The 72,089-nt window shown below is 44.3% G+C and overlaps 1 protein-coding gene across 1 annotated transcript; it reads left to right on the plus strand.

Annotated features, from left to right (window-relative positions):
• Positions 1–2,399: 2,399 nt before the first annotated feature.
• Positions 2,400–36,064, plus strand: EMP3 (epithelial membrane protein 3 (MAM blood group)). The gene is made up of 5 exons (XM_066607725.1): positions 2,400–2,551; positions 22,336–22,450; positions 24,837–24,939; positions 29,046–29,186; positions 32,846–36,064. Exons 2-5 carry the CDS (start codon positions 22,373–22,375, stop codon positions 33,013–33,015), a joined length of 492 nt encoding a protein of 163 aa, XP_066463822.1. The 5' UTR covers positions 2,400–2,551; positions 22,336–22,372; the 3' UTR covers positions 33,016–36,064.
• The last annotated feature ends 36,025 nt before the right edge of the window (positions 36,065–72,089 follow it).

Below are 72,089 nucleotides of genomic sequence, written 5' to 3' on the forward strand. Positions count from 1 at the left end.
TTAGGGCCTATGGCCTGGCTGCCCCACAGAGAGTACTGATCCCACAACCATCACTCTAGGAGGAAGACATGAAGCAGCTGTGGCTATTCACCCTAGATTGGGGTACACAGCAGCCAGCACCAGAAACAAATGAGGTAGGTTCCCCCGACCCCCACTTACAATGATGCAAGGGGGGAATTTTGACATTACGAACATCTAACCAAGATGTGCATGTATGCCATGCATGCAATATCTAAGTCATCCTGGTAAGGATATTCAAAAGAAATATTAAAAAAAAGCTGAACAAAATTTACCAACAATAAATGACGTTGTAAGGTAAGAAATGGCTATAAATGCCCTTCAACCCACACAAATGGAGAAGGTATTTGGCTACTAAATGATATAATGTACATCTTTAAGGTGTGGATTACATCTTTAAAGGGGTTCATCTTGCAGTCTTGTTGCTTGCTTTCCTATAGATGAATTTGGAACAGTAGCGAGTCCCCAGTCCTGGAGAAGCTGTGTCAGCTTGGCAGGTGAGTCAAAATGAGTTTCTGTTCCTTTCTTGTTACTAATTTCACAGGAAACTCCCATTTGTAGGGGATATTGTTGGCACGCAAATTTTCATGGCAGTAGCAAACTCATGACATCTCGCCAGAGTGGCTGCAGATAGATCAGTAAGCATGGAAATGTCTTTAAATCTGTCTGAAAGGTTTTGTACATTCTAGCCATTAGCATCATTTTGAAGTGTATCTGGAAGGACTGCAACAAAGAAATCTGTAAGATCTGCTCTGCTTTAACTGTTTCAGGTATGCAGTGTAATCACACATCGTTACGGCAAAACCGATCTTCCAAATCTGCCACTTTCCATTTCAGTGCTCCTACCTCCTTATCTAGGGCATTATTTATATCCACTAACTTATTGTGAGCTATTGAGAATTTTTCCATTTTGGATTCAATGTGAGTCTCCCAGTGCTGGAAACTCTGCTTGTATGTTTAAAAAACAGCAGTAATGTGTTTCTGGAGTGATGCTCTTAACTCCAGCAACATAAAGGGGTTCTATCATTAGAAAACAAAAATTCTACACTTACCTATTCCTCCCCCTTCAGTCTTCTAACCGCATCTTCTCCCTGCCGATCTCCTGGCTCCTGCAGTCCCCCGGGTCACCTCACCGCCAGCCGGCCTATTTTTCTTCTTCCAGTGATGAAGTGTCCATTCTCTGCAGTCTCCTTCCAGCAGGGCAATGTACGCTATGTCACTAGTGACGTAGTGTTCATAGCCTAGCAGGAGGTGCCGAGCTATTGCAGAGACTGCACATGCGTGGGGTCTCACTGCATTAGTATATGAACTCTCGCGGCAAGACAGTGCGCATGCGCAAACTCTGTAGTAGATCAGCATTTCTTCCTAGGCAGTGAACGTTACGTCACTACACTGACCTGCCGGGGAAAAAATGCGGAGAAAGAATGCTCCATAACAAGAAGAGGATCAAGGTGAGGTAAACCAGGGAACTGAAGAAGATCACAGAACCCCTTTAAGGGATTCCTCAGACTGGTTTGGGAGAGGAAGACAGAGAGTGATTATACTGAAGCAAGTTCTGCTGATCAGATACAACAGTGCAGTCGCCATTTCAGAGCTAGCTGCAGCACTTACATGTCTAGCAGGTTTGGGTCTCTTTTCTACACTATGAGCTCCAGCAAAGGTGTAGGATGATGAGGGTATGAATGACCAGAGCTTCCTTGAGAAGGATGAGGTGGCAAAGTAGGTGAGGACACTTGTGAATCTACTACTGCCATCTGATTCAGTGAGCACGCTGCTGACTCCATTTTGTGAACTTGTGGAAGGAAATAACTTTGTGACTCTTACAGACTTCGGTTTCCTTTTTTACTTTCCCCACGATGCAGGAGCATTAGATATGTGATCCGATTCTGTCCCAGGGACCCACAAAGGAAGCTGCGAAGAGCCGCTCTTTAGCCCAGGGCAATGGATCTACTGGATGTTCAGTTTAGTCCATGTGCTGCAACCCATACCACTCCCTCCCCCCTTCTCTGCCCAAGTTTTGCTAATTTTGAGTTCTAAAATATTGTTTTGTACAGTGATGACACATTTTTGACACATTTGTTTAAACGATTAAATATTTACAATACATGTTTATTCATTGAAGATACATATCTGCAAGCCCACAGCATCTGATGTTCACTCCGTTATACCAACTTAACTGCTTATAGTCCTAAGTTAACGTAAAACATCTGTCTGTAGAGACAGTTGCAGAATGCGAGTACTGGAAAGCAGCCCAGTTTTAGAAAAAGGGAAGGGTGGTGGTGAGGGCTGTGATTAATATGCCTAGCAAAGTTCTCTTTGACATGTGGTTTGGATGGGTGTGGGTGGGAGGGTATAGGTCTCCTCAACTTTTAGAAGAAGGGAGGAGTGCTCTAGTGCAAACACTTCATGTAAACTCCCGCTTTAGACATCACTTCTACATGAACACAGGGCTACAGTACTGCAGAGAAAACGACTGGAGAAGATCATCATCTTAAAAGAAGTGGCTTACTGAGCCGCACTGTACATCTTAGTGGTAAGATATTTACAAGAAACATTCTTTATAACCGGCTTAGCCCCATGCTTTATACTATTACTTTGCACAAGCCAACTGCCATTTCATTCCGATCAAATGTGTTTTTCAGTTTGTTAGGCAGAATAATCGAAGGTAAGGAATTAAAACTACCTTTTTTTGATATTGACCGAAATCTAAAAAACAAACATTCCAGTGGACTTTTCTTTCTGCCGTTGTAGACGTAGCTCTATTTTCCTGCTGCTGAAATAGAAAAGACCCAGATGTTTGAGGTAGTTTGCTTGTGGGGCCCTGAGATGTGGAGGGAGAAGTAAAATGAACTCCAGGCTTGTAATAGAATGAACATGTGGTTTCTATCTTTTACAGAAGTAAAATGCGCTCATTCATTTTGTCTGTTGACCATCATAGTCTGTTTGGACATTTTTTTCCAGTGGCAAAACTATTTCTGTGTACAAGTAACTGAGAAGAAATGATCTGTGCTTTATAGAATGAAGAAATATTTTCCATCCCTCAGATAAAAGGATAATTATGTAGAGCATGCTCTTCATATCCACATATGGTTATGTTCAAACAGATTTCTTAAAGGAGCATTCCATTCTTAGAATGCCTTTGGTATATTACCAGGATATGCCATGACTTTATTATCAGTGGGGTCTGGGTTTTAGGAACATGTTTCCTATATAGTGGGTGAACACGAGAACTGCTGTACAGAGAAAAACTGTGATCCTTCGTTTAGAGGATCAGTGGGGTTCCTTGCAGTTGGACTCCCAGTCCAGGAAGTGATAGTACATTCTTGTGATATGTCATCACTTCTTGTGGTGGGAAAACCCCTTTAACTTAAAGAGACTTTGTCATGTAGTTTTAGCCATATATGCTATGCTTATGGGCTGAAAGTAGATGATTCACGGAGTCCAAAAATGTACGTTTTACACTTACCTACCACGTCACTCCCCCAGTGTCAGTGATGAAAGCAGTCGCTGAATGCATTGAGCGCTGCTGCTCAGTAGTCCGCCCGTTCTAATCTTATAATGGGCAGACTGCTTAGCAGTGCTGCTCAATGCACTGAGTGGCGGCTTCCAGCACTGACACCGAAGGAACAGCAGGGAAGGTAAGTATAAAACTTACATCCCCGGACTACACGGGTCACCTACTTTCAGCCAATACGCTTAGCTTATAGGGCAACAGTAGGTGACAGAGTCTCTTTTAAGAAAACTAATGTTGATATTTGTTTTAGAAGTTATAACTAGTAATGTACAATATTTGCCTCTAAAGGGGTATTCCGAAAGGATATACCATGAAATTTGGAACTATGTTTAGTACCGGCCTCCATTGCCCTTTGCCCAGATGAGTGTCATGGTCAAGACTAATGGAAAGAGATGAGTAGGTAGAGCTATGCTGTTTCTGTAACTTCCATAGAAGTGAAGGGGAGTTACAGGAACAGTATAGCACAGTGATCCATGCTGTTCCAGTAGGTTCCAAATTAGGGAAACAACATAGCTCATTGTACTACACTGCTTCCATAATGTCCATTGACTTCTGTGAGCATTACAGAAACAGCATAATGCTGCCTGCTCAGCTGTTTCTGTAAGACCTGACAATTGCATTCAGCAGAGTTGGGGGCATTGGGGGCTAGAACTAGAGATGGATGCGAGTCAAAGAGGTGGGACTCTATATCTAGCAGACTATGAAAGCATATCCTGTTAAAATGCCATGAAAGTCTCAGAAGAGAACACCTGTTTAATACCAGGAAGAGATGATATTTCACATTAAACCATTTAATATATACTTTGCAAGTGAGGTGAATGCAAAAAATAACTATTATTTTTCTTTATCTGGCTGCACACATTAAATGTATATTGGCCAAATCCGACAATTTCAGAGGGACACACTGATCATCTAATGTGTATGCGGGCCTCCTGACTCTCCCCCAAAAGCAGTTGTGGGGAAGAAAAGGATCAAGCAAGTTGGATGTAAACTTGCCCTTTCCTTTTGTTCTTGGGAAGGTATGCCACCCCCCCAGGGGGGTCTGGCAGTGGCTAACTCCACTCACCATACGCAGAACATATGTATACTTAGCAAAGTTGAGCGTACATGTGTATAGGGGGTCAGGAGAGATAGTTGTCAGATGAAAGAATGATGTGCACAACCAGCCTTATACATGGACCTGTAGTTAATATGGTGGTAGAAGCACCAGTTAAAGCAGTTGTGCCACAATCCACTTCCATCGCCTATCACATATCGCCACTGAGAGCCCCAGTGATTCCAACATCGGAGTTCTCATGTCCCCCTCTTCTTGCACCCATCCATAGTACTGTAGAACATGTGCCACTCCATTTGTTTCAATAGGGCCGATGGAAATAGAGAAGTAAGACACTCGACTATCTTTGGCAGCCCCAAGGAAGATGAATGGAATGGCTCTGCACGTGCATGATCGCCACTCCATTCAATCTCCTCCTGACTGCAATGGTGCAGTAAGCCCACAGTGAGGAAGATGGGGGACACCAGGATACCCATTTTCAGAATTGTTGAGGGTCCCTACATTGAGACCCCCACCAATCAGGCTTTTATCACTTATTCTATGGATAAGTAATAAAAGTAGATTGGGATACAACCCCTTAACCCCTTGACTGATTAAGTGGAAGGTGATTTTATTGTTGGCTTCCATAGTATGGATAGTCTTGGGCATTGGCATAGACCTGGAATATTATGGATCTTTCAAGTATATTTGAACAAAACCTGCTTAGTGTATATGTATTAGGCATGATTTTATGCAATTGTTACTGTTAGCTATTGAAAATCAAGTAAGAGAAGAAGATAGCTACTTTCTCGTGTACCAATGTGACCACTGAAATCTATTATCCAGCATTCCTTGTTTTAACCGCAAACTCTTGTATAAGAAAGTAAAAAGAAGCAAACATTTGACCTTACAGTCTGTAATTTTGCTAAAATGCTCTGATTTATCTGACACATCTCTGATGGAAATATAAAAGTGTATGGACTCGTTATCTCAAATTATGGGTCACACTCTATAGGTATGGAGTCAATTAAGCATATTTCTGCACAAGGAGAGGGATAAGATGATGTATTTTCCATGATTGACTGACAAGGAGATCTGAGAGAGGCAGGCCGTGTTCTCTCCGGATGACCAGTTGACAGGGAAATTAGTCCCATGAGAACCAATGATGCTGACAAATAAATGTCAGGCAGCTACTTCCTGTCCGAGGTCATGAAATGGTTGGAGTACTAGAGCACTAAGCTTACCCTCCACGTGGGGATTAAAATGAATCTGTCACCATATTTACCCTGCCCTATCTGAGGACAGCATAGACGAGTGACAGAACTAATGCAGTGTCGGTTCACTTACTTTTTTAGGCGCTGTACATTTTCTGCAATCAATGTTTATAGCCTGCAGTGCAAGCGCAGCAAGTCGTCCTCTCTGTACTGCGCTCACACCCTGTGCCATGCAATATTCATGAGCTTTCACTTTCATTAGACAACTTATATTCTGTGACTAGAGAAAGGAAAGTCGAGCAATAACTAAAAACTGTAAAATTATCCCATTTCATGGACATAAATATTAGGCTGCCATGTACTCTGAATTGTTGATTGTGAAATAGTCATTGGTTTATCATGTGGGCACTGCAATGGCATGTGGGTAATATAGGTCATGGTCATGGCAGTCACAGGGCAGACATCAAAAGTCACTTAGATGAATGAAAAGAGCAGTATAAAGTAAAGTTGGATTGAACATCTTAAGCACGACTAATGTCTTAAAGAGACTCAGTCAGCTACTTTGAGCCCCAAAATAAAATAAATTTGTATAGTGCCAACCTAGACACACGGGCATATTTGCATTACAGAATCCGGAGAGGGCATCCGCCACCACAGCAACTACTGTCCATAAAAATGCTATTGAAAATAGCTTTTTCCTGTCCATGAGCGGAAATCCATGGCAATTTTCCGCTTGCAGAGGGAAAGTCGAAGCATGTTCTATTTCAGCATGGATTCAATCACCTAGGGATGGCGCGGCATAATCTGTACTGCGCATGTGCACATCCAGCAATACAGATTATGAAGCATCCGCATGCAGAATCCGACCCGGCCGAGTGCATTCGGCCTCATTCCGCAGCACTTTCAGGTAATTTATTTACTATTCACAGACCTTGGAAGGATGGAAGGCTAAGTCAACCTTGAGCTGGCTACCTGAACCATGTAGGGATTGAACTCACAATGAACCATGCAGGGATTCATTTCTGCTGCCTCAACACTCTTCGCCACATGAGGCTAAGCTAAGTTTATGGGTCCAAAGTAGGTAACCCACTGAGTTCAGGGATGTACGTTTTATACTTGCATTCCCTGCTGGTGTCAACGCTTTGAGCCTCATGCTAAGCAGTCCTTTCATTATAAACTTAGGTCTTGTGCACACGGCCGTGACGGGCTCCACAAGCAAAAATTCCGCAGCGGAGCCCATCATTGTCCCCACCCCCACCCCCCAGAGACCCCATACTTACCTCCGGATCCGCCGCCCGACATCCCGCATGACACTTTGGTGCACATGTGCAATAGAGAGCATGACACGCCGGTTGCGTCATATGACATGCCCACAGCGTCACATGATGCGCCGGCCACGTCATATGACACGGCTGGTGGTAGGCGGGGAAGCGTTTTCATGGTATCTTCCGCTGTGCTACAGCGGAAGATAGCATGATGGACGACTTCCATTGACTGCAATAGAAGCCGTCCGCGCGGATGCACGCGGCAAATAGAGCATGCCGCGGGTGAGGAAGTGTGATTTCACGGTGCGGAATTCCGCAGCAGAATTCCGCACCGTGAGCATTGTGCTAATAGGTTCAATAGAACCTCATAGCTGCGGGGCAACGCGGCGGATTTCCGCCGCGTAATATGCGGCAGAAATCCGCCCTTGAGAATTAGCCCTTAGACTGGGAAGGCTACTCAGCCCACTGCTCAATGCACTGCAGCAGACAGTTGACACCGGTGAGAATGGTGAGGAAGGTAAGTATAAAACTTACACCCGCAGACTCAGCTACTTTGTGCCCATAAACTTAGTTAATAGGTGTCAAAGTGGCTGACAGATTCCCTTTAAGCTCATTAATGATTATATAACATGACATGAAATAAAATGCTTTGTGCTTGATGACTGCAAATAAAACATACATTAGGTTTTTCCCTAAAGTGTTCTTCTGAGTCCCCCTTAATTCTATATTGCACATATTGTATATTCCCACGATTTGTTGTTCATGAATGTTATATAAAAGTATACAGTATTTGTGTTCCTACTTGAGTATCTATGAAAAGTATCCACATGTTATATATTAAAGTAACATCTGCTAAGTGCTATAAATGGTTAAAGGCACTGTCTAATTTGGACCATTCCCTTTCTCTTAAAGGGGTCCTAGAGAAATACATATTCAGCAGTAATCTGTGGGGTAATCTCACATAACTTCAGTTTATTTTTTTCTTGGTCTACTGGTTCTCATTAAAGAGATCAGCGATGTGTGGAGTCTTCTTGGAAATGTTCCATGGGAAAAGAATATGCAGATTAGCTTTCCGAAAAGGAAGACAACTAACTTGATGATGCCATCTATTAGAGGTGGCTACCTTGTAAGTCAATGTCCGACCCTTTAATGAGCCCTATGTGTTGTTGAAATAACTGCACTGTCTTTTTGGGAAAACCACTGCAGCTGCTGTAGCACTTTTTCATGTAGTTATTTGAGCACAAACCATAAGTGGATTCAAAAGGAATGGAAATCTAGAAGAACTTCTACTTCTACTTCCTGCAGGATCTACTTCTAGCTTTGGCTTAAAAAACTGAATAAAAAAATGCAGTGGCGTTTTTTTTTCCAAAAAAGTGTAAAATCACCTTATTAGGGTGTTTGTAAATAGGTTTTCCAAACCATAAACTCAGTGGCACAAATGAATTACTTAAAAGAGCTTTGTAAGCGTATGTTCACATGGCAAGTTTATTGCAGCAATTTCTACGACTGTAGGCTCATGCCCACGGCTGGGTCGGATTCCGCCTGCGAAATATCACAGCAGAATCAGACCCGGCGCCCCCCAAGAGACCCTATACTCACCTCTCCAGATCCGCTGCGGGTGTCTCGTCCTGCTCACAGCGGAAGTATCACGGGACGGATGGCTTCCATTGACTGCAATACAATAGAACATGCTGCGATTCTCCCCTGGGAACGGAAAATCGCAGTTGATTTGCGTTCGTGGGCAGGGGAGCATGATTTAACATAGCATGTCTATAAACGGACATTGCTGCGGAATTCACAGTGGGTGTCTGGCCGCAATTTCCGCAGCGATAATCCATCCGCAGGCATTAGCGCTGTCTCATTCATTTTAGTGGGGCTAGCAGAAATCCATGTGCTTGTCGATGAAATTACCCCATTCAGATGAATGGAACTGATTTTCAGTCGCACACATTTCTGCCACGTGTGTAAATATACACTAAAATATGTGTTTTCTTTGTTGATGAAGGAACTAGATATTGGTGCTCTCATCAAGAATGATGCTTTCTCTTTCAATGACAGCTTTAACTGTGAACAGGAAATAGAAGTGACTTTATTAACATGTTCTTGGCTTTACATGATCGCATTGTGCATCCTACGGAGAAGTAATATATTGGGTTCACACATTGTGAAGTTGCTGCAGATTTCACAAGGAAAAATGGGTGTTGAATTTGTGGTGGATTTTTTCCGCGATGTTCAAACTTCCCCTGAGGTTCACCATGGAAATTCCACACGTCAAAAAATAATCACAATAGGCGCATTTTTTTGACACCAAGATTTCTCTCCGTCAAAAGGTAGGACTTGACCTATCTTTTGACGGCACAACACCGGGGACTCTATAGACTCCTATGGGAGGCAGCTGGAAAAGGTAGAGGGAGGGAGTTTAGCTAAACAGTGACATGTGTTCCCCGCTGCTAAACTCCCACCCTACTGGCAGAAAAAGGGAGGGGGAGGAAGTTTAGCAGCAGGGAGAGCAAGAACAATGAAGGGGATCCCCGTGGGGATGCCCTTCATCTTCATGGGGATTCCCATCATCTCCATGGGGATTCCCTTCATTGTTCTGGTGGCCAAGGGATTTTAGGGCTGCAGGTCAGTGCACTGCAAGACGCTGCAGCCAGCCATGTAAACTTGCAGAGAATAGTTGTTACTTGGTCGCAGTTATTCTTTGCTCACGTGATTTAGCACTCTGATGGGCATAATTTTTTTTTCTATCAGAGTGCTAAAATGACGTTTGTGTGAAAGAGCCCTTAGACTGTTTTTTTTTTTTTGAAGCCTACTTTTTATCACATCGCGACGCAACAAACTTGCATTGCAATGCGGTGCTATGCAATTTTAACATTTGAAAGTCCCATTGACTTCTGCAATAATAAATTGCGCATTTTAGCACGCGATTTTATCTTAGATTATTCTGACGCCCAAAAATCGCGGGAACAAAGGCACGATTTTGCAGCGATTTTCTCGTAGCAAAATCACGATCCCCCCCATGTGAATGTAGCCTAAATTTGTTTGCAGTTTGTCTTTATTTCCTATCCAGCTGTTGCCATGTTTCTCAGACCTGCAGAGTTGTTTGGTTCGATTGCCTATGGAGACAACCAAGCTTTACCAGACTTCCTCATCTGCACCGTTCTTCATAGCTTGTGTTGTGTCCATAGGCAACAAACAAATACAACACTGACTAATGTTGGTGGACACCACAGAGGGAAGTGTGAATGATCAGAAGCTGCACGATGGTAAAATATGAGGCATGTGATGTGTAAGTGAATGAAGCAGATTACTCAGACTGTGGAAATCCCTTTTATAATGATTAAAGTTATGTATTCGTCATACGCCCACAACGACTGGAGGATGGTGTAACCAGAGAACATCTCCCTGCTTTCCTTGGAGCCATCTACATTTCTGCGAATTCAGCCAGGTTCCAATGTATAATATACATGAAGTTACCGAAGTGCAGACCTCCAGGACTAGTTCAGGTTAAGCAGCACAGCACTACTACACATTTACTTTTGTGGCATCTATTAGTAGGAAGTCACTGGGTGTTGCCTCATTATATCTGATGTGGCTAACTTTGTATATACAATAATGTGCAAAAGTGTTTGGCAGGTATGGAAAAATGCTGCAAAGCAAGAATGCTTTGAAAAATAAAAATGTAAATAGTTTATTTTTGTCCAGAAACAAAAAGGCAAAGTGAATGAACAGAAGAGAAATCTAAATCAAATCAATATTTGCATGACCACCCTTTGCCTTCAAAACAGCCTCAATTCTTCTAGGGACACTTGCACAAAGTCAGGGATTTTGTAGGATTAGAGTCAGACTTATGATTAACTAATTATACCCAACAGGTGATAATGATCATTTTCTTATGTAGTTTGAAACACAATCATTAACTGAAACAGCTGTATAGGAGGCTTAAAACTGGGTGTGGAACAGCCAAACTCTGCTACATGGGTGAGGTTGTGGAAGACAGTTTCATATCACAGGTCATAACACCAAGATTGAGCACAGCAACTAGACACAAGGTAGCTCTACTGCACCAGCAAGGTCTCTCCTAGGCAAAAATTCCAAAGCGGATTGGGGTTTCAATATGTGTTGTTCATTCTCTTTGGAGAAACCTAAAGAAATGGGCAACATTGAAGACTGTAGACATAATGGTTGGCCAAGAAAACCTAGTGCAGCAGATGAAACACCCATCATGCTTGCTTTAAAATCAGAAGAAATCCATCATTGTCATCAGCTCAGAACTGGCAGAAACCAGTGGGACCAGGTACACCCATCTGTTGTTCGGAGAAGTCAACACAGAAACAAGGACAAGCGAGTCAACTATGCACAAAAACATAGAAAAATGGCAGCAGGCGCTCTGGACTAATGAGTGGAAATGTGAAATATTTGGCTGTAACAGAAAGCAATTTCTTCGCCAAAGGGCTGAAGAGCGGTACAATAATGAGTGTCTGCAGGGAACAGTGAATTATAATGGAGGTTCCTTGCCAGTCTAGGGCTGCATTTCAACAAATGGAATTAGGGATTTGGTCAGTATTAATGGTGTCCTCAGTGCTGAGATATACAGGCAGATACGTATCCATGTAATACCATCAGATAGTACACCAAAAGAAATATAAACTTGGTACAGTAATAATCATACTGACCCACAGAATAAAGTCATCATGCCATTTTCGCCCCGTCTGTGTGCTGTTCGATGTGCAGGACCCCGCACATGTACATGTGCTAGTCTAGTTGGAAAATTGGACAAGAATAGGATGTGCTGTGATCTTCTTCACTTGGACTATTTGTCCGAGTTAAAAAAAAGCTCACATGAATGAATACATTCATTCATTTGATTTTCGGTCTGAAAATCGTAAGGAAAATTCGTCTGTGTGCAAGTAGCCTTGGTGTGGTTTTTTTGGTCTATGGTACTTCTCTAAAATGCTGCATGCTCTTGACATGGTGTTTTATCTTGGGCAGCATTTTCCCGTGAACTTCTCTATAAAATAAAAAAAAACATCTGATAAAAACGCATATAAAAAGTTTGTGACTAAAAAGATGCCACCAATAAAATTAAAGTAAATAATGCATTTCAAAGAAAACTGTCAAAGTAAGTGTTAAGGAAGCATTTAAAGGGGTTGCCCAGTTGCAAACTATTGATGGCCAATTATCAGGATTGGCTATCAATAGCAGATAGGGTCTGTCACCTGGGACCTCCACCAATCTGTGTTGATGTGCACGTTTACTAAGCTCATTTCTGCAGGAGGCAGATAGCTCCATTCTTATTGTAGTAACCTGGATTGGTATTGCAGGCCACAATCCCATTGAAGTGAGTAGCCTGTAATACAAAGTCTGGCCACTGCAGTAAAAACGGAGCTGTCTGCTTCCTGCTGATATCATCTAAGTGCACAAACACAAAGGCCCAGAGAACTGCTGACTGACAGGGCTCCCAGGCAACAAACCACTACCTATCTACTATTGATGACCCATCCTGAGGATATGCCATCAATAGTTTAGAACTGGACGACCCCTTTACAGGCTGCTTTTTGCATAACTAGGGAATACCCTGGAAGTGCATCTCCACCATTGTATCCTGTTGCAAACCTGAAATCTAATTTTTGCACTGTATTGTAAAATTTAGGTTAAGATATGTTTACAGGGTCACACCGTAACCAGTGCATCAGCATTTAACGGAACCCATTTTTCCTATTTTCAGTACATGATTATGGAGGCAGCCATTCTTTGCCTGAACTGCCCCTAACTGCATACAGAGATATGCTCTACAGCAGCCACATGGACTATAGGAAGTAATGGACAGAAGGTGTACATTGACTTATATGGGAGAACATTGTGGGCATGTCCTGTAAGCTGAGCAATGGTCATTTTACAGGGAGAAGGAGTAGATAAGCTGTGATTATTACATATTCTGAATGGTGGATATGTATGTTATATATATATATATATATATATATATATATATATATATATATATATATATATATATATAATGTGTCAACTTTCTCTACAGAACACAAAGCCTTACTTTACGATTGGAAGTAGTGTCCAGCGTGAAAACTGCAGCATATTAGGATTTTTTAAAGATACGGTAGAACGTACGTAACATAAGAAACTTGATTTAAACCCCGAGTCATTTTCCGATGACATATTTCCTTTAATTAATCATTCCATTTATCACAGTGCTCAGCATCATCTAGTAAGTTCTTTACATTTAGCTGTAGCTGCCATGAATGGCACATCGCATAAATTCATTTCTTGAGACGAGGCCAGATCCCTGTTGCCTGTGCCAGCTGGCATAACCCTGGAATTTATTAGGATCTGAGATTTACGTGAATGGTTTTCATTTATAGGAACTAAAGGGGGATTTTGTCATCTTGATCGTTTTACCTGATCAGGCTTGATTGTTTGTAATAAATGTTTCGGGATGGAGCTGTGAATGTCAATAAAAAGGGTCAGATTTCATTTCCAAACCAGTTGGAAGAAACAATCCCTAAACTTGGATATGATTCTGGAAAGTCCATCGCGCACACAAATGTATGACTACGGAGCTGTAACGCTGTAGTCCTAATATATCTCTGTACGCCTCAAATGTAATGGCGCCATTTTATACTTACATGAAAATGCTAAAGCCAAAAACAGAATTCAAATATTAAAATGTGCAAGTAGATAACATAGCTCCTTGTCCTGGTAAATTCAAGACAAGATGATAAAATAAGCTAGAAATTGAGTCTTCAGGGCATGGAGCACATGATATGTGAAGGGTCCCTCATTGTGGTCAGATGACTCACATCTGCATTTTTTTCGAGCGGAACACAAGGCTATTTTTGTGTGAGTCAAAGGAAGTTAGATTATAAAATATGTCCCCATCTCTTTTCCTATGTTTGTGGGTTCAGCTACACACACTCATCTACCAACATAATCCTTCGCCTCTTCACTGCCGGGTGGTCTTCCAGCCGAATTCTTAAGTGTCTCTTTTGATACCCTGATGACCTTTTACACATTCCTGCCAGCTTGAAGAGAGCAGGGCATCAGATCTAGGAACAACAACTGCACGGCGAGCACCTCACTGATTTTTTGGGAGGAGGGACGGTGTGTAAAGTATAAATATGGCACTGGAAAATTTTTTTTTTTTACATTCATCTCCATTTAATTTAGAAGCCACCACAGGAATGGGAAAGAGTTTCAAATATCCTAATTGAAAATTCTAGTCTGCAACTTTAGGGTGAGAAAGACTGAGGTATAAAGCAGCTGAGTCTTACCGCTGCAATGCCGAGCTAAACTGACCTGAAAGAGTATTATACCGCCCTGACCCAGAACTAATAGTCACGCTTGGCAGGTCTGGCAACTGCACCAAAACTGTTTCTTCATTTTCTGGTTCTACGGGTGGCAAATAATGTCGTGGTGGTGGCACTTTCAGCAACTAGATTCCATTCCACCTCTCCTTTAAGGCACACAGCCGAGAATCTCGCATGAGTTTGGTGCATTGCGAGAGGCACAAAACTTGCGCAAATATATATAATATATATATATTGCAGCATGTCCTATCTTTTTCCGCATCGCCCATTGTTTACAATGGAACAGTAAAACACATCACATGCAAGTGCAATGCAATGCTTCCCATTGAGGCGTTTTTGCCAGAAAACGCACGTTGGCAAGAGCAATATCAGGCCAACTTTCTTGGCCCAATATCGCACTAGCCCATGTGTAGGTGGCCTAACTTGCACTTCAGCTTTTTACTGTGGTGCTGTGCGGCTCGCCACCACTTTACTGCTGTGCCCCTGCCCACTCGGTACACCATGAACAGGACAGATCCTGCTAATGTTCTCACGTCCCCCTGACTACATGGAGTTCCTACAGTAAAATACCAGCTATAGTCCATATGGCCTAAACGTACGACCGCCTTACAATGTTGTTTTACCCAACCGCACCCGTAAATAGCATACAAATAAAATGTACTGCTGAAAATGATCTATTGATAATAATATAGCCAGAACTAGAACAAGTCTATTGACACATAACCTTTATTTTCAAGATATTTGCCCCCGCTAGAGAGTCCATTTTCCTTCTTCCTGCAAGAGAGATAGAGTACTTTCCATTCAGTACCTTTACTGCCAAGTGTGACTGTGTGGTAATAGGAAGCATGTGCGCTCCAGTAATGAGCAGTTGTAACAATCTTGTGTTTGCTAATTAGGTACAGTATGAGGATCACATATGAAGTTATATATTTCATGGTGTAGTTTTCAGTGTTACGCTCATCATAGATAGTCTTTCATTACTAATTATGTTATGTTTATTCACAGCAAGGAATAGTGTTTTATATCAACATTTTGTATTTTCTGATTTTGTCCTTTCCCTATGATTTTCTTCCTATCCCCAGTTTTGGAGTATTGCAATTTTATACCTTAGGGGCACTAACAGAGGCAGGAGAAGAAAAGTGTGGAGCATAGCATTATTATGTGAGAATGCGGCTACTATAATTAGAAAAGAGAAATGGATGTCCAGCACTTCTGGATAGAGTGAAAATCCACTTTATTAGGAAATATTAAAATGTGGTCCAAGGAGGGCCTACGCACTTTGAACCAAAATGGTTCTTGCTCATGCCATTTTGGTTCGAAACGTGTAATCATGCACTACTCCTTGCAAAATGTTTTTATGTTGTAGGGTTTTCTAATAAAGTGGATTTTTACTTTATTTATAAATGTCAGACATCCATTTTTATTTCCTGGCATACTGCTGCTGCCAACAGCACGCCATGCACCTGATACAGACCGGGCTGTGAATACATTTATGGTCACTTGCAGTAAGGATAAATTTACTTTGACTCAGGCTATCCTACTTTGAGTAACGCCATTGGTGCACCAAGGCAAGTCCATTTTTGTGTGATATTTTGTGGCTATTTAACATAGAAAGAGGTTAACCCTTTCCAATCCACTGTCTGATGTCTAAAGACATTCTGATTGAAGGCCGTATAGCTCCGATGTTGGAAGACGTCCGGCAGGGTATTTTTACTGTAGATTACTGGCCGCTCTGTTGTCGGGGGGCCTCTCCAGCATGTCACATACCGCAGTAGTGGCTCTAGCCAACAGATGGCACCATTGTATAATGGCAGAAAGAGAAAGCCCCCTAGGACACTCTGAAACCAAAATTGGATTGCAAAGGGTTACGTTTAAGTAGATCAGCTAAAATCTTATTTTGTTCAAATTAAGATGATGCGTACTGAAAACTTATAAGAATCAAAGTAAAAAAAAAGGTCTTAGACAGGATGTTCAGCTTAACAGTCCAGTATTAAGTGAAGAATAAATAAAGAATAATGCTGTTGTAATCTTTCAACTGGGAAGCACAGTAATACTCTGTGAATAGAAAGTGAAGGATCCACCACTTCCTTTTATCACAATCGGACTTGGTAGCCCTACTTCTGAGAATTTCATGTTTTTTTTAAATATTGATTGCATGTGGCTTGCTTAATTGGTAGGGGTTTAACTTTTTTCTGAAACAGAATAATTCCCAACCCACCTGTGATATTCGTGGCTTCTTATGTGGCAAAGAGGGGCTTTATGTCTCCTCAGACACCAGGGTCCAAGGGAACCTACATTTGCCCCCCTTATAGCTCCCGCCCTTCCACCCCCAACACAGTGATAATTTTTTTGAGATGTAACATTAGCGGGGTACAAATGTTAATAAAGTGGAAATTGTATATTGTCGAAAGTGACCAAATTTTACTAGGAAATGTCTTAACTTCTGCATTCCAACCTAGTCAATACTGTCCCTATTAAATAAACATAACCATGGTAACAAACATGTTTGCACTTTAGCAATGCACAGTCTTAACTTATCCCCTACCCCAAATCTAAAAAAGGGGTTAATGCCACTGCCAACTCAATTATTTTTTTTCTCCACTGTTGCTTGGTCAGTTTAAAAAGTAAGAATGTATTTATTCTGTTTGTCATACAAGGACTCATTGACTAGGAAGTTGCGTTACCTGATATATTGCAGGTTATGGATCTTCACTTAACATATCTTATAGCCAGTATCTGAGCATACACTCATCTCACTATACTCAAACTGTGCATTACTGGTTATTTATTGCCTTTCTGGGCTTTGAGAGAAAGCAATAAATGTAATCATTCTGACTAATGATCATACAGAGAGAATACTGCAACATTGGGATTATCATAGGAGACATGTTAACGGATTATCCCTTAATGTCACCAGAGCTGATAGAATTGAATGTTGATTCTGGACACGAGCTGGTGGGCTGTAACTACATCCTACAAGGTGCTGTATTTACAGAATATTATAGTGTATATTAATATGTAGGTAAAAGGGAGAATCAGCAGGAAAGGATCACAGCAGTAGAAAATGGTCCTGGCTACTGGACGATACTATAACAGGACCAAAGTGTGATTGTTCTCAATAAGAGAAACCAAATAATCTTGTAGATATTATACCTTTAATAGCTAACAAAAATACATTAAAAGGTATCATATCTACAAGATTACTTACTAAGAACAATGACACTTTGCTCTACTGGCCAACACGGTACTAAACATTTTTTGTTGTAAGAGGACCAAAACTTTGGTGCAACCAGGGGCGTAACTGTAATAGGGGACACATAGAAGGAGCCCAGTACTATGAATGAAGCATTATAGTTGGAGGCCTTGTTACAGATTTTGCATTAGGGCCCAGGAGCTTCAAGTTACACCTTTGGGTACAACATGGCGGATATTTTAGGGAGAGGGAGAACTCTGGAGAAGGAGCTGAACTAATACTTCCGGATGTGTGATAGAGCAGCAAAAATGAAAAAAAAGAAGATATAAAGAAGAAAATGATAGTAGAGACAGCTGTGGAAAAAAAAAAATTGTGATTGCTAGAGTATGAGAAAACAGATTAAACAGGGCAAAGAAATTAAATGGGTTGTCCCAAATTCTTAATTTACAGTCTCCCTTATTCACTGGAAAGGAATTAAGTGGCTGATCAGTGGGAGCCAAACTGATCCCGTGTCAGCCTCTGTGGACGGAGTGGCAGTTGAGCATGCGCACTGCTGCCCCATTCAATCTCTAAGAAACTCATGGAGATAGCTGAATTAAGAGTTACAAATGTAACAAAGTATACATAGGGATATGGCAATTTTGAAGGGGGACTGTATGTGTATAAATCAAAAAATTACATTGAGCAAGGTTTGTGCTATAAGCAGACTTGCTCCTTACTATGTTACATGACACACAATATTGCATGTTGTGGCTTATCATATAATGGGATACTATGGGGAAAATCTACTAAGCCTGGCATTTCCTTTAGTGGGCTTAGTACAATCTCCCCAGGGTGCAGGGTGCACTGAATACATGAAGCGGTGCATGCAACATGCGCCTAGACAGAAATGTATGCCAGGTCTATTTTCTGGCATAGATTATACATAAATCTGTCTTTGCATGCCCCCTTCAAACAAAACCCATCCAGTTGTTGAAAAAGAGTTGGGGTGGCGCAGAAAAGAGAAAATTCACAATTGTTTTGCGCAAATACACATTTTTACAAAAATTTTCAGTATTTTTATGCCAGAAACTGACATAAAACCATTGATGAATGTGCTACTATGTGTTGAATTATGGTTGCCCTCAGGGGTGTAACTATAGGGGATGCGGTTGCACCCGGGCCCTTAGGAGCCTTAGGGGGCCCATGAGGCCTCTTTTCTCCATATAGGGAGCCTAGTAATATGAATAAAGCACTACAGTTGGGGGCCCTGTTACAGATTTTGCATTGGGGCCCAGAAGCTTCAAGTGACGTCTCTGGTTGCCAATATGTGACACCAGCTATACAAAGGAACGCAACTTTTGTGTAGCACCATATTGTTGGATAATGGCAACCCTTGAGTACAGCAAAGTGCTATCAATGATAAGATATTTGTGTCACTGAATCTATAGTCAAGTGAAATAGCAGAGAGGTGTTAGAGATTAGCAAATCTAAGAGTTTTTTTGCAATGATTCTTCAAAATATGTATCATATATATAACATTCTTTAAAGCTCAAGCCTGGCCTACCCATTCAACCGTATGTAGTCGCCATGTAGGCTGAGCTAATAAGGGGGCTAGTGGAGCATATGATTTGTGTGCCGTGAGGATCGAGGGGAAGGGGGTCCAAGAAGGGAGTCGAGGGGGTCCACAAGAAGCCACTCTGCCATGACTATAGAATCATGATACAGGACTAGGGTAGTGAACTGTATCTTTGCCCTGGGTGAAGGAATACTTACCTACGACTCTATCTAAGTGTGTTTGTATCCCTACAGTATCCTTTAAAAGTTATTTACTGTGACTTAAAGCATATTTTAAGATGAATTTATGTTCTGTTGGTCACTGATGAATGTGACTGTGAAGATTCTAGTAAATGTCTCTGCTTTGGGTACATTTAGTTTCATCTGGCTCGAGAGGCATTCCTGCTACATTCCTGTAAACACTGGAGCAATTGACAAATAGTCATACTTTCCTAGCAAGAAAACTGTTAACTTTAGATACTCCCTTGTGCCTCCACACAGCATTCACTGAACTGCTCACATAGTGTATGTCATTCATATTTTGGGCTATGAAGGTGTGTACAAGTATAAAATAGTGTGCAGTTATTTTACCGAAACAGTAATCAATGGTCTTGTATCTGTAATACATTCTTTTTACCTTTTAATATGCCACTTCTGTTATTCTGGACAGTAATGGGTTAAACCTATTTGGACCTAATACATTAGTGTTTGGTTATGAAATCTGGAATAATGTACTCTACCTTCAAATGTAAATTCTAGTGTCCCCAAGTTCTTCTATGTTCCTATAGACCCGAGGCTGCTGGTGGCTTCAAATATCCTTAAAAGTGCATTTTTATCTTCTTTATTTTATTCTTTATAAACATAAATCCCTGCAGAACCTTTTTAAGAAGAGAATGTGGGATCAGTCACTGCAAATGTCTGATTGACTTCATAAGAAGTGATTTCATATTTCTAGAACAGGATATCATTTCATGAATGATGGGAGGGGGGGTTGACTACTGGGACCCTCACTGACCATCTCAAAGAAGTCCCATTGACTTCTTCTCAGTACAGCGACAATCCCATCTACCTAATGTCAGGAAATTGCAACAGACCTCCCTCCAAGTACAGACCTGTAAAGGAGCCGCAAGGTTTAACTCTCATGGGATACCAGTTTCACAGTGCAGGACTGCAATGAACAAGGCAGGGGTCAAGAAGACCCAATGGTACCACACAGGGGTTAATTAGCCCCTACATTTTGTAAGTTGGTCTGTACAATTGGACCTTACTGGTTAGGAAGTGATCATATAGCCTAGTGATATGACTTCTAGTACTGTCAAAGACTATTATGATTTTAAAATGCATGGAGTGCGAGAAAGCTGAACCTTGTGTGTTTTACACATCAGTTCCTAATCCAGATGTGGGCCGTGCTGCTATAAGGAGATTGGTCCAGTACATGTTGCCAGTAGAACACAAAGTACAGTACCAGTAGCATGGTGGCTCAGTGGTTAGCAGTATCGCCTTGCAGAAGCGCGGTCCTGGGTTCAAGTCTGATGAAGGACAACATCTGCATGGAGTCTGTCTCCGTTCTTCTTGTGTTTATGTGGGTTTCCTCTGGTTTCCTTCCATACTCCAAAAACATACTAATAGGTGAATTTTAGTTGTGAACCCCAATGGGCACAAAACCCTATTATGTACACTGCTATGGAATATGTATTTTCAATAAGTAAAATAGGGTAAATACATGAATACAGTACTGTTCCTGTAAAACTGCCATATTCTAATTCTAAAACATCCCATTTCTATAGCTATTACTATTATTATTGAGTTTTTTATTACTTTCTTCTTGCATTAATGTCTATCATATAATGTAGTTTAAAATAATGATCACAAAAGTTCAACATTAAAGCGTGAGGATTGACAGCTTTGTATAATGCCCGCTGTGCCCTGCTGGCCAAGGTGGAGAAGAATAATTTACAGTATATTACATTACTTTGGCCAGTAGTTATATATGACTACAAATTCCAGAGTACAAGCTGTGACCACTACACTTAATGTAATAAAAATGAATTTCTTAGTAGGAGGGAGAGTTACATCCATGTTCGTATACTCTGTTCATAAATGTACAAGAATAATTAGATGTTATGCTTTTTAGCCAGCTTCCTCCGTAAAACTAAAATTTATGCTGTTTAATAGAAAATGACACTTGTGAGTATGGCCGTGTTAAATCTGCATAGATTGGCGATTAAAGGTAGGCAGCATAAAAAGTTACCGTATATGTGAGGAAAAGGCTATTAGAAGTGTTTCTATGATCATGTAAAATATGAAAGCTTGATATTACTGTAACAAATATGGTCTTCGGTGTTAGACTTGGCTTTTGTGGGCCCATCCTGCATCTATACAAAATGTGGGCATTTACTATTCCTTAAGCTGCCTGCAGACGGGCGGAAATTCCGCAGCGGGATTTCCCGTGGGATTTCTGCCGCTGGAAGCCTGCATAGGATTGCGTTAACAAATGCAATCCTATGCAAACGTTTGCGGTTTGGCCGCGCGAAATCTCGCGTGGCAAAGAAACCGCGGCATGTTCTATTTCTGTGTGTCACTCACCTGCCGCCAGCCCTGGTCTGTGCATGCGCCGGCTGCCTGGCAGCCGGCACATGAAAATTCCGGAGCTGCAGGGCGCGGGTGAGTACACGCTGCTCTCTGCAGTCGCTCGGGTCGGGTTCCGCGGCGAGAATTCTCACTTCTGGATCCGACCCGGCCGTCTGCAGGCGGCCTAAGGTGGGACCCGACCCGAGCACCTGCAGAGAGCAGCGCGTATTCACCCGCGCCCCGCAGCTCCGGATCTTTCATGTGCTGGCTGCCGGGCAGCCAGCGCATGCGCAGACCGGAGCTGGCGGCAGGTGAGTGACGTTTCTGTGCGGGGCTCTGCGAGCTCCGCACAAAAATAGAACATGCCGCAGTTTGTTTGCCGCGCGACATTTGGCGTGGCCAAACTGCGGCCGTCTGCATAGAATTGCGTTTGTTAACGCAATCCTATGCAGGCTTCCAGCGGCGGAAATTCCACCGCGGAATTTCCGCCCGTCTGCAGGCAGCCTAAAGGGGTTGTCTCATGAAGACATCGCTTAACCCCAGTAATTGCTATTGCTGGGAGAATGTGCATCTGAATATATATTTCCTCTGCCGCAACATCTGCACCAGAAATGTATCAATACTTTTTGTAATAAGGGTTACTGATCAATGATTTTGTTTCTGCAGGTACACAGGTATTTCTGGGGACACGGAAGATTAGAAAATGAGTCTTCTACTTTTTGGTGTAACTGCTCTACACCTTACCATCTTGATAATCCTCTTCGTTGCCACCCTTGATAGTGTAAGCGATTAAATCAATAACTTTAAGCAGAATCAACTAACTACGCTCATTGTCAAAAAAGTTTAAGCACCTAGAAGGAGTTGTCGGAGTTGAATGAAACTTTGTGTGTGATTGTAACATTTATATAAATAAGTAATTACAATATCAGAGCAAAAGGATAATTTATTGTGGAAAACTAAACACTTGAAGGGAGTCTCTAGTACCCTGTTGTACCATCTCTAGCCTGAATGCAGGATGTGACATGGGTAGGTATGGAGGTATACAGGTTCCGCATGGTATCCTGCGGCACATTGGTCGACATTTGCTGTAACTGAGCCTCTAGATTGTGCAAACTCATAGGCTATCAAAGTTGATGTACCAGATGGTCCCATACATGTTCTATTGGTGATACATCTGGCAACCAGGCAGGCCATGGAAGTATGGTAGTGTTGTGGGGACATTCCTGTGACACCCTTGCTATGTTGGTGTGCTGCCGAGCATTATCCTACTGGAAAATGTCTCTTGGAAGCCCTGCCATGAGAGGCCACATATCACTGAGCTGTCATTGTCCCTCATACCACTGACTGTCATATACGATGGCCCCCAGACCATCACACCAGCAGTGGGGGCAGTGTGATGCTCCCCAGCAAAGGCAGGATTGAGGCGTTCACCCCTAGGTCTCCAAACACGAACACAGCTGTCGTCAGTGCCCAAACTAAACCTGGATTAATTGCTGAAGACAACACGGTTCTACTCTGTAGCAGTCCAGTTTCGTAGTTCAACACCACTGAAAATGGAGGTGATAGTAGGTGTCAAAGGCAGTGCAAGTAATATGTGCAATGAGACTAAATGTTCTTCAGTCAAGTGCCTGGAAATAGTTCCAATAGACACAAGGGCCTGTAACGATGGTGCTACCTGTTTGTGGATGGTGTACAGCCAAATAGTTGGAGCTGCTCGTGTTTGTCGAACAATCAAAAAATCCTCTCTACTATTGGTCTGTCGAGGGCGTCCTGAGCCCAAGTCACCTTGTGTGCGTGTCCTCATGCATCCACTGGTCCCAACACTTTCTACCAGTCCTGTCACAAAAGCCCAGGTGGTGGGCAATTCCTCCATACAACCATCCACTTTCTTGCATTCCAATAACTCATTCTCAAACTCAGTAAACTTAGCAACATCTCTTTGATTGCTTCGTAAAAGCATGTCAAGTGGTCAACAAGCTCGGAAAAAGAGTTTTGCAGCAAAATGACAACTCCTTCTAGGTGCTTGATCTTCTTTACAAAGTATACTACAAGTATCAGCATAATTTACAATAATATAATACTACATTAACCGAGGGTTCTCTATATTCACTGAAGTCTATGTTAACACCTATTTGATACCTATGCTATGATGGAACAGTTGACAAGTTTCTTAAAAGCTGACGGACCTGATGACAAAATGTGTAGGATAGGGATAACCTATAGGGGATGACTTCCTGATCTGTACTTCCTTTCCTGTGTATGTCCGCGCTAAGCGTTGCCCTGCTATTGGTCAGCAATCCAATCCCGATAGCTGAATAGAGAAAAAAAGAATCAATGGTCTTTCTACCAGATTGTATCCAGAGGCAATCTGTGAATAAACACTTCTGCCAGGAGAAAGTGATGGTTTTCAGAGCTACAGACAGAAATTCCAAAGGAGAACCACATTGCTAACTTTAATAACATTTGATTAGCATTCATTTGACAGCAACTTTGCATAACTGGAATACCCTATTAGTATTGTAGGACAGCCCTTTTATTAGCCATCCATGCAGTCCATAAAAAGCTGAGTAGAGTTAACAATAAATAAAGTGACTCTTTGTTAAAGAGATCGGTGGGAGTCACAAACGTCAGACCACCACTAATTATATTTTAGTAATAAGCCACCAAGTATAGTATAGAGTCACCTTATCAATGAAGTGTCACAGCTACAGTATACTTATGTCTTCAGCTATTACAAGTAAGCATCATTAAGCAATGCATGAAACCATCTTCAAAGTTTGTAACAGTTGACTTAGTAGAGGGACAATTTCATAGAAAATGACATGTGAAGCAATGAGTGCTAAGTATTTAACACAAAAGGAACACAATTACTTTGACGAACAGGGATGATGGATTGAGTAACTGATTGATTTATGGACCAATCAGCTGCCTGGCAATGCATTGACTGCACATATTCTCCCATAATCGCATCAGCATATTGCTGTTATAAAATAGGCAAGGTTAAGGTGATTCAGCCTGACATTTGCTCTCTAGCAAAGCAGCATTGGATCTACTATACGTCAAAATGAATCATACTCTGTCTGCCTGCACTCATTTACTGCTTGGTGTCTGATGAAGTGTAAAAATGAATGTGCAATCTAACCTTCCTATCTTTATTTTGAATCCAGTCTTGGTGGGTGCTCTCACATGATGAAACTCTTAACCTTTGGCATGACTGCATTTACAACAATGGCTCGGAAAGTTGGGTGTGCTCTTCAGTGTCCACAAATGGTAAGTTTGAGTCGCATTAGATGTCATGATACAGTATTTATTTGTTTGATATAGATATCTTGAAGTTCTTGTTGGTACCAGAAATTGCAGTCAACGAGTAGAGTGGCATACCCCATGTTTCATTATCATTAACCATTAGCCATAAAAAGACAAATGATTAAATAATGGTTCTTATATTCATCCAAATCACATTAAATAATGAATTCACTTTATAGTATTACCATATCAGATTTTTGAAGGATTTTCCATACCCAGACCAGTTATTACAGGGTGACGGCATATTCACATGAGCGTATATCGGCCGCCGTTCTCACGAATGGCCGATATACACTACCATCTGATGCATTGGATTCCATCCTCCCCCCACCCTTCATTGCTGGCTGCAGACAAGGGGCGGGGAGAGGGCGGATGCTTAGCTCTGCCCCATCCCACTAACTCCCATTGCAAACAGCCAGAGAGAAGAAGAGAGGAGGTGAGCCAGCGAGGGGGAGGGAAGGAGAGGCAATGGCATTGTGGCCTCGGTGTATATACGCCAGGCCCGTGCTGTCTGAACGGGCGCACAAACGTTAAATTTGTGCACCCATTTACGTATTTTTACAGAAAAGAGCTCTCAACTTGAGAGACTAAAGATACTTAAGCAAGAGGAACATAATCCCTCATTCTTGAAATCTAATTTTTATTATATGCTGAGAAAAAATATACAACACTCAGAATGCAGTATGAAAGCTTAACATATGAAGCCACTTAAAGGAATATATTAGGGAATCAAGTAGCTGCCTAATAATATGTTATTGACAATCTTTTCTTCGCCAGCATTATATTTTTTTAATAACAACTCAATCATTTCAGATACATTGCAGACCAATTATTTGGCTTTTATATAAAACATTTTTGGAGCCGATTGACAGTATACAGGCTGCTATAAACAGCTGCCTGTATTCTGCATAGCAATGCAAATGCAATAAAATCTGCCATGTTATTATTGGAAAGTTCCTAGAGTTAAAGGGGTTGTCCCGCGCCGAAACGTTTTTTTTTTAAACCCCCCCCCCCCCCCCCGTTCGGCGCGAGACAACCCCGATGCAGGGGTTAAAAAAACAAACCGCTCAGCGCTTACCTGAATCCCGGCGGTCCGGCGTCTTCATACTTACCTGCTGAAGATGGCCGCCGGGGTCTGCTCCCTCCGTGGACCGCAGCTCTTCTGTGCGGTCCATTGCCGATTCCAGACTCCTGATTGGCTGGAATCGGCATGTGACGGGGCGGAGCTACACGGAGCCGGCATTCTGCACGAGCGGCTCCATTGAAGAGAGCAGAAGACCCGGACTGCGCAAGCGCGGCTAATTTGGCCATCGGAGGGCGAAAATTAGTCGGCTCCATGGGAACGAGGACGCTAGCAACGGAGCAGGTAAGTAAAAAACTTTTTATAACTTCTGTATGGCTCATAATTAATGCACAATGTACATTACAAAGTGCATTAATATGGCCATACAGAAGTGTATAGACCCACTTGCTGCCGCGGGACAACCCCTTTAAGCAAGCATTTATGGTTCTAATACTAAGTTGGGTTTTTGCAATTTACAGTATGTAATGTATACTGTATTCTTTAAATTAGCTTCAAGGGCAGATCTTTACTTTAGCTTGTGGCTCCACTGGTTCTTGGTTTATATTTCAGCTTTGTTCAGGTCCTCTTTTTATAGTCACTTAACTGCTTCCTGACAGCCATTCAGATATATACTTCCTAACTGCACATATGCCGTGCAGTTGGGACATATATAGACGTCTACAGCATATGCTGTGTATGCAGCAGGCTCAGGAGACGAGCCCACTCCATACATTGGCTGTCCTTTACAGATGACACCCGCCTGCAACAGCTGCGATTGGAGATAACTCAGATCACTCACGTCAATTTCCACCCCCTCTTCCTCTTTGTTGAGTGAGTGGACTCTATGTCATAGTAAATACCGGGAGCTGGCACCTCCATTTCCACATTTCGCTTTTTGTTTTATATTAACAAAAAAATCACTGCCAACTAAATATGCCGCAATTCCTAGGAAGAACAATATTTGAGAACAAAAAGCCAAAGAGTATAACTTGTATCTTCGTAAACTGTCCCTGCTGGTGCAGTGTAATTGAATTCCCCAAGCCCCACTGCTAGCTGCGTAAGGTCTACAAATAATTTGTAATGGCAGGACTGGTGACATTGAACATCGTCTGAGGCCACTGGCATGCACTGTGTGTATTTGCTGTTTTCCAGTTTGGTTTTCTTTTTGTTTTATATTAACAAAAAAGACTGCCAACTAAATAAGCTGCAATCCCTGGGAGCCACGATATGTGAAAACAGAAGGCCACAGAGTATAGCTTGTGTTTTTGTAAGCTGTCCCAGTGTAACTGAATTCCCCTCACCCAACTGCTAGCTGCGTAAGTTCTGTAAATAATTTGTAGTTGCCGGACTGGTGCCTTTGAATGAGGTTTAAGGCCACAAACAGTGAACTTCATTATTCTCCACGTCAAAGCTTAGTTTGTCTGCCTGCTTTGCTGCTCTATATAGTGAGAGCAGCAGAAATATTCCCTCTCCCAATGTACAGACTATGTTTCGTATAGGCATATAAACATGATGCAGAGACTTTCTCTGCTCCCTCCAGTAGAACCACATTTAGGTTCTCTGCTGGTATACAAGCTTTCACACCCAGCAGCAATATATCCTCTGTAGAATATCTGTCCCTAACAACAGACCATGTTTTATATAGGCATGTTTTATATCAGAGGCAGCCCTCACTCACCCATTCATGAATTCATGAATGGGTGTGAGTGAGGGCTGGCCTCTGATTGGCCAGGCTGTGACCAATCAGAGGCATCTTATTCAGCAGGCGGGGATTTTAAATCCCCGGCTGCTGAATACTACTCACAGCTGTTCAGAGCAGTTCAGGAGAACTGCAGCCTGCCGCGCTGAACTCCGTCTGCCGGCACCAGGTGAGTATATATATATTTTTTATTTTTACACATTTCTGGATGAATTGCAGGGAAGGGCTTATATATTTAACCCCTTTCCGACAATTCATCCCGCGATCGCCGGCAGCCCATTGCATTCAGTGGAGTCGGCTGTATTGACGGCTCCATTGAATTCAATGGGCTAACATCGTTCTTCTCTGCCACAGCTGTTACAGCTGTGGCAGAGGAGAACGATCGTTATGCTGACAGTGCGGGGGGTGGGGGGTCTCACTCTTGCCGCTATTGTGGCTTAATAGTGGGACCTGTGAACTTGAGATGCAGCCCAACATGTAGCCCCTCGCCTGCCCTATCCGTTGCTGTGTCGTTCCCATCATTTTCTTGAATTGCCAAGATTTTCACACATGAAAACCTTAGCGAGCATCGGCGAAATACAAAAATGTTCCGGTCGCCCATTGACTTCAATGGGGTTCGTTATTCGAAACGAACACCCGAACATCGCGGGAAGTTCGTTTCGAATAACGCGAACCCGAACATTTTGGTGTTCGCTCATCTTTAATGTTTAACTGCCTTTATTTCAGGATTCATGATGGAATTCAATCATATTTGGTAACAGCTTCAGGAAAATTTTCAGATCCATCCCCAAATATTCGCGGCCAGATAAAGTCATCCTTCCGATGCTGAAACGCGTTGCTCTTCTAATAAAACTATTATTTACTGATTTACACTGCTCCTGTCTTACCTTTGTGTTAGCACACCCAGACCTCCCTATCTTTCCCTTTTGCTTATCTACGTTAGTATTCTACCATCCAGAACCCAGGTGGCTGCAGCTGTCAGGCACATTGACAAGTTGTACCACTACACAACTAACCCAGGTGAGAGGCGACCTTCCTAAGCCTTTCTCTCCTCCATAACGCCCTGCACATGGAGCGCTGTTTTTTGTCTCTACAGAATCCTCAAATGTTGACCGCTTTTCCATTACGAAAGCCAAAGTGCCCCATAACAAAAACCCTGTAAATAGTGCCAGCCAGAGTGTTGTGTTTGCACAAATAGGGCCCATGAGTGCTGCAATTAACAAATGATTAGGAACTTCATTGAGCACTGTGCACAGAAGAACTGAGTAGATCTTTGAGTACTTGTAACTTGGGTTTTGTCTTCCTCAGACTGGTTCCGTGCGGTGCAGGCTCTAGTGGTGCTCTCAGTCCTGTTTTCCAGCTTTTCTTTCATGCTCTTCATGTGTCAGCTCTATACCATGGATAAAGGAGGGCTCTTTTATGCAACGGGTGCCTTTCAAATTCTCGCCAGTAAGTATGACATTGATTTCTACGTTATTTACATGATTTAACATTTGCTCCTGAGCTTAATATGGTGAATGTACTATCATTAGCATAGTCTGAGCCAGGAGGGTAGCTAAAGGCTCATGGGCCCGAGTGCAAAAGTTCATTTTGAGGCCCTGCAACTTCTCTTTATCCCTTATCAAAGTTTGAATTACATCCTAAGAGTACATTCACACGGGCGTGTTGAGGGTTTCAATCTCCTGCATATGTTGCACAAAAATGCAGTATATATGCGAAATTGCATGTGTTTTTGTGCAGCATATTTATGTGCTCCATATAGTTAATACAATATACAGGATCGCTACTTCCCCGAAGTGATGCAAGGTGGTTTTGAGATAAAAACGTCTCACATCAGCCGGGAAATCACATGCTGTCAACCACGATATCAGGCCGTGATTCACAGCCCGATATTACATTCTGACGTGTGAAGCTAGTCTTACGGATACATTCCTTTTTTTTCTATTTTTCCGCCTCACTTTTTAAAAATCATAGTTTTTTTAATTTTAGTTTTATATCAGAATGGTCTGGCACTTTGTATCCACTATGTGTGGGAGTATACGCCAAGCAGCCACCCCCTTCTATATCAAGAGGCAGTGTGAGTGGTCGTCTCATCGGTGTCCTGCACAGGTGTAATTGGGTCCCTCATTTGGTAGTCAGCTACCTGCATGGTGAGAGGATGCATCGATATGCACTCCTCAGTCAGTAAGTAATGGCTGTTCTCTGTGATTGTGTTTATTCATTACAGCATTTATTCATGGATATGATTGGGGTATTTAAAACCTGCTGTCAGAATTGACTTTGGCATTTACAGGATTAACAGCCATCATCAGCGTTAGTGCTGTCTGCTCTAAAAGACAGCCGACACCCGCCTTGTATAGAGCGGGATCAGCTCATGATCACATTCCATATAAACCTCACACACTTAGGATGTAACTGTATGTTCCGTGGTGTTAAGGGGTTAAAGGTTAATAATAACAACCAACACCAACTGCTATTAGAACGTTGGCCATAAATGTTTGATAATGATTAGAGATGAGCGAGCGTACTCATTAAGGCAAAATACTCGAGCGAGTATTGCCATTTTCGAGTACATGCCCGCTGTACAAATGTAAAAAAAATCCACAATATAATAATAGCATTCCTTTTGGTTACCCCATCCCCCCCCCCCAAAATGTAATAAAGAGTGCTCAGTCATGTGTACCCAAAACTACAATATACCCCACAAAAAACAAGCCCTTACACAACTCCATTGATGAAAAAATAAAGCTATGGGTCTCAGAATATGGCGACAGAAAGCAATTTTTAAAAGGTTTTAAGGTAAAAACCATAAAAAAGCTATATAACTTTGATATCGCCATAATCATTCTGAACTGCAGAATAAAGTAAGCATGTCATTGTTATCACATTATGAACGCCATAAAACAAAACCCCAAAATAATTGCGTTTTTTCTTCATTTTATCATTTAGAAACGTTTTTCAAACTTCTCAGTACATTGTATGGTACATTAAATGGTATCATTAAAAAAGATTTTTTTCTGCAAAAAACAATCCATCATACAGCTATGTCAAAGGAAAAATAAAAAGGTTGTGGCTCATGAAAGACAGAGCAAAAGAACGAAAATGAAAAAATGGGTTGCCTCATGGAAATAACCTCTTTTTAAATAGAAAATTGGCTTGGCTTCTCTAACCCCACTGGCCAGCTGTTAACTTAGTGTCTGGTTATAAATGTAGTTTTACCTATAGCCATTTAAATGAGTAATCGATGGCTCTCTTTGTGCACAGCTTTTCACTCTAGCTTTTAACAGGGGCACTTGATTTGGGAACATGTCTTTATAAGACAACCCATTTGACTTGACAGCTGGTTCAATATTTGCACATATCTTCTGAACTGTGCTGGACCACCCTTCACTCCAGCTGTATGCGGGCCCAGGGGTGGTTGGGACTTACGGAAACAGACTGCCTTATTCTGTTTTTTTAAGCCGCCCTTAACATCTGAATTGGGATGTCCCCTTTCCTGCTCCATTCAGGAAAATTCCTTGGCCAAATGGGTCTGTCTTATGATGGAACTGAACAGTGCCGAAGGACTCCATTGGCTATAATGAGGTCTATTCAGTTTCCGTTCAGCTGTCCAGGATTTTACCGGCAGAAAAAGTGCTGCATGCAGTGCTATTTCTTCCGGTATCTTGTGCCGGATCTGTGACTTAACCTTTGAACAGAGGAACCTTTGAACCTTTGTTCCAGCAGAGATGTGAAGGTAGCCTAACTCTTAGCTCTTTCTGCAACTCTCAATTTACAGAAACAATATAGCTTGCTGTGCTACAATGTTTCAGCACCCTGCATTCGCTTCTGTGGGAGTTACAGAAACAGCTTAGCATAGCCAGCTTGGCTGTTTCTGTACATGTGGCCACCCTGGTCATAGAGTACAGAAAGATACTGCTGCCATGGCCATGATAGGATCGAGATGGGAATACCCTTCTAAATTGTAGTAAAAATAGTACTAAAACTAAACGACAATGCTGCACTAACACCAAAAAAGGATATGCACCCCTGCATTAAAGAGCCTTGAAAGATGACTAAGGATATCCGAAATAGGAGACATCCATTTGTAGCCAGCACCAAGACTAAAAATATAGTTTGAATAGAAGATGCTTCCATAACACCTGGAGGTCATCTGTGGTATTTCATCTTTTTATTCTTTCAACCCATGCACATTTAAAGGGGTTGTCCCGCGCCGAAACGGGTTTTTTTTTTTTTTCAACCCCCCCCCCGTTCGGCGCGAGACAACCCCGATGCAGGGAGGTAAAGAAAGCTCACCGGAGCGCTTACCTGAATCCCCGCGCTCCGGTGACTTCTCTACTCACCGCTGAAGATGGCCTCTTCCTCCGTGGACCGCAGCTCTTCTGTGCGGTCCACTGCCGATTCCAGCCTCCTGATTGGCTGGAATCGGCACGTGACGGGGCGGAGCTACACGGAGCTACACGGAGCCCCATAGAAGACTGCAGAAGACCCGGACTGCGCAAGCGCGGCTAATTTGGCCATCGGAGGGCGAAAATTAGTCGGCACCATGGAGACGAGGACGCCAGCAACGGAACAGGTAAGTATAAAACTTTTTATAACTTCTGCATGGCTCATAATTAATGCACAATGTACATTACAAAGTGCATTATTATGGCCATGCAGAAGTGTACAGACCCACTTGCTGCCTCGGGACAACCCCTTTAAGTCTATGTCCTAGTGGTTCATATGCAGTGGATTCAATTTCTAATATAGGAATGTGTACATCAAGCAAAAACAGAACATGTGCTTAAAATTGCATTTTGTATATATTCTTTTATGTTTTTAAAGTATACAGTAAATTAAATGACATTAAAAATGTGATGTGAACAGCCCCTTATGTTGACATTTTAGTGATATTTATAAAAAAAAACTAACTATAATCCTTTAGGACTATAAGAAATCTCTTCTCCCTATTCATACCAAAGCTTTGTTATTTCAGGATTGTGATAACCTCTATGTATGTATTGTGTGTCTCTCCGGCAGCTTCTTGGGTTTGCTTGCTATTAATATACCTATTGCTATCAGATAAGATACTGAACCATAACTGACTACTTGTATCATTTGTGCAGGTCTGGCTGTGTTTTCTGGAGCAGTGATCTATGCCACCCATGTAACAGAGTTTCATAAAGATAAGGGTGAAGGCGGATCATTCGGCCATTGCTTTGTACTGGCTTGGGTGGCCTTTCCTCTCAGCATGTTGAGTGGTATCATGTACATCCACCTAAGAAAACGGGAGTAAAAAAAAAAGAGACATTACCTTTTGGACAGACTCTGCGATGCCCTCCTGTTGGGTTTGTCCTGTGAACATGAAGCTCATTGGATTTGAAATGTACTAATAATATTCCTCATTACTCCCACTTCACCAATCGCCGCATTCCCAGAAGTAGTTGTCAGATATTACAAAATATGATTTGGCAGAACTGGTTTCATGGACAGGCAACACATCTGCATCCATCAGTTTGAAAATAAATGTGATGTTCCGGAGAATCAGCTGTCACAAGAGACGTATAATGTTTGTAAGATTTATTTTCCTTTTTCTTGTCATTATGTTAGCATTTAAGATTGTGAGAGTGCCAATGGTTTTTTAGAAGCTGCAGAAGTGCCATCCCAAGGCACTGGAAGGTAAGACAAGAAACTTCAGAAATGGCTTTGGAAATAGCTTCTGTTTTTCCAGCTATTGTAAATATTATAATATATATATTTTTACATTCAAGATTGAGCATATAAAAGTGTTATTTGCATTTGGATTGTAGCTCTTGTTTAAGGCCCATTTAGATGCAACGATTCTCGCTCAAAATTCACTCAAAGTCATCTTTTGAGTGATAACCGTTGCATCTAAATGCACAGACATCGTGCGGTTTTCGTGCACGATTAGTTTCGCGCTTAATTCTAGTTTTCTAGAATTAAGTGATGAACTCTTATCAGCGGTGCAGGCTGCTATCACAGTCGGCAGCACTTATAAGATTCTTTCAGCTCATGTCCCACTGGTAGTTCACAGCGGGAAGTGAGCTGTAATCACGGAGAACAATACAGCTGTTTGCTTATGCAAAACAGCTGTATTGTTCGTCAAGCAATAGCAGCGGTTTCCTGGTCCGCCTGCATAGCTCTTGAGTAGCTAATTATCTACTATACACTATGCAAAGATGATCGCTCAAAACTGTCACTCAAACTGTCGTTTGAGCGATCATCTTTCAGTGTAAATGTGGTCTTAGATCCATTTTATAAGGGTATATTTAGATAACTACACAACTAGCAATTGCATAATATAATGTGATTACCAGAACTGGTCCCCTGATCCTATAACAGGGTAGCAGGGTGTTCTCACTGCTGTGAGCAGAATACAGTCACCATTTACATGATGTCCTAACTGGACAATATAGTCACCAAGTATAGGGTGCACAATTGCTGGCGGTGCCTGCTGCCCTGTGCCATGGAATATAATTCCTCAGCAGCTCTGTGGGTTATTATAAGCATACCCACACTACTAGAAAGCCATTCCTATATTAAAGGGCCACTCTGGTGAAAATTTTTTAATGCATTATGTAGCTATCCCCCAGTATAACCAAGATAATACCAGCTCAACTTTATAGTTATTTCTGAAATGCCTGGTCACTATCTCCTCAGATGATCATGGGATCTGTTTCTAGTCAATTTCTCAGTCTGTATGATGCTATTACTTGGACCCTATCACAGAAATGCCTAGAGGGGACATAGACACTCCTGTCACACAGTTATAATAGAGGAGATCACAGATCATCCTCCTGACTGTATACAAATGGCCTGTAGATTATTTGGCCGAATACAAAATGTAATGTCAGTGTTTTACCTGCAGCAGAGAGGGTACAGTCTCTAGCTGCTCATGAAATACTGTGCTGATGTACCATGGAATTGATGTGAAAGCAAAAATCTCAACATCAAAATGGTGTCTGATAAGATAGGGGGCTGCACTGCATAGGAGTGACTGCAATATACAGAGGAGACCTCCAGAGTGTGACCGGCAATCAAGTGAGGAGGGCAAAGATAGAAGAATGTGGTTTCACCGGAGAGGCCTTTTAACATTATACTATAATGGTAAAGGGCCTTTGGATTAATTAAAACCTCTTTTTAGAAATATACATTTCATAAAGGGGAAGAGGGTCCCCAACTTGTGATACCCACTATAAGCCTGAGCTATTGCTAAAGCAGACCAGGCCTATTCCTGTGTCTTATGGAAGGCAGTGTAATTGACTGACCATCATGTAATCCAAAATTTCCTCTGGAGTGGAAATTTTTGGCTAGGTGCGACTAATTCATCAATAATAACTGATCTCAGGTGGCTTTGAAGCTGGATCCATGGCAGTCTTCCAGTCATTGGACCACTTTCTATTTAAAATCGACTTATTTTAATAATGCAACCTTTTAAATGTCTTATTATATTAGGGGATTGCTAGTTGTGCAGTTAGCTAATATCTTAAAAGTGACTGCAAACTAAAGCATCATTTTAACTAAGTTGTATAAAGCAAGTAAAAATAGAATATTGCTTCCTATACTGTATATGAAGAGAATTTCGCACAGATGTATAGCATTCAGCATGTGCTTAGTAGTTTAAGTTCCAGCTTGCTAGGAAATGCTGAAATATCCGAAACATTTCAAAAGGCACCCAAGGTTCAAAAGTGCTAAATTCTGTACTGTACCTTAACTAAAAAAGCAAATGCAGCCGTCTATGCAATAACTATAAAAATGATCATTTCTTAATAAATGTGTTTTTCTATTCTGAAACTTCTATGATATAGAAATGTGTTTTATTAATTCAGCGCAGTCCTAAATAGAGACACTATTCATTGATGTCATATTAATGGCTTAAATTTAACTAAAACACTTACACTAGTCCGTCTGCTGTCAGATTTTTACCTACAGTATTTCATCTATAAAGGCCCATTATCGTTCTTGTTCAGCACAGACCATATTATGTATTATTCTGAGCATAACTGTGCATTCTCCTGCTTTAGGCTGGGTTCACACTGGGCATTGGTAGGTAACATCTGGCCCCTTTCTTTTTAAAATAAGTAAAAACTTCAAGGTGAAAACCGCACAAAGACTCCCGGTATGAGCCCAGCCTTATACAGTGAGTGTCTTTCCTATACTTAGAATTTCTGTCTTTTGTGTTTTTGAAGTAGTATGTATTTGTAGGTCATCACATTAGAACTGTGCAACTATTTTTGTATGTTGTCTAAATATGTCTATTGCCTATTGCTGTGTGGAAGTGTCATGACAAACGTATCCATTAAATATATTTTTCTTTAAACCGACCTGTACAATGCATGGTTAATATCTGTTCCATTTTAAGCTATATGCACACAAATCGGTTGTCCATGTGCTGTCCAATACATGTATATAGACTGATAAAAAGTTGCACCTGAGTTTCTTGCATGTAGCCTTATAATCACGGTGTGCAACTCATCTGAAAGGACCAAGCCAACTTTTAAACCTTTGTATCTAAAAATGTGTCTGCTTTCTTAATGTTTTACCTAACCTGAAGGCCAAGTAATTGTATTTCATACACCTTTCTCGTATTAGGTAGGAACCCTTTTTGACAAATACAAAAGCCCCCTCCTGGTGGTAGTAAACCTAGTTAAATCCGGGTTGTCAAGTGGAGACGCAGGGAACTCCAGCCAGGGTAATAGTTTCTGGTTATTATTTATTTGTTTGAAATAAGATAGCAAACAACAATCTTGGTGATGTGTTTCTGTGCATACAGGCACCTTCATCAAGCCATATGACCAGTGGTGCCACATTGGTTCTATTCCTTAACTTATGCTCCTACTATGAGGATTTTACTTTTTGATATATTTCTTTTGTTTTCATGGTCTAGGGATCTTTTGCTAGAGAGATCCCCAAAATCCATGCTGCTCTCCCCTCACTAGCGGATGCCACAAGCATAGGAAGAGACTAGTTTAAGAACTGTCATTGGGACCACAGGTGAAGCACCTAGACACCAAGTCTGTCTGGGATACAGGTGTCCCCACCAGGTGAGTCCAGAATCCGTTTTATAAGAAACTCTGAGTCGCCTTCCTGAAGTTTTATTTCTATAATGCTATAGCAAGCTTTTGGACCTACTCAGGGTTCTTCCTCAGGCTTAATGGAATAGATCCAAAGAGGCATGTGTATATATATATATATATATATATATATATATGCACATACATATGAAAAGGCACAGACATGGTGGGATTAATTTGCTCTTAAAACAATACCAGAACAGGTTGAATAAAGGAGTAAATGCTTAAAGGGGTTGTCCCGCGCCGAAACTGTTTTTTTTTTTTTTTTTTAAACCCCCCCCCCCGTTCGGCGCGAGACAACCCCGCTGCAGGGGTTAAAAAAACCACCCGCACAGCGCTTACCTGAATCCCGGCGGTCCGGCGTCTTCATACTCACCTGCTGAAGATGGCCGCCGGGATCCTCTGTCTTCATGGACCGCAGGGCTTCTGTGCGGTCCATTGCCGATTCCAGCCTCCTGATTGGCTGGAATCGGCACGTGACGGGGCGGAGCTACACGGAGCCCCATAGAGAACAGGAGAAGACCCGGACTGCGCAAGCGCGGCTAATTTGGCCATCGGAGGGCGAAAATTAGTCGGCACCATGGAGACGAGGACGCTAGCAACGGAGCAGGTAAGTATAAAACTTTTTATAACTTCTGTATGGCTCATAATTAATGCACAATGTACATTACAAAGTGCATTATTATGGCCATGCAGAAGTGTATAGACCCACTTGCTGCCTCGGGACAACCCCTTTAATTAGTCCACTGATAAGGGATGTCAAAGTTTTATGGTCTCTAAATTGGTGTTAGGGGATCACCAGGCCTAATCTCCAGTGATACATGAAGCTACTTTCACTGTTAATTCCTGTCTTGAGAGTGTCAAAGATGGATATAAACTAGTACTCCCAAATTCTTCTATGACGTTGAGATTTGAAATTGCCTTTTAATATACTAACTTTTATGTGCTGTATGTTGTGTCTGTGACTAGAGAAATGCTCCGCCACAGGTAATTCTGTCTTTCTTTCTTTAATTATGTGGAGGTTAGACCTCATCCTCGGACAACTTCTACCCATCTTGAGATTCTTTCAGTGATGGTTCCCACACCTGAGATAATTGTCCTCGCTGGATTACAAGCTTTGTGCAGTTTGGAAAGTATGTAGAATATTCTAACCCGAGGGTTCTCCGGTATCAAATCCAAAAGTTTTGTGGAATCTGATAACCCTTCTCAATTTCTTCATATATTATTGAGTCGAGTCTTGATCTAGTTTGGTGTAGTACCTGGTGTCTGGCAGCTGTCTGTCTGTTTCTTTTGTGTATTCTGATGTATTTATGAGGACTATAGCGCCACCTTTATCTGAAGGCTTAATGGTGATCTCCTTGTTTTTGAATGCATAGATGGCCCTTCTTTCATGGATACAGCAAGGTGGAATAAACATTTCTCAGAGTTTCTAGTCTATTCACATTCCTGTTGCAAATATCCTGCTCCACTAAATTCCAAAGCTGCTCTATTGGATTACTATTAGAGATGAGCGAACGTACTCGTAACGAGTACTTACGCACCCGAGTACCGCCATTTTCGAGTGCTGCAGTACTCGGGCGTAAAGATTCGGGGGGCGCCGTGGCGGCATGGGGGGTAGCAGTGGGGAGTGGGGGGGAGAGGGAGAGAGAGAGGGCTCCCCCCTGTTCCCCGCTGCTCCCCCCCGCACCGCCGCGCCTCTCCCCGCCCCCCGGCGCCCCCCGAATCTTTACGCCCGAGTACTGAAGTACTCGAAAATGGCGGTACTCGGGTGCGTAAGTACTCGTTACGAGTACGTTCGCTCATCTCTAATTACTATCCGTTGAACGTGCACTATATTAATTACATTGAAATCACTGAGATGATGTATGCATTGTGACATGGTGGGTTCTCCAGCTGGAAGAAGCTGTTTTTAATATGGGTAGATTTTGCAAAAAAAAGTTCAAATACGTGAAAGGCCTAATGTGTTTCAAAAACCATACCCCATGCCATCACATCACCACCTGCAGCCTCAATCATTGATACAAGACAGGATTCACATGATCTATGCCAAATGCTATCCCATGCAAAGGGCACAGCAGGAACTGGGATTCATCAGCCCAGGCAATACTTACCCCAATACTTTTGTAGCTGTCCAGTTTTGCAGCATGGTGGCTCAGTAATTAGCACTGTTGTCCTGCAGGGTTGGGTCCTGAGTTCAAATCCAATCAAGGACAACATCTGCATGGAGTTTGTATGTTCTCCTTGTGTTTGTGTAGTTTCCTCTGAGCACTCTGGTTTCTTCCCACACTTCAAAAACATACAAATAGGTGAATGTAGCAGGACCCAATGTAAATGATGACAATCTGTGTACAGTACTACAGAATATGTATGTGCCATATAAATGAGTAGTATAAGTAAATACTGTAGCTTTGTTGAGCTTGAGCGTACTATAGCCTGATATTTCCTAGAGCCCTTAACTTTGCATGGGCTACACTCAGCCATGAAAATGGACCAAAATAGGAAAATGTGTGAATAGCCTAATTGCTTACTGTGGGTTTGTGTGAAGTTCACTGCACACATAAACAGCACATGGCCAAGAATGAAACCCATGTCAATAAGCCCTAATAGATTTAGATGCCACACAATGTTGTAGTACTAGAACACATTCTTTTGCTTCCTTGCAGGGTTTTATTTACATGGTGAGTCTGACTTTGTGGCCTTGTTCACACGAGCGTGTATTTGTGTGCATGTATGTGCCCACAAACTACGTGTCTATTAGAACCATTGTTTTCCTATGGTGTGTTCATATCTCCGTGTTTTACAGGCGTGCAAATTCGCACACCTGCAAAAGATAAGACATGCATGCACCGCATAGGTCCGTGCTGCGCGTAACTGTCATAGTGTTCAGTGATGATGGCACCCCCAGCGAGGAGTAAAGAATCCCATGCCACAACTGTGACAGCTGTGGCACAGGAACGCAATGTTCTCCCATTGCTTTCAATGGGGCCTCCGCTGCTGCCGGCGGCCCCATTGAAAGCAATGGAATGCAGGAAACCCCCACAATGATTTTCAGGGAAGGGCTTGAAATATATGCCCTTCCCTGAAAATCATCCCCAACTGCTGTAAAAAATACAAAATATACATATACTCACTTCTTTGCCGCTGGCGCGTCTTGCCGCTTGGCTCATCACCTACTGAAAGGGTGGTGTCTGATTGACTGAGTGCTCAGCCATTCATTGAATGACAGATGAGCGCTGCCTGTGATTGGTCACAGTGCTCAGCCGATCACAGGCAGTGCTCAGCCATTCATTAAATTCAATGAATGGCTGAGTGCTGCCTGTGATTTGCTGAGCGCTCAGCCAATCAGACACAGGCCTTTCAAAGGTGGGGATTTTAAATCTCCACCTGTTGAAAGAGCTTCAGTATAGTGCGTCAAGATGCGCCGAGCCCCGACAGCAGTGGACAGGTGAGTATACATTTTTTTTATTTTTTACACAATCTGGGGATGATTTTCAGGGAAGGGCTTATATTTAAAGCCCTTTCCCAAAAAACACTGCAGGGGTTGCCAGCAACCCATTGATTTCAATGGTCATGAAGCTTTGTTCATCCATGTAGCGCCGTTTTTTGCGCACATACGCATGTGCAAAACAATGCTCGTGTGAACAAGGCCTGACTGTTATGAATCAGGAACCAAGTCAGGCAAAATTTGTGACACACAAAGTTTTTTTACAATCAAGAGAAGAAAAACAACGAATGAATAATAAGAACCAGTTTAACCAAAAGCTTAAGAAGAAAGCTCACAATAGATGCTTGAAAGCACTGCGGAATAAGTTTACATTATACAAATAAAGATTATTATTAGAGATGAGCGAACACCAAAATGTTCGGGTGTTCGTTATTCGGAACGAACTTCCCGTGATGCTCGAGGGTTCGTTTCGAACAACGAACCCCATTGAAGTCAATGGGCGACCAGAGCATTTTTGTATTTCGCCGATGCTCGCTAAGGTTTTCATGTGTGAAAATCTGGGCAATTCAGGAAAGTGATGGGAATGACACAGTGACGGATAGGGCAGGCGAGGGGCTACATGTTGGGCTGCATCTCAAGTTCACAGGTCCCACTATTAAGCCACAATAGCGGCAAGAGTGGGCCCCCCCCCCCCCCAACAACTTTTACTTCTGAAAAGCCCTCATTAGCATGGCATACCTTTGCTAAGCACCACACTACCTCCAACAAAGCACAATCACCGCCTGCATGACACTCCACTGCCACTTCTCCTGTGTTACATGCTGCCCAACCGCACCCCCTCCCCCCCACAGCACACACCAAACTGTCCCTGCGCAGCCTTCAGCTGCCCTCATGCCACACCACCCTCATGTCTATTTAGAAGTGCGTCTGCCACGACGAGGGACCGCAGGCACACACTGCACAGGGTTGGCACGGCTAGGCAGCGACCCTCTTTAAAAGGGGCGGGGCGATAGCCCACAATGCTGTACAGAAGCAATGAGAAATATAATCCTGTGCCACCGCCATCAGGAGCTGCACACGTGGGCATAGCAATGGGGAACCTATGTGCCACACACTATTCATTCTGTCAAGGTGTCTGCATGCCCCAGTCAGACTGGTTATATGCACCTTAACAGTAACCGCGTTGGTGGTAATGTGGTGGTGACTGCGGACCTAGTACCACGGTTGTATTTTGTTGGTTTTCGGAATGTGGCCAGGATTAAGTGGGCCGTGGCGGGGGGATGGTGGGGGGGCTCTCTTGTAGTGTCGGTAAAGGTGAAATTCTTGGACTGCCACCAGACGAACCAATGCAAAGGCATTTGCCAACAATGTTTTCCCTGTTGGAGGAGGAGGGGGATGTTTTTGAGGCACTACGTGTCCTCTCCACGTGTCCGTGGTTATATGCACCTTAACAGTAACCGCGTTGGTGGTAATGTGGTGGTGACTGCGGACCTAGTACCACGGTTGTATTTTGTTGGTTTTCGGAATGTGGCCAGGATTAAGTGGGCCGTGGCGGGGGGATGGTGGGGGGGCTCTCTTGTAGTGTCGGTAAAGGTGAAATTCTTGGACTGCCACCAGACGAACCAATGCAAAGGCATTTGCCAACAATGTTTTCCCTGTTGGAGGAGGAGGGGGATGTTTTTGAGGCACTACGTGTCCTCTCCACGTGTCCGTGGTTATATGCACCTTAACAGTAACCGCGTTGGTGGTAATGTGGTGGTGACTGCGGACCTAGTACCACGGTTGTATTTTGTTGGTTTTCGGAATGTGGCCAGGATTAAGTGGGCCGTGGCGGGGGGATGGTGGGGGGGCTCTCTTGTAGTGTCGGTAAAGGTGAAATTCTTGGACTGCCACCAGACGAACCAATGCAAAGGCATTTGCCAACAATGTTTTCCCTGTTGGAGGAGGAGGGGGATGTTTTTGGGGCACTACGTGTCCTCTCCACGTGTCCGTTCCATGTAAGCAATAGTAGCACTCAAGACAGGCCCCAGTAACAATTCTGAAGCAGCAGTATAGCGGGAGCGCAGTCTTCGTTCCATGTAAGCAATAGTAGCACTCAAGACAGGCCCCAGTAACAATTCTGAAGCAGCAGTATAGCGGGAGCGCAGTCTTCGTTCCATGTAAGCAATAGTAGCACTCAAGACAGGCCCCAGTAACAATTCTGAAGCAGCAGTATAGCGGGAGCGCAGTCTTCGTTCCATGTAAGCAATAGTAGCACTCAAGACAGGCCCCAGTAACAATTCTGAAGCAGCAGTATAGCGGGAGCGCAGTCTTCGTTCCATGTAAGCAATAGTAGCACCCAAGACAGGCCCCAGTAACAATTCTGAAGCAGCAGTATAGCGGGAGCGCAGTCTTAGTTCCATTTCAGTAGCCTTAGTATAGCCAAGGCACAAGTGACATTTATGTAGCTAAAGTGTAGGCCAACCCCACACACCTTTCTGTACCATGAGTGCAGGCGAAGAACATAGAAATTACTATGATTACACTGTAGGTGAGGGCCCCAAAAAATTGGTGTACCAACAGTACTAATGTACCTCAGTAAAAATTGGCCATGCCCAACCAAGATGGCAGGTGAATCGCTTTGGTTAATGTGGCTTAAGTGGTAACTAGGCCTGGAGGCAGCCCAGTGTAACGAAAAATTGGTTCAAGTTAAAGTTCCAACGCTTTTAAGCTAATTGAAACTTATAAAAATTGTTCTGAAAAATTATTTGAGTGAGCCTTGTGGCCCTAAGAAAAATTGCCCGTTCAGCGTGATTACGTGAGGTTTCAGGAGGAGGAGCAGGAGGAGGAGGAGGAGGAATATTAGACACAGATTGATGAAGCAGAAATGTCCCCGTTTTGGATGGTGAGAGAGAACGTAGCTTCCATCCGCGGGTGCAGCCTACGTATTGCTTAGGTATCGCTGCTGTCCGCTGGTGGAGAACAGAAGTCTGGGGAAATCCAGCCTTTGTTCATCTTGACGAGTGTTAGCCTGTCGGCACTGTCGGTTGACAAGCGGCTACGCTTATCTGTGATGATTCCCCCAGCCGCACTAAACACCCTTTCCGACAAGACGCTAGCCGCAGGACAAGCAAGCACCTCAAGGGCATACAGGGCTAGTTCAGGCCACGTGTCCAGCTTCGACACCCAGTAGTTGTAGGGGGCAGAGGCGTCACCAAGGATGGTCGTGCGATCCGCTACGTACTCCCTCACCATCCTTTTGCAGTGCTCCCGCCGACTCAGCCGTGACTGGGGAGCGGTGACACAGTCTTGGTGGGGAGCCATAAAGCTGGCCAGGCCCTTAAAGACTGTTGCACTGCCTGGGATGTACATGCTGCTCGATCTACGCACATCCCCTGCAACATGGCCCTCGGTACTGCGCCTTCTGCCACTAGCGCTGTCGGCTGGGAATTTTACCATCAGCTTGTCCGCAAGGGTCCTGTGGTATAGCAACACTCTCGAACCCCTTTCCTCTTCGGGAATCAGAGTGGGCAGGTTCTCCTTATACCGTGGATCGAGCAGTGTGTACACCCAGTAATCCGTCGTGGCCAGAATGCGTGCAACGCGAGGGTCACGAGAAAGGCATCCTAACATGAAGTCAGCCATGTGTGCCAGGGTACCAGTACGCAACACATGGCTGTCCTCACTAGGAAGATCACTTTCAGGATCCTCCTCCTCCTCCTCCTCCTCCTCCTCAGGCCATACACGCTGAAAGGATGACAGGCAATCAGCCGGTGTACCGTCAGCAGCGGCCCAAGCTGTCTCTTCCCCCTCATCCTCCTCATGCTCCTCCTCCTCCTCCTGTACGCGCTGAGAAATAGACAGGAGGGTGCCCTGACTATCCAGCGGCATACTGTCTTCCCCCGCCCCCGTTTCCGAGCGCAAAGCAGCTGCCTTTATGGTTTGCAGGGAATTTCTCAAGATGCATAGCAGAGGAATGGTGACGCTAATGATTGTAGCATCGCCGCTCACCACCTGGGTAGACTCCTCAAAATTACCAAGGACATGGCAGATGTCTGCCAACCAGGCCCACTCTTCTGAAAGGAATTGAGGAGGCTGACTCCCACTGCGCCGCCCATGTTGGAGTTGGTATTCGACTATAGCTCTACGTTGTTCATAGAGCCTGGCCAACATGTGGAGCGTAGAGTTCCACCGTGTGGGCACGTCGCACAGCAGTCGGTGCACTGGCAGCTTAAAGTGATGTTGCAGGGTGCGCAGGGTGGCAGCGTCCGTGTGGGACTTGCGGAAATGTGCGCAGAGCCGGCGCGCCTTTACGAGCAGGTCTGACAAGCGTGGGTAGCTTTTCAGAAACCGCTGAACCACCAAATTAAAGACGTGGGCCAGGCATGGCACGTGCGTGAGGCTGCCAAGCTGCAGAGCCGCCACCAGGTTACGCCCGTTGTCACACACGACCATGCCCGGTTGGAGGCTCAGCGGCGCAAGCCAGCGGTCGGTCTGCTGTGTCAGACCCTGCAGCAGTTCGTGGGCCGTGTGCCTCTTATCGCCTAAGCAGAGTAGTTTCAGCACGGCCTGCTGACGCTTGCCCACCGCTGTGCTGCCACACCGCGCGACACCGACTGCTGGCGACATGCTGCTGCTAACACATCTTGATTGCGAGACAGAGGAGGAGGAGGAGGAGGGTGCTTTAGTGGAGGAAGCCTACACCTCCGCAGATACCACCACCGAGCTGGGGCCCGCAATTCTGGGGGTGGGTAGGACGTGAGCGGTCCCAGGCTCTGACTCTGTCCCAGCCTCCACTAAATTCACCCAATGTGCCGTCAGGGAGATGTAGTGGCCCTGCCCGCCTGTGCTTGTCCACGTGTCCGTAGTTAAGTGGACCGTGGCAGTAACCGCGTTGGTGAGGGCGCGCACAATGTTGCGGGAGACGTGGTCGTGCAGGGCTGGGACGGCACATCGGGAAAAGTAGTGGCGACTGGGAACTGAGTAGCGCGGGGCCGCCGCCTCCATGATACTTTTGAAGGACTCAGTTTCCACAACCCTATACGGCAGCATCTCAAGGCTGATGAATTTTGCTATGCGGACGGTTAACGTTTGAGCGTGCGGGTGCGTGGCGGCGTACTTGCGCTTGCGCTCGAACACTTGCGCAAGCGACGGCTGAACGGTGCGCTGAACTACACTGCTGGATGGGGCCGAGGACAGCGGAGATGAGGGTGTGGGTGCAGGCCATGAGGCGGTAGTGCCTGTGTCCTGAGAGGGGGGTTGCATCTCAGTGGCAGGTTGGGGCACAGGGGGAGAGGCAGGGGTGCAAACCGGAGGCGGTGAACGGCCTTCGTCCCACCTTGTGGGGTGCTTGGCCATCATATGTCTGCGCATGGTGGTGGTGGTGAGGCTGTTGGTGTTGGCTCCCCGGCTGAGCTTTGCGCAACAAAGGTTGCACACCACTGTTCGTCGGTCGTCAGGCGTCTCTGTGAAAAACTGCCAGACCTTAGAGCACCTCGGCCTCTGCAGGGTGGCATGGCGCGAGGGGGCGCTTTGGGAAACACTTGGTGGATTATTCGGTCTGGCCCTGCCTCTACCCCTGGACACCGCACTGCCTCTTGCAACCTGCCCTGCTGATGCCCTTGACTCCCCCTCTGAAGACCTGTCCTCCTGAGTAAGCGTTGCACACCAGGTGGGGTCAGTCACCTCATCGTCCTGCTGCTCTTCCTCCGAATCCTCTGTGCGCTGCTCCCTTGGACTTACTGCCCTTACTACTACCTCACTGCAAGACAACTGTGTCTGATCGTCATCATCCTCCTCACCCACAGAAAGTTGTTGAGACAGTTGGCGGAAGTTCCCAGCCTCTTCCCTCGGACCCCGGGAACTTTCGAATGGTTGGGCATCAGTGACGATAAACTCCTCTGGTGGGAGAGGAACCGCTGCTGCCCAATCTAAGCAGGGGCCCGAGAACAGTTCCTGGGAGTGTTCCCGCTCCTGAGCAGGTGTCATTGTAGTGGAGTGAGGAGGCTAGGAGGAAGGAGGAGCAGCAGACAGAGGATTCGGATTTGCAGCAGTGGACGGCGCAGAACTGCGTGTTGACGATAGGTTGCTCGAAGCACTTTCTGCCATCCAGGACAGGACCTGCTCACACTGCTCATTTTCTAATAACCGTCTCCCGCGTGGACCCATTAATTGGGCGATGAATGTGGGGACGCCAGAAACGTGCCTCTCTCCTAATCGCGCAGCAGTCGGCTGCGACACACCGGGATCAGGAGCTCGGGCTGTGCCCACACCCTGACTTGGCCCTCCGCGTCCTCGGCCGCGTCCACGTCCTCTAGGTCTACCCCTACCCCTCAGCATGCTGTATTACCAGTGATTTGATTTAACAGGCAGGAAATAAATTGGCGCAAGACTGCAGGCCAAATATAATTTTTGCCCTTTTGGGAAAACGAAAGGCCCCACTGCCTCTAGTGAATGAATAATCTAAGTTTAATAACTGTGCTGTGTCCCTGCTTATGTGTCACAGAACGTGAGGGTAGCAGAGTTATTATAACTCTGGCAGAGCAGGTATTTTTTTTCCCAATTAAGGAAAGCAAATGGCGAAGCCAGCAGTAAAGCGTAGCTGGGTGCGTATGATTTAGCAATGTTTTTCACGCAGCTCACACGTGTCCACCGCCCGTAAGGACGGACACAGGCTGGACAAATAGATTTGTTTTCAGTTTTTTCCCACCAAAAGGCAGCACTGCGTATATTCAATGAACATGAGAAGTGTAATAACTGTGCTGTGTCCCTGCTTATGTGTCACAGAACGTGAGGGTAGCAGAGTTATTATAACTCTGGCAGAGCAGGTATTTTTTTCCCAATTAAGGAAAGCAAATGGCGAAGCCAGCAGTAAAGCGTAGCTGGGTGCGTATGATTTAGCAATGTTTTTCACGCAGCTCACACGTGTCCACAGGCGTTAGGACGGACAGAGGCTGGACAAATAGATTTGTTTTCAGTTTTTTCCCACCAAAAGGCAGCACTGCGTATATTCAATGAACATGAGAAGTGTAATAACTGTGCTGTGTCCCTGCTTATGTGTCACAGAACGTGAGGGTAGCAGAGTTATTATAACTCTGGCAGAGCAGGTATTTTTTTTCCCAATTAAGGAAAGCAAATGGCGAAGCCAGCAGTAAAGCGTAGCTGGGTGCGTATGATTTAGCAATGTTTTTCACGCAGCTCACACGTGTCCACCGCCCGTAAGGACGGACAGAGGCTGGACAAATAGATTTGTTTTCAGTTTTTTCCCACCAAAAGGCAGCACTGCGTATATTCAATGAACATGAGAAGTGTAATAACTGTGCTGTGTCCCTGCTTATGTGTCACAGAACGTGAGGGTAGCAGAGTTATTATAACTCTGGCAGAGCAGGTATTTTTTTTCCCAATTAAGGAAAGCAAATGGCGAAGCCAGCAGTAAAGCGTAGCTGGGTGCGTATGATTTAGCAATGTTTTTCACGCAGCTCACACGTGTCCACCGCCCGTAAGGACGGACACAGGCTGGACAAATAGATTTGTTTTCAGTTTTTTCCCACCAAAAGGCAGCACTGCGTATATTCAATGAACATGAGAAGTGTAATAACTGTGCTGTGTCCCTGCTTATGTGTCACAGAACGTGAGGGTAGCAGAGTTATTATAACTCTGGCAGAGCAGGTATTTTTTTTCCCAATTAAGGAAAGCAAATGGCGAAGCCAGCAGTAAAGCGTAGCTGGGTGCGTATGATTTAGCAATGTTTTTCACGCAGCTCACACGTGTCCACCGCCCGTAAGGACGGACACAGGCTGGACAAATAGATTTGTTTTCAGTTTTTTCCCACCAAAAGGCAGCACTGCGTATATTCAATGAACATGAGAAGTGTAATAACTGTGCTGTGTCCCTGCTTATGTGTCACAGAACGTGAGGGTAGCAGAGTTATTATAACTCTGGCAGAGCAGGTATTTTTTTTCCCAATTAAGGAAAGCAAATGGCGAAGCCAGCAGTAAAGCGTAGCTGGGTGCGTATGATTTAGCAATGTTTTTCACGCAGCTCACACGTGTCCATCGCCCGTAAGGACGGACACAGGCTGGACAAATAGATTTGTTTCCACTTGTTTTTCCACCAAAAGGCAGCACTGCGTATATTCAATGAATAATAACTGTGTTGTGGCCCTGCCTATACAATTCTTTCCCTGCAGTATCAATGGAGGGTGCAATGCTCTGCAGAAGCGATTTTGAGAAGCAAAAAAAAATGCAGCACAGCTAACAGCAGCCTGGACAGTACTGCACACGGATAAATATGGCCCTAGAAAGGACCGTTGAGGTTCTTGAAGGCTACACTCACTCCTAACACTCTCCCTGCCTATGCAGCACTTCTGTCCCTAATGCCGGGTGCAACGCTCTGCAGAGGCGATTTTGAGAGAAAAAAAAATTCCACTGCTAACAGCAGCCAACACACAGCTATCAGTGGCCCTAATAAGGACCTTTGGGGGGTCTTGAAGCCTACACTAACTACCAATTCTTTCCCTACAGCAGCTCCGGTATAAACAGCACTGTCCCTCATCTAACTCACACCGCATCTGAGGCGAGCCGCGGGAGGGGCCGACTTTTATATTAGGCGAACACCTGATCTCGCCAGCCACTCACAGCAGGGGGGTGGTATAGGGCTTAAACGTTGCAGGGGGAAGTTGTAATGCCTTCCCTGTCTTTCAATTGGCCAGAAAAGCGCGCTAACGTCTCAGGGAAGGAAGTGAAAGTAACCAGAACACCGCATGGTGTTGGTTACGAATAACGAACATCCCGAACACCCTAATATTCGCACGAATATCAAGCTCGGAAGAACACGTTCGCTCATCTCTAATTATTATTATTATAGATTGTTTTTTTTTTTAACTTCTACCAACTGGGCAGAAAGTTTGCAGCTCGTGGCTGGAGTTTAGCAAGTCAAAGATAAATCATATACCATGAACAATGTTTTCAAACTGAAGTTCTTCCACATGCAAAAATGAAAGTTTTTGTTCTGAAGGTTGCACTTGGTGGGAAACAGTAAGCAACAGAATTCCTGAGCATGAAATTTCTTTGAATCATAAAATGTGTTTCTGTTCATGGCAAACACTTGGGGGCTCATTAAGTAAGGGTGGCATTGACAAAGAACTGCATGACCAGATAGAGCAGGAAGGAAACCACTGGGGGAAAATTCTTCATGTAACTATTGACTTAATAATGCACTTGGCCAGAGTGGTGCATTGTGAAGTTTGCTTGAAATTCATGATTTTGCAGACCCAAAAATGTAAATAATAGTAAAAAGCAAGTTTAATCACTGTTACTCCCTCACCACAGGTGAGGGAGTAACATGGACATTTCATGATGTTATCACCCCTCCTTATCAATCAGAAAGCATGCTTATTCTCTATTCATCACATATAGTCTTTTTTTCCAGAAAAGCAATGATTAGATGAGCACTTGCTCATCCAATCACTCCTCTAACCTAATTAGGCTGCTTATTGACTCTATGACCTAGCTGTCTAACTTCTCAGATGTCACGGATAATGCTGACCACAGCAGCTAAATGGTTTTATTGAAAAAAATAACTTTTTCTCTGTAAGGCCGGTTTCACACAACCAGATTTTCACTGCGGAAGCTGTGGCAGGCGTCCGCATGGAAGATCCACAGCACATACCTTTCAAAGCATTATATGTAAACCCGTTTGTACCTTTACACTCGCAGAAACTAATTGTGATTTCCAAGAGTGTAGGAAATATCTCAGCATGCTATATTTTGCTGTAGACTCCATGCGGACGGCTTCTATTGAAGTCAATGGAAGCCATCTGACCTGTAGCCTATCCGCAATTGAGATTGTGTATAGGCCGTGGGTACCTGAATCATTGCTTAGGGACGACGTGGGAAAAACATATATTTAAGAAAAAATCTGTACTGTGTATGACCGACGGCGAGCATCCATGGTCATTCACAGTACAGCAAAAGCAGGTACGTGGGGGCGCCCACAGGGGTCAGAGCCAGAATCCACTGCGGGAACCCGTATGCGGAATACGGCTCTGCTGTGTGCCACCGGCCTTACATGATGTTTTGTTAATGGAAAAGAATAAAGAGAAGACAAGTCAACAAATAATTGTTATCTCTGCATCTGTAACAAGCAGTACTTTGCAATTAATAGTAAACCCCATTAATCTCCCCCTTTCCCCACCACCAGAATAGTCGTTTCCTGTTTATCTTGCCTCCCATATACAGGAATAAAAAGTAATTAATAAGTCACATGTACCCAAAAATGGCACCAATGAAAACTGTAGTGCAGTGACACAAAAACAAAACCTATGATAAATAAGTGTCTTGTAGTGCAAAAGTGGTAAAACATAACAAAAGCTATAATAATTTGGTGTTTGGTGCTGTTAGTAATTTGGTGCAGATTTTTTTTAACATTGTCTCCCAAAACATTAATAACAGTTATTCAATATATCGTATGTACCCCAAAATAGTTCCTATAAAACTATAACCGGTCCTGAAAATACAAGGTCTTCTATGTGACATTGAATTCAAGATAAAAACATTATTACTGCTTAAACACAGAGAGTGAAAAAATATTACTGGTCCTTGAGGCTAAAATTAGCTTCAGTATGTCACTAAGGGGTTAACCCTTTCCAATCCACTGTCTGACGTCTGAAGACATTCTGATCGAAGGCTGTACAGCTCCGATGTCGGAAGATGTCCGGCAGGGTATTCTTACTGTATATTACTAAACGCTCTGTTGTCGGAGGCCTCTCCAGCATGTCATATACTACAGTACTGGCTCTAGCCAGCAGATGGCGCCATTGTATAATGGCAGAAAGAGAAAAAAACCCTAGGAAACCCTGAATCCAAAATTGGATTGCAAAGGGTTAAAGTGCACCTAGGACGGTGGAGTTATGCGCCAACTATATTTACTTAAGAGATAACAATTACAATAAATAAGTGACATTTTCAAGACGGTTATTCCAATTATAAAGGAGTTCTGTCATTAAAATAAAAAAATCAATACTTACCGAATCTTCTCCATGCCAATCTTCTCCTGGCTCCTGCAGTCCCCCTGGGACACCGCACCTCCAGCCGGTCGAGTCCACTTCTTCCGCTGATGAAAGATATATTGCTGGCATTCTCCTTCCTGCAGGTCAATATACGCTACGTCACTAGTGATATAACGTTCACTGCCTAGCAGGGAATGCAGAATCCTATGCCGAGCCATTGCCGAGACTGTGCGATGTCTTGCGACAATAGCATGTGAACACTCGTGGTGAGATAGCGAGCATGCACAGTCTGGGCAATAGCCCAGTATAGGATTCAGCATTCCCTGCTAGAACACTACAACACTAGTAAAGTAACGTACACTGACCTGCCAAGAATGGATGCTCCAAAACAGGAAGAAGAGGACCCGGCAGGCTGGAGGTGACATGACCAGGGGGATTGCAGGAGCCAAGAGAAGATCAGTGAGGAGAAGATGCGGTAGGAAGACTGACAGCAGAGGAATAGGTAAGTATTGATTTTTTTTTCTAATAACAAAACCCCTTTAATGTGACTGGTAGGGGGTAAAATATTTTTTGTCTTGAACAATAATCATGATTTTATCGGTCATTGATTAAGATAACCAATTTTCCAGTGCCTGTTATGCAAATACATTTTGCACAATCTTGTGGATTAGGTTTTAGCTACTTTATATGCTTGTATGGTAAGTGATATGTACATACGTGCTGAAGCAGAGTAAAACAGTGTAAAAAAATTGATGCAGGGAAGCCAGCAGCAAATGCAGTTACGTTTTAGATGGGGAGGTCAAACTGGAGCTTTGCCCTGAGCAGACTTAGATATACTGTACGAGCTCATCTCTAGTAAATATCTAAATATTGTAGTCACTACATAAGTGAGCACAAGTCATCATATACATAGTCAGATACCAGTGTAGTGGCCCAGAACACCATCCTGATCCCCTCCATAAATGTCATCCATGTTTTGTCCTATGTAGATGCACTGTGCAAAGCTTGTCCTCTCATATCCCGTGTGTGTGTTGCACAGCTGCGGCACTTGAGAGGTTAACTCTAATAAAATTATTGCCTGCATGTAGATGTATCAGTTTGTCATGTCATGTCATATAAGTGAAGGTATAAATAGGAGTGCTTGAGAGAGGGAAAGTAGTTCCATCTTGTCTACCTGAGAGATTGCTAACACAGAGCCACATGGAAGCACCTTCAGCTTCCATGTAGGTGAAGATGGAGGAAGAGGAGCGATATTCTGTAGCGAGTGAAGTCTGGATGTGAATGGAGTGAGTCCCACCATCAGAGAGGGAGCACCTTACAATAGTTCTGTATATATAGAGGAACCAATCGCACAGGTGCAAGTTCACAATACAGGTTTTTTCTGTGCAGTCATCCAAAGTCAGGATCACCGCGCAGAGATACTCTACTGAGACACACCCACGCATCTGCCATGTGGGGTGTTATTGTGTAAGCCTTCGTTTAAATAATTTTTTGCCGGAGTGTCTGTGGAGTGACCCCTACTCCCCTTCCTCCTCTGGAGTGCTCCCAGTCCAGGAGCGGTGCCGTACAGATAACGTGGACTGTAGGACCGTTTTCATCCTGTGTATCCTCCCTACCTCTGAGCTCTATCCTTCTGTCACGTAAAGAGAACTGTACCTGCATTGCTATGAATACCTGTTTTGTAAAGTTTATTTATTAAGTAAAAGTTATACTGGGGCCTAACTGTTCCTGGGGACCCGAGGTAGTATACACAAGTCTCTGAGTTCTTTTCTCCACCGCGTAGCATAACGGTGTGTTGGAACAGAGACGTCATGAGTGATAAGTACTACTACCTCCATCAACCCGTTTATTGGCATTCCCTATCCTAGGGATGTCGAAGGAGGCCTACAATTCTGCTCTGGCCTTGGCTATGTGTCATCCCTGTGAGACCAGAGCCTGGTAAGTGCCGCTGTGACAAGCCAACATATATCCCTCCCAGTTCTGCACAGTAGTCAAGTGTCCGGGGTCATCCCTCTGGGGTGTTGCACCAGTTTTACACAGTGCTAATGATTACAGTGGAGTTGCCTCCAGTGATCACAGTTGCCATCTCCTCTGGTTGGAATTGGCTGTTTTTCTACTCTACCCAGGCCCAGACTGCATGAAGACTTCTTCTAGTCATGACTCATGTCTCTACACTCTCCCCATCCTGCTGCTACCCTCAATGAACGTTTATGGCTCCACAAAGTAATAATGTACCCTCTGTAGCCCCATAAATTAATAGTTTCCTCTTTATGCCCAAAAAAGTAATAATGCTCCCCATGTAGCTTAGAAATAGTAGTACTCTATGGCCCCTCTTAGTAATTGTGATCTCAGTGTGGTCCTACTTAATAATACTGTTCCCCATGTGGCCTCCATTATTAACAGTGGCCCCAGTGCGGCCTGTCTTTGGAATAGTATTCCCAATGTGACCACTCTTAGTAATAGTGTACCCTGCTCTCAAAATCTCAGCCATCGGTAGTAACAGCATCTTCTCATTCACTCAATACTACAGGCTGATACACCATGACTCTCTGCATAACCTGTCCTGACTCCTCCTCCAAGCTTTTACTTCGGGCTGAAGTTTTGGGAATGGGAGCCTCTAGATTAGATGGGAGGGGGCAGAGTGAAGCGGATCTGGGCCCCACTGCCCCATGGACCTCAAAGCAGTTATGGGGGCGGAGCTAGTCAGCCCCAAGTCCCACTAGAGGATCCTCCTGTCCTCTGATGGGCCAGTTCAATGCTGGCTGACCATGGTAGATTCAAATTGTAAAGTTTTGATAGAGGCTAGAATATGAAATAAAACATCTAATGGGCTCCTATAGGCCACTACTCCAAATTTGGTCTGTACTAGTTGTTAGACATAAAACCTTTTTTATTAGAGCAACATATTCCTCAATGAGGGCACAAAAAACAATAATTAATATTTTATAATTGCATTAATACAACAATGTTGTCTATTTAGATTTGTTGCAACATTCGAACATATCTAACATTTAAGTCTATATCTTTGAGACCATATTTGTGCTTAACAACTCAATAATTATTCATTACACAATTAGCTAGAGGATGTGAACCCTGAATGCAAAACTGTATTGTCCTACAGATGCCTTGAGGGAGCATCTTCTAAAAATAATGGCATTGTAAGGAAGCCAAGGTGGGTGTTAAAAGCTTCCTTTCTTGGAGAAGGATTGTTAGCTGAATAGACAACGTCAGGCATAGACTAGTTGTGCGCATCCTTTTGTGTCTTGCTAAGAGAACTGGTGTCAAAGATTGCTATATTGTACCTACATTAGTATAAATATCTTCACATTATGTTTAAGCCATACATTTGAAGTATACTTTTTTTTAAACTAAAGTTTTCGACTTTTCCCAGACTGATCCAAATAAATAATGCGCAAATGTATGTCATACACTTACATCTGTCTAAACACTCTTACTGAGAAAATACATGTGTACCATAAGGCCGGCTGCACATGACTTTTCTGGCATTGCGAAATCTGGAGCAGGCATCCACCTTCGGATTCCGCAGTAAATACCTTCCATAGCATGCTATGGAACAGGGCTTTTTCATGCGCATGAGTGGAAATCAAACACGATTTTCCGCTTGCCGAGGAATCTACTAAACTATTTGTATTGTGGATGTAGCTGTAGGAGGGCTTGCTTAGCTGTTAGAAATTTTTAGTTGAGGGCGGTGAAAAAAAGCAATACTGCTTTTGTTTTCTGCTTTTCTTTGTTGTTCACCATACAGAATAGATCATGTGTTAACATAATAAGCAGTACAAAACAGATCCGTTTGGAGAGGGCTAATCCATAAAGTGTCCAAGTGTCCTTAAAGATAGGAAAACATTGTGGTGCCTACCCACTTGCGATATAATTTCTTGCGATGCGAGAGTGAGTGAAAATACATGATTATGAAACCAATGATTTTCAATGGTGTCATACTCATTTGCAATTTTTACTCTCAAGCCTCACAGTGCAGAGAAAAAATCTGCGATATCACTCAGTGTTTTCAATGCGGCCTGCAGCAGCAGCGCCAGCCCCATTGAAAACATAAGGAGTACATCGCCGACTTCTACCACACCTGTGACAGCTAAGGCAAAAGATTCCTCTATCCCCGTGGGGATGAAGGAATCCTCTGTCACAGCTGTTGCAGAAGTCCGTGATGCTATTTCGTTGCTTTCAATGGGGTCAGCCCCATTGAAAGCAGTGGGTTGCAGGCAAACCCTGCAGCGATAATTTTCAGGGAAGGGCTTGAAATATAAGCCCTTCCCTGAAAATCATCCCTAGCTGAAAGTAAAAAAAAAATTATGCTCACCTACAAAAGCCATCCAGTTCTTCTGTCCGGCCCCAGACGTCGTTTTCTGTAGGCCGCGGTTCAAAAAATCCAAGCCCCCAGAAAGCTCTTGTCTCATTGGCTCAGCACTCAGCCAATCACAGGCAGCGTTCAGCCATTCATAATTCAATGATAACTCAATATAAGTTCTTCCCTGAAAATCATCCCAAGCTGCTGTAAAAAATAAAAAATATATATACTCACCTCTCTGCTGCTGACGCGTCTTGCTGCTTGGCTCCCTGGTATTGCATTGAAACTCTTACAGCAGGTGGGGATTTAACAATCCCTGCCTCCTGAAAGGGCTGTGTCTGATTGAATGACAACTGAGCGCTGCCCGTAATTGGTCATAGTGCTCAGCCAATCACAGGCAGCGCTCAGTCATTCGTTGAATTATGAATGGCTGAGCGCTGCCTGTGATTGGCTGAGTGCTGTGACCAATCACAGGCTCTCAGCCAATGAGACAAGTGCTTTCAGGGGGCGGGGAGTTTTCAATCCCCAGCCTCCAGAAGATAGAAGAAGACTGCTGGGGTCGGACAGAAGAGCCGGACGGCTCTTTTAGGTGAGTATAATTTTTTTAAACTTTTTTTTCCAGCTAAGGATGATTTTCAGGGAAGGGTTTATGTTTTAAGCCCTGTTTCATAGCTGCGGGGGTTGCCTGCAACTCATTGCTTTCAATGGGGCTGCAGCAGTGCCGAACCCATTGAAAGCAATGGAACAGTATCACAGACTTCTGCCACAGCTGTGGCAGAAGTCTACGGTGTACTCCGTATGTTTTCAATGGGGCCGATGCTGCTGTTGGCAACCGCATTGACAACACTGAGCGATATCACAGAGTTTTCTCTGCACTGCAAGGCACTCGCTCTCGCATGGCGGGAAAATATATTGCTAGTGGGTAGGCACCTTTATTAAATGGGTTGTTACAGCTGCAGTGAAATCATATGTATTTTTTAAAAATACTTTTGCAAAATAAAACTGCTATATTTAGTGGTTTCCTTCAGACCCCTAGCACTGAATGAGGTGGCCACCATGCAATGAGGAGAAATTTGGGTTTGAGGATTCATTCTAGTGATTGTGGAGGTCCTAACAATCAGACATTTAGCGCCTATCCTCGGGCTAGATGATAAACATCCTTTGTGTGGTAACCCTTTTAAATCATAGTGTGAAGATCTGTATATTCAACAGTGCAGAGCACCTCACCATGGTCACACGCTAGAAGATTATTAGTACTTATTTACACCCGAAATGTTGCATGCTGAGATCTTGCAGAAGTCGATTTTCACATTCTGCGTGAAATCTACACTGTGAGAACTAGAGCCTTGGAAACCAGCAAGGACTTTAATTTTATGACTAACAGAACAGAAGAAAAAATCTGCATGGGACCCAACAACATTGTAATCATCACAAAAGATGAAATACGGCACACTGTAATTTTATCATTCAGGGAGGATGTTTATGAAGTGATTCGCAAAACAAATGTTTCCCTGTGGAAGCAATGAAAAACAACAAACGTGAAAAGGTAATTCAATGTATTGTGCTTCACAAATAAAAGCCATTATAATAAAGAGATTAAAGGCTAGGTGCAGTTTTTCCAACTCATTTTTATTGCTCCAAAGCGGCTTAATGAATAGTTATAGCAACTTTCCAAAGTCAATTAGAAACCTCCTATGGTTTTATGTCTACAGCTCCTATGTACCTCCATGTTTAGAGATCTTGTCTTGCATTCATCTGTCCCATGTTTAATGTAAACATCTTCAAATATATCTTCAAACTTTTAATCTATCAAATACATGTAACCAAGAACGAGAGCACAGATGGCATTGAGTATGACCGCTGGATCAGACTACATAGTTTTTGTTTGTAGTCTGTAACCATGCAGACATATAAGTGCCCCTCCATTCCCGTCTGGGTGCCATGCTATCTCCATGCATTGGTGCTGCAGAATTGTAGTATTTTCAGAACATTAAGTGTAGTTGTTAGAAGGGGTTGTGCAGGAGTTCCTTTTAAAAATAGTGACATTCTTGCCCATAGGTTGTATCTTACATTGCAGATAGGTTCCGTTGAATTGAATAGGGAGCTACACCTGCAGCCTTGTCCTCTCCCTATGGTTTCCCTATTAGCTGTGCTAGCATGGCAACCTAAATACTCAACGTAGCCATCCAGCATGGCATGCCCCAGCAATTACTGAAGGAGAGATTTTTTCTCGAAATGCATTTGATCTGCTGGTTTTAGTCCTCATTTAATAAAATCTTCTCATCTTACCATCATCCCCATTTTTTGGAGGCATTGCGCCTTGAGCCATTTTTCTCTCATTCCCACTGTGTTGAAGTGAATATGCCTAAGTAGCTCTCAGAGGCAACTTGTGTGTAGTGACCTCTTTTTCCGCTTGTGCAAAACTTGTTGACCACTAGACGCTGCTACAACACAATCAAAGACATTTCACTCAGTTAACAGAGTTTGAGAGGGGGCGCACTATTGTAATTCGAGAAGCTGGACAGTCATATCAACAAATTGCAAGCCAGCTGGACCATTCTAACCAGACTATTAGGAATCACTGGATGCATGAGGGCACACATACAAGGCGACTGGGCTCAGGACAACTTCGATAGACTAGCAGTAAAGAGGATCATCTGATTGTTCGACAAGCACAAACAGCTCTGTTTAGTTGTCCTCCATCCAGAGAAAGGTGGCACCATTGCTATAGGCCCTTGTGTCTGTCGGAACCATTTCCAGGCCTTGGCTGAAGGACATTTGGTCTCACGGTGCCTATTATAAGTACTGCCTAAGACGCCCACCTCAGTGATAAATCTAGGTTTAGTTTGGGCATTGATGATTGCCGTGTTCATGTCTTGAGATGTAGGAGTGAACACCTCAATCCTGCCTTTGCTGTGAAGCAGCATACTGCCCCCACAGCTGGTGTGATGGTCTTGGGGGGCCATCATATACAACAGTTGGTCACCTAAAGTAGTGGTACGAGGAACAATGCCAGCTCAATGATATGTTCAGGACATCCTGCAGCGACGTGTGTTGTCATGGCAGAGCCTCCAGGAGGCATTTTCAGCAGTTCAGCCACACAGCAAGGGTGTCACAGGAATGTCTCCACAACTTTGCCACACTTGTGTGGCCTGCCTAATCACCCGAATTTAAAATATTCACTAAGGACAGAGAGAATGTCTGATTTATTATTTGGGAGTTTCATCAAGAAGGGGTTGTCTCTCCAAGACCTAGAAGCTCCCCTATCATGGCCAATAGACAAAAAAAATCTCAATCAGCACATGGTCTGACCAAGTTGCGGTACCTATTTGAGAAGAGGACATATATCTATCTACCAAGGTCAGGTCTATTCTAGAAAATAATCTGTGTCTGGGGGCGTAGAAGATAAATTCCCTGGCCAAGGTGTTTAAGCATCTGAAAGAATCGAAGATGGCCTCCTTTTGAAGCCGATGGGACAAGAAAGGGGCGGATCTAGCGAGGAGCCTTGTAAAGTCTAAGTTTTTATCTGGCACAATATTAAAATCCCCACAGATAATCAGTTTTCTTACCCTGCACCTCTTTGCTTTTTTGATTATTTTGTTTAAAAAACTGATTTGAGCTGAATTCAGGGCATAGATATTAACCAAAGTAAAGGGGGTTGAGTTCATTAGTCCTGTGACTATGATGTATCTGCCTTTTGGATCTGAATCTTGGCATGTAATTTTGAGGTATATTGTGTCTTTAAATGCCACCAGGACATTTGCTTGTTTTTAGGTGAACAGACCAGGAGAATTGTAGGACATTATTTGTGAACGATCTGTCTCTAATTTCTGTTACTGTTGTTTTAAGGCAGAAAGATAAGGAGTTAAAGTTGACCTGCATAGAATGCCTTTGTGCCAACACCATTTCTTTGATATAGCTTTCTGATGCTGGCTGTGAGGATGATGGGATAGATGAAAGGTTGTCATCCATGTAAGAGGAAGATGATTCATTAATAGAGATGAGCGAACGTACTCGTAATGAGTACTTACGCACCCGAGTACCGCCATTTTCAAATACTTCAGTACTCGCGCGTAAAGATTCGGGGGGCGACGGGGGGCGGGGAGAGGCGCGGCGGTGCGGGGGGTAGCAGCGGGGAACAGGGGGGAGCCCTCTCTCTCTCCCTCTCCCCCCCACTCCCCGCTGCAACCCCCCGCGCCACCACGGCGCCCCCCGAATTTTTTCGCCCGAGTACGGAAGTACTCGGAAATCGCGGTATTCGGGCGAAAAAGGGGCGGGGCCGAGCACGTTCGCTCATCTCTAATGTTTACATATTTGTTACTTATTTTACAATATGCCTAATCCAAGACACGTGGAATATGTGATTTATCTGTTATGTGATTTTACATAAAAATGTAATTGAGAAAAAGAAAAATGCTTTGGATGGACATTACATAAAGAAGTTCAAAAGGGACATGTTTCCGTGAAGGGCCAGCCATTTCAGAGGGACACTTCCCAACTGGTGGCACTTTTTTAACAACTAAGACGTCTGAACCATTGTAAGGCCTTAGTCAGACGGGCGTTTTTTCGCGCGATTTGCGGATCGCATGACGGATGCGCATCCGCAAATCGCGTGACCGGTGCGCGCGAGTCGCCCGAAAATCTGCTCCTAGCCGCGTTTCATTAGAAACGGGCCGGAGCTGTCCAGCGCAAAGCAATGCGCTGCGGGCGAGCCCGGGATTAATTGTCGGTAAGGGCTTAAATATATAAGCCCTTCCCTGCAATTCATCCTAAAATGTGTAAAAATAAAAAATATATATGTACTCACCTTCTCCCGGCAGCCGGAGCTCCGCGCGGCCGTCCTGCAGTGGGTGTGAAGGGGGTGTGAGTCAGACCTGCCCCCTGATTGGCTCAGCGCTGAGCCAATCAGAGGCATGTCTCACTCACACCCATTCATGAATTCATGAATGGATGTGAGTCAGACCTGCCCCTGATTGGCTCAGCGCTGAGAGGCAGCAGTCACTCACCCATTCATGAATTCATGAATGGGTGTGTGAGTGAAACTTGCCTCTGATTGGTCAGGGCTGTGACCAATCAGAGGCAGATCATTTAGCAGGCGGGGATTTTAAAGCCCCGCCGGCTGATAGTGCCGAGAAGCGGTTCAGGAGAACTGACAGCGGCCGCGGCTGGACTCCGGCTGCAGCGGAAAGGTGAGTATACAATTTTTTTTTTATTTTAACACATTTTAGGATGAATTGCAGGGAAGGGCTTATATATTTAAGCCCTTCCCGACAATTAACCCCGCGCACGCCGGCAGCCCATTGCTTTCAATGGAGCGGCTGTATTGCCGGCTCCATTGAATTCAATGGGCAAACATCGTTCTTCTCTGTCACAGCTGTTACAGCTGTGGCAGAGAAGAATGATTTGTTTTCTATATGTTCTCAATGGGGTCGGCGCTGCTGCCGCCGGCCCCATTGAGAGCATATAGAGAAGAGAACAGGAATCGCAGATCGCAGATAGGTGCGATCTGCGATTTTTTGTTCTATAATTTATCGGACGAGCGCATAAAAAGCGCTCATGTGTCCGATACCATTGCAAAGCAATGGTTTTATAAAATCGCCGGACGCATGCGCAAATCGCGGCTAAAAACGCCCGTCTGACTAAGGCCTAAGAGGGTTGTATACCCATATGGGTTTGAGTTTTAATGGAGCTAATTGGATATCTTCTAATTGGCCTGTATGGCACATTGGTATATTTATTTACATGGCTTATGGAATTGACTATTCAGAGGTTTCAGCCATCATTAAATAAAAGTTACATTACATTACATTTAGTACTGCATTTCCCAGTGATAACCTTGAATAGATCTTGCTTGCAGTTTATTTGGAGTAGTTTTCCCAGATTGTTCACCTGTGGCTTGATACAGTATTTTGAAGAAAGCAGACATGTTTTTTTTTAATCATGTACAACCCCATTATGGACATAAAAGTTGACTCTAATTTAATGAAATGGTCCTAAAATAAGGATTAATCACAGTGTAGCATTAAGGGAACTTCCAAAAGTGTTTTTCACTGCACTGTGGGATTCAATTACAGCTATGACAGTGTCAGGACAGTGTCCGGGATATGGGGTTCCCTGAGATATCCCGCAACCCCTGTCCCTGCCTACTTGCCCCCCTGGGCTAACCCCCAGGGCGACAACTGGGCGACGGTCCCTACCCTCACTAGGGAAGCGGGACACGGGAGACAAACAGACACTGAGACAAGCAACGGTAGAATGGTCAGACAATCCGGGTAGGCAACAAGAGGGTACGCAGTACGGAGGGGTCAGGCAAAAACGTAGTCAAGTCCAAAAGCAGGTGTCAGAAAAGCCGAGGTCACAAGAGCAGTCAGGATAAACGCGGGTGCAGCTGGAGAACCAAACTAACACTGGCAAGGCCTGAGAGGAAAACACACCTATTTAAATGCTGTCAGCGCTCCCGCCCCAGAAGCTGATTGGGGCGGGGAGCCTGACAGCAGCAGGGCTAATCAGGGCGGTGCTGGGGGCACGCCCCCAGTCTCACTGCACAGACAGTTACTAGGGAAGCCAGCCTGGTAGTCAAGCGACTAGAAGCACCAGCTGCCTCCCTAGCAACCCGGCGGCGACCAGTATTACAGCGGCCCGGGGAGATCACAAGAACCGGGGTACCTCTGCGCCGCGCTCCTGTACCCCGGGTGGCCGGACCGGTGGTGCGGGCACGGAGGCCCCGAGAGTTGCCGGTTCTGACAGTACCCCCCCTTCTACGGGGGTACACCGGACCCCCATGGCCAGGTGCGGGCTTAAGCGGGAAAGCCCTGTGGAATGCCTGGACTAGGCGTGGCGCATGAACGTCCCTGGCAGGGACCCACGTCCTATCCTCAGGGCCAAATCCTCTCCAGTGGACCAGGTACTGCAGCCCACCTCTAACCCGTCGGGCATCCACAAGCCTTTCTACTTCATACTCCAGTTCCCCCTGTACCAGAGAGGGAGGAGGCGGGTTCTGGGTGGGGAGAACTGGAGTCACATACTTCTTAAGCAAGTTCTTGTGAAAAACCTTGTGGACCTTCCAGGGGTCAGGAAGTGCCAACTTATATGACACCGGGTTGATAACCTGAGAAACCGTAAATGGGCCAATGAACCGAGGAGCAAGTTTCAGGGAGGGAACCTTAAGTCTCAGGTTCTTAGATGATAATAAAACCTGCTCCCCGACCACAAAAGGTGCAGAGATAGTACGTCTTTTATTTGCGTATTTACGCAGTTTCTCTTGGGAACCCTGAAGGTTCTTACGAACCTGGGCCCAAACTGTGCACAGTTCTTCGGCGGATATGTCGGCGGCCGGATTGTTCGAGACCAAAGGAGTAGAAAGCGAGAACCGGGGATGGAACCCATAGTTACAAAAAAAAGGTGACAGTTGGGTCGACGAGTTACCATGGTTGTTAATAGCAAATTCGGCGAGAGGTAAGTAGTTGGCCCACTGATGCTGGTTATCAGAGACAAACAGTCGCAGATACTGGATAAGTTCTTGGTTCATCCGTTCCGTTTGTCCGTTACTCTCGGGATGGAAAGCGGAGGAAAAGGACAAATTAACGTTTAGATTTTTACAGAAGGCTCGCCAGAAGCGAGCGACGAACTGAACCCCTCTATCAGACACAATATCCTCGGGGATCCCATGTAACCGAACAATCTCCTTGATGAACATCTCAGACAAAAGTTTGGCGTTAGGCAACTTGCCAAGTGGAACAAAATGAGACATTTTGGAGAAACGGTCAACTATTACCCAAATGACCGTATTCCCCAGCGAGGATGGCAGATCAGTAATAAAATCCATGGACAAATGGGACCATGGCCTGGACGGAATGGGCAAGGGCAGAAGAGGCCCCTCAGGACGTCTCCTGAGGTTCTTCCCCCTTGCGCAAACCGGGCACGCGGACACAAATACCCGTACATCCTTGGCCATGTGCGGCCACCAATAGAGTCTGGCCGCTAACTCCAGAGTACCCCTGATACCGGGGTGTCCAGCTAGGACTGAAGCATGTGTCTCCTCTAACACTTTCAATCTCAGTGACAACGGGACAAATAATTTGCCTTCCGGAAGGGCTTCAGGAGCAGATTGTTGAGCGGCGTGAATGAGAGGTGAAAGGTCGGAGGAGACAGCAGCGAGGACCACCCCAGGGGAGAGAATGCTCTCAGGCTCCGGCTCGGAAGGTTCCGGAGAACCAAAACTCCTAGACAGGGCATCAGCCTTGACATTCTTAGAACCGGGTCTATAGGTAACAACAAAATTGAACCGAGAGAAAAACAAGGCCCAGCGGGCTTGCCGAGCATTTAACCTCTTAGCGGAATCTAGATAAGTGAGGTTTTTATGGTCAGTGAGTACAGTAATCTGGTGATGGGCTCCTTCCAAAAAATGCCTCCACTCTTCGAAAGCCCACTTAATCGCCAGCAATTCCCGGTTGCCTATATCATAGTTCCGTTCGGTGGACGAAAACTTCCTAGAAAAATAGGCACACGGTCTAAGGTTGGTGAGAGTGGAGGGACCTTGGGACAGTACCGCTCCCACACCAAACTCAGAGGCATCTACCTCCACCACAAAAGGACTGGACAGATCCGGTTGTACTAGGACAGGTGCAGACGAGAACGCCGCCTTTAGGGTATTGAAGGCCCTCAGAGCCTCAGAAGACCAGGTCCTCACATCTGCCCCCTTTCTGGTGAGGTCCGTTAGAGGTTTAGCCACCACGGAGAAGTCTTTAATGAATTTGCGATAGTAGTTGGCGAAGCCGAGGAAGCGTTGAAGGGCTTTCAACGACCCTGGCTGGGCCCACTCCGTGATGGCCTTCACCTTTTCAGGATCCATCTGGAAGTCGCATGGCGTGATGATATACCCCAAAAATGATATCTTTTGTACCCCGAAAACACATTTCTCGAGTTTAGCAAACAGCTTGTTATGTCTGAGTCGAGCTAGCACAGTCTGAACGTGAGTATGGTGACTCGGCAAGTCGGAGGAAAAAATCAAAATGTCATCTAGATATACAACCACGAACACCCCCATGATATCCTGAAACACTGAGTTCATGTACCCCTGAAAAATGGCGGGGGCGTTACACAATCCAAAAGGCATAACTAGGTATTCAAAATGCCCGAGGGGCGTATTGAAGGCGGTTTTCCACTCATCCCCCTCCCGAATGCGGATGAGGTTGTATGCTCCCCTGAGATCAAGTTTAGAAAACCATCGGGCACCAGCGACCTGGTTGAGGAGGTCAGGAATGAGTGGAAGAGCATACTGGTTTCGGACTGTGATTTTATTTAGCTCTCTATAGTCAATACAGGGCCGGAGACCCCCATCCTTCTTCTCAACGAAGAAAAACCCGGCACCCACCGGGGATTCTGAGGGCCGGATGTGCCCCTTGGCCAGGCTGTCCTGGATGTAGTCCCTCATGGATTCTCTCTCTGGAACCGTAACGTTATAAATGCGGCCCTTGGGAAGTTTGGCCCCAGGAATCAAGTCTATTTTACAGTCCCATTCCCTATGAGGGGGCAGAGCTTCAGATAATTGTTTGGAGAACACGTCAGAAAACTCGGAGAGGTATTCTGGTAGGGGGCTCCCCTCGCAGGTGGAGATTCCCACCTTCACCGCACAAAGGTGATTGGCACAGCGGGGACCCCACTTTACCAGTTCCAACGTGTCCCAATTTACTACCGGGTTGTGCTCCCGGAGCCAGGGGAGGCCTAGGACGACGTCCACAGACAAATCTCTCATCACTAGAAAGGTGCAGGTTTCCACGTGTAAGGCTCCTATAGTAAACCTTACTTCAGGGGTCACCAGATTAACCACCCCTGCTTGCAAAGGAGTGGAGTCCACTCCTGAAACCAGAATCGGAGTTTCTAAACGTAACAAAACCCCGGACAGTTGAGCAACGAAATTAAAGTTAACGAAATTAGCCGCAGCCCCCGAATCAACAAAGGCTTGCCCAGTACGGTGGAAAGCATGAAATTCTAGGGTGCAAGGCACTAACATTTTGGACAACACAGGGAGTACCTGGGCTCCTAGACAGTCCCCCCGACAACTGCCTAGGAGCGGGAGTTCTTCCTGCCGTGGCTTCTTAGCGCAGGTAGCAATGCGGTGACCCGGCTCCCCACAGTAGAAGCAGAGGTTCTTCTTCAGGCGGTGTTCCCGTCGTTGCTTGGGGTTCACGGCTCCCAGCTCTATGGCCTCGGTGGTGGGAGGGTAAAAGGTCGGGTCAGTCGAAGAAGTAGACGTGGGGAGTGGGGTGGTCCGAGCGGCGTGTCTGGCCCTCAAACGTCGGTCGGCTCGAATAGCCAGCGACATGGCTTGCTCCAGGGTTCTAGGCTCTGGGTGGGCCACAAGTAGGTCCTTGAGACCCTCAGACAGACCGGTCAAAAATAAGTCTTTTAGGGCGGCATCGTTCCACCGGGATTCCGTACAATGTTGACGGAATTGGGAACAGTAGTCCTCCGCCATCTTACAACCCTGGCGCAGGGCCAGAAGTTTGGAGACTGCGTAGCCCGCCCGGTCGGGTTCGTCATAAATTTGACCCAGGGCGGAAAAAAAGGCGTCAAGGGATAGTCGGGCTGGAGAGCCAGCTGGTAGCGAGAAAGCCCAATTTTGGGGCTCTCCCCTCAGGCGGGTAATTACGATTCCCACTTTCTGGTATTCAGTACCAGAGGAGTGGGGGCGGAGATCAAAGTAGAGCTTGCAGCTCTCTCTAAATGCAAAAAACTGATCTCTCTCTCCGGAGAAGCAATCCGGAAGCGTGGCTCGAGGTTCTGACATCGTTCCTGGAGCGGACGAGGGCTGCATGGGACCTGCAGCTGCCACTTGTTCCCGTGGCTGCAAGCGGGCTGTTAGGTCCTGGGCAAGGGTCGTAAGGACCTGGACCTGGTTCGCTACAGCCGCCACGGCCTCCATCGAGGGGCTCAAAGTTGCCGGGCGGATGCAAGGGTCTGACCTTAGTTCGGCCAGTGTTACTGTCAGGACAGTGTCCGGGATATGGGGTTCCCTGAGATATCCCGCAACCCCTGTCCCTGCCTACTTGCCCCCCTGGGCTAACCCCCAGGGCGACAACTGGGCGACGGTCCCTACCCTCACTAGGGAAGCGGGACACGGGAGACAAACAGACACTGAGACAAGCAACGGTAGAATGGTCAGACAATCCGGGTAGGCAACAAGAGGGTACGCAGTACGGAGGGGTCAGGCAAAAACGTAGTCAAGTCCAAAAGCAGGTGTCAGAAAAGCCGAGGTCACAAGAGCAGTCAGGATAAACGCGGGTGCAGCTGGAGAACCAAACTAACACTGGCAAGGCCTGAGAGGAAAACACACCTATTTAAATGCTGTCAGCGCTCCCGCCCCAGAAGCTGATTGGGGCGGGGAGCCTGACAGCAGCAGGGCTAATCAGGGCGGTGCTGGGGGCACGCCCCCAGTCTCACTGCACAGACAGTTACTAGGGAAGCCAGCCTGGTAGTCAAGCGACTAGAAGCACCAGCTGCCTCCCTAGCAACCCGGCGGCGACCAGTATTACAGCGGCCCGGGGAGATCACAAGAACCGGGGTACCTCTGCGCCGCGCTCCTGTACCCCGGGTGGCCGGACCGGTGGTGCGGGCACGGAGGCCCCGAGAGTTGCCGGTTCTGACAGACAGAACCCTCAAATGGAAATGAACAGAACCAATCATTGGCATTAGTGAAATAGACACCACGTTGGTGTCCGTTTGACAATGGATCAATTTGTTTCTGTTATATTTGGAGTATAGAATATTGTAGTTGACTGTGCTATTTTATACTTTAACTATAGTGGAAATGAATGGAAAGCTTGTCAAATGGACACCAAAGTGATATCTGTTTCACTAATAACAGTGAATGGTTCTGTTAGTTTTCATTTTCAGGTTCCATCGCAGTGTTGCTTCGGCAGCTGTAACAGAGCCCCCTGAAAGAGTCCCACAGCATAGTAAAAAACGCAGCCGGAATATTCCCTAAAGCTTCCTATACATGGGCGAAAGTGATATCGGGCCATGAAACTCGGCCCGAAATCGAGCTTGTGAACGTACAATATACCCTTGCATTGCAACGATGAAGTTCCGATCCTCTTGCGTGAGTCTCCCGCGTGATAGAGGATCGGATGTGTTTCTAATTGATTTCATGCGAAAGCCATGCAAGGCATTAAAGCTCCGATTGAAATCAATGGGTGATGCGTTCCGAGGAAGGCAAAAAATTAGAACATGCAGTGATTGTATAAGACTCCATTTAAAAGAATGGGGTTCATATTCGTGTGAGATTTTCTTGGCTATGTGAAACCTAAGGGTTCCTTCACACGGGCGTATTTTTCATCAGTATTTTGTGAGCCCAAATCAGAAATGGTTTCAAAATACGGAAGAAATACAAATCTTTCCATTATACTTTCTCGTTCCACTTCTGGTTCTGGCTCACAAAAGAATAATGAAAAATAGAACCGTGTGAAGGAGCCCTTTGCCATAATCAAATAATGCACATATTGTTTTAATTTTGAGGAACATATAAATAAGTTTGTTGTACTCCAATACACCAGCAAGCTAAAATAAATATAAAAAATGAATGGGCTTCTACAATAAAAACACAGTTCATTTTTTAGTCACCGTAAATTACTTGCATGACTCTCCCCATCTTTGAAGCATGAATGAAAATACTTCACAATATTCACTGTGCGGCATGTAGTGTTCAGTCACCATCACAAACTTGCCTCCGGCTTGATTGATAGGTTCATCTTTTAAAAAATAAATATTTTTTCCCTCTGTAGTGTAATAGGTTAGAAATTTGTTCTGCAAAGCTTGAAAGAGAAAAGAAGACTCACTGAAGTGTTTCTTGCTGCAGCATTTAGCAACACTAGTTGGACCATGAAATCAGAGGCAGATGGAGTGTCTGAAGATTACAGATTTATAAAGGTCTAGAACAGTGCTGGCATAAATACCTAGCATATAGTCAAACCTAGAGTCTAGTGGTACATGCTTTCCAGGAGAAGTATGGGAATATAGGATATACACACATTTATATATGGCACATTCATCTGCAGACTTCACATATGCGCAAAAAATATTAAAGTGCAACACAGATGTAAATGAAATAATATAAGCAGGAACAATTCTGATGGTTTTCAAATATTCTATAAAAATATAAATCTTCCATATCTGCATTTCTGGGCTGTATATATTTGATAGGTTGGGCATTGACTTACCTGGATAGGGTAGCTACCTATAGGTAGCACTAGAGAGACAATTTTCTTGCTTTTGTAGGAGACCTAATTTGCATACTTTCAACAGGGAGTTGTGCCTGTAAAGGCCCAGTTGCAGGCAAAGATAATCTTTCAAATGACTGAACGATTTTGCAATCTATTTGCATAAAGTGTTAATGGCCATTAACACTTTATCATCTTTATTGGCATGTAAAAGGGCCTCCAGGAGCTGTTTGCAGAGCCAAGCATATGATTAATCACACACCCAGCTGCATTGTTCTCTTTGCAGCTGTCAGCAGATTACAATGTTATCTGCTGCCTCCCGTGAAATTAACAGCATGCGGCCTATTACGAGATACTTTATCTCACTAGCTAAACGATGCATTTTAAGTGCACCTTAAAATCATTGTTCAAGCAAAAACTACATGATGCCTGCGTTTAAATGTAACGATTATTGCTTATTTTCGGTCTCTTGACCAAATTGTGAGTGATAATCGTTACGTGTAAATGGGCCTTTAAACTCCCTACACCAGCTAGAATCCACAAAGAAATGGTCTGAATAAATTAACAACTAGGCAGTACTTTTGGTCTTGTCCATAGTGGGTGTCAGTGACACACCCCTTTTACAGGGGTAATAACAGGCATGTTGTAACGAAAAGTTATGAATAACAATGTAAAATTAAATAGCATTTATAAATGCTATGAAGAAATCTTTGTATCTTTACAAATGCGAAGGTCCTAAACATGTACAACCCCATTCTGGACATAAAAATTGACTCTAATTTAATGAAATACTCCTAAAATAAGGATTAATTACAGTGTAGCATTAAGGTCCTGGCACCTCAGAATCGTCTTCATGTCTCTGTTGCTCTCTGCACGCCTCCCTCACCCCCCCCCCCCCTTCTATTCACCCAGACAAAGCAGCTGACTCGATCATCTTACAACAGCCAGGAAGAAGCTCTGGCTGTTGTAACTCTCTGCAGCGATGAAAGGCAGGATTTTCCCAGACCTATGTCCTCTCTTGACACATCTACCTGCCTGGGCCCGGGACAAGTGCCCTGGCTTCACTGCTGGATTCTAGTAGGGGCTATATTTTAGGAAGCTGCTGTACATGCAATGCCCTGATATAGAAGTGTAGATTTACCAACTAAAAATAATGAAGCTTAATTCATATATTTTATTATTGAAGAAAAGTGCCCTCTTTTTAACCCTTCAACAGCCTGCAGTCTCACTTTCCCTGCCTGCAGAATCTCTGCACATGTTCACAAACCTCTTCAGTCATAAAAACTTTGCCTTCAGTACCCTGTACCTAGAGTCACACAGTGAGAGGAGAGGGAAGTGGAAGAAGGCAGGTGATGTTACAGCCTATAATAATATAAATCTATAGTTGCCTAATGAGTGATTGCAGGTTGATGGTTTTGCATTAAAGAGACCCGGATCACATGAGCAGTTCTGGCGAATAAGACAGCAGGTATACTGCACTGGTAGTCTAACACTACTAATGCACTGTGAGGATTAAAGTAGTGTGAAAATTGCATGGGACAGCTTGGATGACCAAAAACAGGACCTAGAACCAGTGGATCGGAGGGACATTAGCACAGAAGACTAACGCTAGCTAATATAACTGTCCCCTCTGATCCCAGGATAAAGTTTTGTTCCAGAGCCAGAGAATACAAAGGGCATTCATTAAAGATTTCCCCTGACCCACTTCTTTTTATCACAGGATGCTGAAATTGCACAAGTAATGGTATAAGTCTCCATAGGTTACGTGCCAATTTGCAACTCTGAACTGATAACGGTCTTTCTTGTACAGGTGCTGAAGTAGTACGAGGTCTGATAATGGACCCAGTGGAATACAGAGCAGTCATCAAGTTCCTTTACCTGAAAGTCCGCACACCAAGGGAGACGTTCGATGAGATGAAAGAGGTTTATAGGGAGAATTCCCCATTATATGATGTAGTCAAGAGCTGACATCATCAATTCAAATGTGGTCATACTTCGGTGGAAATGGCTCAAATTTCAGGGCGACCCCACCCCGCTATTGATGAACACACCATCCAGCAAGCGGAGGTTGCCATTTTGGAAAACTGCCGCGTAACCATTCACCCAAGACCATCTTCATATGCATAAGGTATCCGCTTCCTGGGTTCCCCGGCTGCTTACACCTTTCCAGAAGCAGGAAGGAGTCAAATGCTCCCAGGCTCTTTTGACGATGTGCCATGGAAACCAGGAAGACTTTTTTAACAGACTGATCAAACAGGATGAAAGCTGGGTCCATCACTATGATCCAGAGACTAAAGTCCTGTCGATACAACGGAAGCATCCGGAGCATGCTGCTGCAGGTATGAAATTCTACCGTATCCCCCTTATTCCCTTGACCTCGCACCATCGGACTTCCACCTCTTTCTAACAATGAAACCATTTTTGAAGGGCAAGCATTTTCCAGATGATGAGACTCTGATTTACAAAGTCACAATGTGGCTTTTGAATAAACCTGTCAATTTCTACAAGCGAGGGGTTTACAATTGCATAAAGAGATTGGAGAAGTGTGTGTCCCTAGGTGGCACCAATGTAGAGAAGGACTTATAACTGTGCCAAGTTTCATTGCTCTCAGTCCATAGGAAGTGGGTCAGGGGAAATCTTTAATGATTGCCCCTTGTATAGGCTGACCCAGGGCTTATTGCTAATAAGGTTTTATTATTGTAAACCATCAGTCATACTCTGTTACACATATATTGTACAAGTAGAGATGCCTGACTGGTATCTTCGTTACAAAAGGTTTTTCTTCAAGTTAAATACTTCAAAATTCTTTCAGATTTCTACATCCTGTTCTAAAATATGAGACATATTGCTTGGAGCATCCCAGAGCCAGATATGCTCAAAAGGCCAAATTACCTTATAAGGCTAAGTAGGAATTCAAAATTGATATCTGTGATTGCCAGAAATTACACCGTTTCATATGAAAACCTTCTATTAACACTTCCAGTAAGGTCTAAAAGTCTTTTTTAGAAGGTACAAGTCCGCACAGCAAAATATGCTTTTGGTATCTCTTCTCGATGTGAACGGGGATTTATGCATCATGTGTGGTTGACGTGGCTTTAAGTACGAAGACTTTGGATCTGATTTAAAATGTAATTTCCAGTTTTCATGACTCGTTCCTCCCAACGAGAATTTCTCATCTAGCTCCCTTAATGCAGTTTGTCATTCTAGCATTTTAACCCCTTCCCACTCCATGACGTACCGGTACGTCATGGAGCAGCGGGGTATGTATGAAGAGAGGTTGCGTGGCAACCTCTCTTCATACAGTG

This window comes from Eleutherodactylus coqui, chromosome 6 (genome assembly GCF_035609145.1).
Source record: "Eleutherodactylus coqui strain aEleCoq1 chromosome 6, aEleCoq1.hap1, whole genome shotgun sequence".
NCBI classification, from domain to species: Eukaryota; Metazoa; Chordata; class Amphibia; order Anura; family Eleutherodactylidae; genus Eleutherodactylus; species Eleutherodactylus coqui.

Excerpts from the sequence above, each read along its gene's own strand:
- EMP3 (XM_066607725.1), top strand. The coding sequence starts at position 22,373 with ATGAGTCTTCTACTTTTTGGTGTAACTGCTCTACACCTTACCATCTTG. Across the intron at positions 24,940-29,045 it reads CTCTTCAGTGTCCACAAATG|ACTGGTTCCGTGCGGTGCAG; the intron begins GTAAGTTTGAGT and ends TGTCTTCCTCAG. Across the intron at positions 29,187-32,845 it reads TGCCTTTCAAATTCTCGCCA|GTCTGGCTGTGTTTTCTGGA; the intron begins GTAAGTATGACA and ends TCATTTGTGCAG.